The 72,089-nt window shown below is 42.1% G+C and overlaps 1 protein-coding gene, 1 long non-coding RNA gene and 1 other non-coding gene across 10 annotated transcripts; 1 reads left to right on the top strand and 2 right to left on the bottom strand.

The window, feature by feature from the left end:
- The first annotated feature begins 17,443 nt into the window (after positions 1-17,443).
- AGGF1 (angiogenic factor with G-patch and FHA domains 1) lies at positions 17,444-56,654 on the top strand. 3 transcript variants are annotated; one of them, XM_073344179.2, is made up of 14 exons: positions 17,444-17,864; positions 18,798-18,900; positions 20,432-20,637; positions 23,109-23,255; positions 25,183-25,368; positions 34,587-34,656; positions 42,169-42,280; positions 43,564-43,615; positions 49,161-49,262; positions 49,651-49,816; positions 50,320-50,399; positions 51,786-51,913; positions 54,477-54,576; positions 55,482-56,654. In XM_073344179.2, exons 1-14 carry the CDS (start codon positions 17,682-17,684, stop codon positions 55,680-55,682), a joined length of 1,836 nt encoding a protein of 611 aa, XP_073200280.1. In that variant the 5' UTR covers positions 17,444-17,681; the 3' UTR covers positions 55,683-56,654. The 3 variants fall into 3 exon arrangements, with proteins under 3 accessions (XP_073200280.1, XP_073200279.1, XP_073200278.1); XM_073344178.1 differs by lacking the exon at positions 34,587-34,656 and adding an exon at positions 39,147-39,501 and having other exon boundaries at positions 17,445-17,864; positions 20,432-20,553; XM_073344177.1 differs by lacking the exon at positions 34,587-34,656 and adding an exon at positions 39,147-39,501 and having other exon boundaries at positions 17,445-17,864.
- LOC140911345 (uncharacterized) lies at positions 56,574-69,897 on the bottom strand. Of its 6 annotated transcripts, none has more exons than XR_013635772.1 (5): positions 69,801-69,897; positions 67,070-67,182; positions 58,927-59,047; positions 58,529-58,605; positions 56,574-57,815 (listed from the first exon to the last, which is right to left on the bottom strand). It is a non-coding gene; the product is annotated as an uncharacterized LOC140911345 (long non-coding RNA). The 6 variants fall into 6 exon arrangements; XR_013635773.1 differs by having other exon boundaries at positions 56,575-57,815; positions 58,936-59,047; XR_013635774.1 differs by having other exon boundaries at positions 56,575-57,815; positions 58,529-59,047; positions 69,636-69,897.
- On the bottom strand, positions 66,036-66,174 carry LOC140912185 (small nucleolar RNA SNORA47). The gene has a single exon (XR_012159262.1). It is a non-coding gene; the product is annotated as a small nucleolar RNA SNORA47 (small nucleolar RNA).
- Positions 69,898-72,089: the final 2,192 nt, after the last annotated feature.

The raw sequence follows: 72,089 nt of genomic DNA, 5'->3' as shown, positions 1-72,089 counted from the left end.
GTGGGACAGAGCTCCCGTATATCCATTATAAAATTAGTTTCAGGGCTTGTGAACATAGTGCATTAGTGCACAGAAGCTGAAGTGTATATTCTAGTGTGCCTCAGTGTGCCATGCACTGAGGAGCTGTGTGGCCCCTGCTGACACACTAAAAGTTCCTTAGTGCATGTTGACATACTACTGTTTTGAGATGTAACTATGTCGACATGACCTGGGAACTTTAGTGCATGCCAGCAGGATCCATTCAGCCAGTTAGTGTTTGACACACTGGTATGCACTAGAATTTACACCTCAGCTGGTGTGCACTTGCACACTTTGTTTGTAGGCAAGCTGTCAGAGAGTTTAATGGCAAGATAATAGAACCCTGTGTGGATATAAAAATTTGGATCCCTCTCTGAGCCGCAATAGTTAACTTGCATCTCACCCACGAGCTGCACTCCACCTTTTATATGCATCCGCACCCTATCTCACTGTTAGAGCCCTGCGCAGACACAAAAATTTGGATCTGCATCCAATCTGCAATCCACAAAGATGGTACACAATACAACCACATCTGCATCCACTGAAGCAGATATACAAGGATATAAAGCGCATATCTGCGGATTTGCAGGGCTCTGTAAACTAAATCCTACACTGAAGAACTTCAACTGGAAATTAATAGTAACTGTTGCCAGCCAGCACTGGAGGGAAAGGAACTGCATTGCTTAAGGGAATAGACAGCTTTATTGGTGCATAATGGAAAATTCCTGGGCACTGATTAGATATACCTTGAAGGGTACTGTATACTTAAAGCTTAAGCATGTATTAAGGAAGTAAAATTTCTATATTACATGCAAGGATGTAAATGTAATATAGAATGTAAATATCTGTTATTAATGTATGTTAGCACCACTGTAAATCTATTCTGTACCCTACTATGTAAAAAATTATCCTAATATGGACCCAAGGCTGAGGGGAGGCCCCTTTGCCTGACATTCCCCACCTCCTCTCTGTCCTCACCTCCATGACCACTGGCAGCAGAACATGTGCATGAAGTGAGGAGGCAGGATTTGAGACAAGGAACAGATATCCTTATGTGTTGTCTACCAGACAACACACATAAGGCGATGGGGCAGTAAGAGGACCAGAATCAATCCTGGGGCCAAAGAATCCTATCCTAGGAGTTGAGAGAGGCTTTCCAGCAAAGACTGACTCCTTCACTGTGATGCTATTTATGTTCACTCTGATGAACAGCAGTGCTTTTCAAGGCTCTGATGGCAGTTATAGTGTTGGGAACCGCTGTAGCAGCGGTCTCCAGCCCTTTTAAGTACAAGATCATTTTTTGAATTTAAGTGCAACCCAGGATCTACCTCAAAGAAAATGTAGAAATAACAGTAATCACACAAACCCATACACCCTTGCCCCACCCCCTGCCCCTGCCCCGAGGCCATGCCCCTGCCCCACCTCTTCTCCAAGACCCCTCCCTGCTCACTCCATCCCCCCTCCCTCCGTCACTTGCTCTCCCCCACCCTCACTCACTTTAACTGGGCTGGGACAGGGGGTTGGGGTACGGGCTCTGGGCTGGGGCCAAGGGGTTCAGAGTGTGGGAGGGGCTGAGCCTAGAGCAGAGGGTTGGGGTTCTGGAGAGGGCTTAGGGCTGGGGCAGGACGTTGGGGTGCAGGAGGGGGTGCAGGGTGCTGGCTCCAAGAGGGGGCTCAGGCAGCAGGTTGGGGTGCAGGATGCAGGCTCTGGGAGGGGGCTGGGGCAGGGGGTTGGGGTGCAGGAGGTGTTCAGGGTGCAGGAAGGGTTCGGAGTGCAGACTCCGGCCGGGTGCCACTTACATCAGATGGCTCCCAGGTGGCGACACAGCGGGGCTAAGGCACAGGCTGTGTCACCTGCAACTCCTCCCCCTCAGGAACCTAAATTCCTCTGCCAGACAAGTTTGGCAGTGACCACAGCCAGTTTCATAGTTTTATGGACCAGTACTGGCTCCTATTCCTGCTGTGCCTCACAGTCCTTTCCCACTGATGAATCTCAGGTGGGACTTAGCCTGCTGACTGGGGAAGGCATTGGCTTGGGCTTCCCTGCTCCTGGAAGAGTCTAGCCATTTCCTGAAGCAGTCTGAGGACTTTGTTCTAGCCATTAATGGTAATTTTTAATGACCTGAGCTATGTGTGCATAACTGAGGATGCACTCGAGATCAGTGGTTTTCAAACATTTTTTCTGGTGACCCAGTTGAAGAAAATTGTTGATGCCCGTGACCAAATGTAGCTGGGGATGAGCGGTTTGGGCTGTGGGAGGGGGCTCTGGGCTGAGGGTGCAGGATCTGGGGTGGGGCCAGGGATGAGGGGTTTGGGGTCCAGGAGGAGGCTCCGGGTTTGACTGGGTTTGAGCGGGGGGCTCGGCGCTGGGGCAGGGGATTGCGGATTGGGCCATGGGGTTGGGCCCCGGAAGGGACCAGCAGCAGGTCTGGATCCTAGGCAGAGACAGGCAAGCAGCTCTGCGCGGCTCTCGCCCACAGGCGCTGCCGTCCCCCGCCCCCCGAGCTCCGGAAACCGGTCAATAGGAGTGCGGAGCCGGTGCTCAGGGCAAGGGACAGCACACAGAGCCTCGTGGGCCCCCAGCCTAGGAGCCAGACCTGCTGCTAGCCTCTTCCGGGGCGCAGCATGGTGTCAGAATAGGTAGGAATTAGCCTGGCAGCACCACCAACGGGACTTTTAATGGCCCAGTCGGCGGTGCTGACCAGAGCTTCCGAGACCCTGTCCCTTCCATTCCGCGACCCAGTTCTGGCTCGTGACCCACAGTTTGAAAACCACTGCTCTAGATTCATAGATTCATAGATTCATAGATATTTAGGTCAGAAGGGACCATTATGATCATCTAGTCTGACCTCCTGCACAATGCAGGCCACAGAATTTCACCCACCACTCCTAAAAAAGACCTCACACCTATATCTGTGCTATTGAAGTCCTCAAATTGTAGTTTGAAGACCTCAAGGAGCAGAGAATCCTCCAGCAAGTGACCCGTGCCCCATGCTACAGAGGAAGGCGAAAAACCTCCAGGGCCTTCCAATCTGCCCTGGAGGAAAATTCCTTCCCGACCCCAAATATGGCGATCAGCTAAACCCTGAGCATATGGGCAAGATTCATCAGCCAGATACTACAGAAAATTCTTTCCCGGGTAACTTGGATCTTACCCCATCTAAAAACCCATCACAGGCCATTGGGCCTATTTACCATGAATATTTAATTACCAAAACCATGTTATCCCATCATACCATCTCCTCCATAAACTTATCGAGTTTAATCTTAAAGCAAGATAGATCTTTTGCCCCCACTACTTCCCTCGGAAGGCTATTCCAAAACTTCACTCCTCTGATGGTTAGAAACCTTCGTCTAATTTCTAATCTAAATTTCCTAGTGGCCAGTTTATATCCATTTGTTCTTGTGTCCACATTGGTATTGAGTTTAAATAATTCCTCTCCCTCTCTGGTATTTATCCCTCTGATATATTTATAGAGAGCAATCATATCTCCCCTCAACCTTCTTTTAGTTAGGCTAAACAAGCCAAGCTCCCTGAGTCTCCTTTCATAAGACAAGTTTTCCATTCCTCGGATCATCCTAGTAGCCCTTCTCTGTACCTGTTCCAGTTTGAATTCATCCTTCTTAAACATGGGAGACCAGAACTGCACACAGTATTCCAGGTGAGGTCTCACCAGTGCCTTATATAACGGTACTAAAACCTCCTTATCCCTACTGGAAATACCTCTCCTGATGCATCCCAAGACGACATTAGCTTTTTTCACAGCCATATCACATTGGCAGCTCATAGTCAACCTATGATCAACCAATACTCCAAGGTCCTTTTCCTCCTCCGTTACTTCTAGTTGATGCGTCCCTAGCTTATAACTAAAATTCTTGTTATTAATCCCTAAATGCATGACCTTACACTTCTCACTATTAAATTTCATCCTATTCCTATTACTCCAGTTTACAAGGTCATCCAGATCCTCCTGTAGGGTATCCCTGTCCTTCTCTAAATTAGCAATACCTCCCAGCTTTGTATCATCTGCAAACTTTATTAGCACACTCCCACTTTTTGTGCCCAGGTCAGTAATAAAAAGATTAAATAAGATTGGTCCCAAAACTGATCCTTGAGGAACTCCACTGGTAACCTCCCTCCAACTTGACAGTTCACCTTTCAGTAGGACCCGTTGTAGTCTCCCCTTTAACCAATTCCCTATCCACCTTTCAATTTTCCTATTGATGCCCATCTTATCCAATTTAACTAATAATTCCCCATGTGGCACAGTATCAAACGCCTTACTAAAATCTAAATAAATTAGATCCACTGCGTTTCCTTTATCTAAAAAATCTGTTACTCTCTCAAAGAAGGAAATCAGGTTGGTTTGGCACGATCTACCTTTTGTAAAACCATGTTGTATTTTGTCCCATTTACCATTGACTTCAATGTCCTTAACTACCTTCTCCTTCAAAATTTTTTCCAAGACCTTGCATACTACAGATGTCAAACTAACAGGCCTATAATTACTTGGATCACTTTTTTTCCCTTTCTTAAAAATAGGAACTATGTTAGCAATTCTCCAATCATATGGTACAACCCCTGAATTTACAGATTCATTAAAAATTCTTGCTAATGGGCTTGCAATTTCTTGTGCCAATTCTTTTAATATTCTTGGATGAAGATTATCTGGGCCCCCCGATTTAGCCCCATTAAGCTGTTTGAGTTTCGCTTCTACCTCAGATATGGTGATGTCTACCTCCATATCCTCATTCCCATTTATCATGCTACCATTATCCCTAAGATCCTCTTTAGTCTTATTAAAGACTGAGGCAAAGTATTTGTTTAGATATTGGGCCATGCCTAGATTATCCTTGACCTCCACTCCATCCTCAGTTTTTAGCGGTCCCACTTCTTCTTTCTTTGTTTTTTTCCTATTTATATGACTATAGAACCTTTTACTATTGGTTTTAATTCCCTTTGCAAGGTCCAACTCTACTTGACTAGATCCTCCAGCAGGGACAATAGCCAGTTGCTAATTATGTCACAGAGTTTTGGCATGTGGTAGCTGACACCACATGGAACGAGGCTGCGCATTGCTACCACTCCCACATTGGCCTGGAAGATTAAATCAATGATGAGCTGGCGCAAGTAGAGCCATGGGTCAGTCTGGACACCTTGATCAAACTCAGTATTAAGATTGACAACCGCCTACTGGAATGCCGCCTAGAGAAGGTCAGCATCCCGAACCTCGCTAGCCTCACTAGATCTAGTCTGCCATCTCCTGGTGCCCTCACCCCAGCCCAAATCTATGCAGCTTGGCCAAGCCCAGCCTCGTCTCTCTGAAGCAGAGAAAATTGACATCGAGTCTGTACTGTGGTGAACTGGGACACTTCACATCAAGCTGCCCTGTGAAAGCTTGGTCTGTGTTTCCAGTCAGGAAATGGCAAACCTAGACCTGGGCCTGCCCAAGGGCCTGGGTTGGTGTCTTCCCCCTCACTCTGGTATTTCACACTAACACAGGTCTGCCAGGACTTTGGCAACAGCCTTCCAACTCCTGTTCATTTTCCTACACCCCGCTATGTTGGAGGTTAACCTAGAAGTTCTAGTGCAGTGGTTCTCAAGCTGTGAGTCACAATCTCAAAGTGGATTACAAGTTTGTTTTAATGGGGTCGCCTAGACAAAGACAAATGACACAATAATAATAGTAATAAAAGTTATTTTATTTTCTAATGGGTCACTTTCTCTACTCAGGCACGTGTCTGTCAGAACTGTCTGAAATGGTTACCTAGCAACTGACTCAGCACACTGTGGTTGAAGCTAGTTTGAAAAGTTGCTTGTAGAAATCATTTTAGCAATGGACCATTTTCTAAAGAAAAGTGGTGGAAAGGGGGGTAAGGAAGGGGAATTGATTGCCACTTGCAGCAAAAGAAGAGCTGACAATGAGGAACCAAACAGTGAAAAACTAAGAAATTGCAATTATGATTTGAAGTATTTGGAATCGGGATTTATATGGACTGTTTTGAGCAGGACCCACAGCCACAGTGTGTGGCAAAGTTCTGGCAAAGGAGAGTTTAAAACCGTCTAAAATGTTGCGGCACTTGCAGACACGGCATAGTTCTCTTCAGACAAAACCACGCTATTTTTTTTTTCAACCAAAAGCTGAGAGAGCTACAGGCCAGAAGACAGTACTGAAAATGGCAGTAACTGCAAATGAGAAAGCTGTTGCTGCATCTTTTGCTGCGTCACACTGGACAGCTAAAACTGGGAAAACACACACTATTGGAGAAACTTTTTTTCTGCCATGTGCCAAGGAAATGATTTTGAGTATGTTGGGGCAAAGTTCAGCAACTCAACTTGATTAGATTCCCCTGTCTAACCGACACTATTGCCAGGAGTATTCACAGTATGGCAAATGACGTGACTAAATGAGTGATCAAGCAAAATCCTTTTTTTTTCTCATTCAACTTGACAAAATTACAGACGTGTTGGGTGCCGCTCAGATTCTGACATACATAAAATTTGAGAATGATGAAAAACTCCAAGAGGAATTTCTGTTCTGCCAGCCATTACAACAGCGTGCTACAGATGAACAGCTCTTTGCACATTTGGGTGCTTTTCTCTCTGATTGGAATGCTTGGAACAGCAATGCTGTGTAGGAATTCGCAGTGATGGTGTTTGTGCAATGAGTGGAAAAAACTGTGGGCTAGTCACCCGAGTGCAGGCTGTTGCTCCGCAAGCAGTTTGGACTCACCATATTATATACAGAGGCAAGCCCTAGTTGCAAAAAAAAAAAAAAAAAAAAAAAGCCACCCGTTATAAACAAGTTCTTAGTGAAGCTGTTCGCATAGTTAACTTTATCAAAAGTAGCTCAACACATGTATGTCTGTTTGGAGTTTTGTGTGATGAGATGTGACAGGAGCCGAGCATCATCAGTTACTTTAATACATCGAAGTTGGGTGGTTGTCTCAAAGAAAGGTTCTCAATCGTTTGTTTGAGCTCAGAGAGGAAGTGAGAATTTTTCTTTCAGACAAAGATTCCCCACTGGCTGAAAAGTTTGCAGATACCAAGAAGCTTGCTTTACTAATTTACCTGGCAGACTTTTGTGAATGCCTAAATGTTTTAAATACCTCATTTCAAGGGCACGATGCTTCCGTCTTTTCTCTCAGTGACAAAATTGAAAGTTTCCCTGTGGTAAGCTCATGTGGCCAGTGGCAATTTTGAAGTGTTTTTTTTGGCTTTTAGGTTTTTTTAGTGGGATGACTTTTTCGATGAAAATGCCTTGCCAAAGCATGACTTACAATCTATTATCTTCAGGCTCCTGGAAAGCCATAAACTACAGTTTCGGGAGTACTTCCCTGAAAAGGATTGGAAAACAGAGGCATGATTAGAAATCCCTTTAATGAAGAAGTGACTGCAAGTGCTATTATGTCACTTACAGTAAAAGAAACATTTATGGACCTTTCTTGTGAGGAAACATTGATGCTGAGATTCTCTAAGAAACCTCTTGCTGACTTCTGGATTTCTTTGCTGTCATCTGCAGCATTGAAAGCACTCATGCTGTTTTCATCCACCTACCTGTGTGAAGCTGGGAACTGCAGCCAATGGGAGCTGCAGGGGTGGTGCCTGCAGGCAGGGGTAGCGCGCAGAGCCCCCTGGCCCCTCCATCTAGCAGTTACAGGAACACCCAACCCCCTACCCCAACCCTGAGGTCCCTCCCACACCCAAACTGCTTTTAGAAAGGTTAATTTTTTAGTATACTTTTAGAAAGGTTAGTTTTTTGTAACCTCAACTGAACAGAAAACTGATTAAATACTGTAAAAAAAATAGACACCCCTAAAGTATGGCCTAAAGATAGAAACTGCTTGAAATGAATTCTTGTTAAATTGACATTGCTTGAATGACTGTAGAAGTAAAAGACAGATAAGGTGGGTGAAATATTATCTTTTATTGGACCAACTTCTGCTGGTGGGAGACACAAGCTTTCGAGTGTACACAGAGCTCTTCTTCAGGTCTTGGGAATGTACTCAGAGTGTCTCAGCTAAATACAAGGTGGAACATTCTGAAGGCTCCCTTATCATATGAAGGATTGTCAGGAACAACAAGCCCTTGGCAAGTCAATAAATTAGCTTCATCAACCTGGATATTACAGAATTTTTTCATTCCATATTTGCGGATTTCTTCAAGCTCCTTCATCAGCCTCTTGCTGGCCACCATGAAGTAAAAAGTCAGCCATCCTATCCATGATGCCAAAACAGAACCATGAAAATTTGTAATAAACCAATGCCATCTACTGGACATCAGTGAAACCAGCTGAAAAAAGCTGAACCATCATCAAATTTGGAGCACATTTGGCCGTCATCTAACAAAATACTAGGGGTATCCAGGGATTTCCCTACACCCCACCCCCTGAACTCTCCCCTCCCCCCCAGTTTTATGAACTAATTACATGCAGTGTTGCCAATTTAGTGATTGTTTGGACATTTGAATTGAAATTGAAACATTAATACACACTTTAAAAGCATATAAAGTGTATGATAAAATACATGTATCTGAAAAAGTATAATAGATTTGAAAAGTATGAACATAGACTAGCTTCCTTATACAGCTTTTGTTTTTCTGACAATGTCAGTGCATTCATTTCGGTGATGTTGGCCAACCTAATAATTTCAAATGATGATTTGTAAGCAAAGTCTAAATGAGCTCTTCCTGACAGCTAGTGATGAGCTGCGGACTTAGGGGGAAAGGCTTCATGACCAGATTATATTTACATTCACTCCTAGGTATCCAGCAAACTAAGCTGTGTTGCCCAAGTGATAGATTTTGGCTGGGGTTGGGTTACAAATCACTTGAATGTGTGTGTGGCGGGGAGGGTAATGAAATGTTGTTATTCTTATTTTATGAGTAAAGTGCAGTAGAACCGTACTTAGCCTGTGCTGATTGAGAGCATCAAGAGAGAGGGTGGGGCTAGGTGTTTTGCTTGAGTTACAAGTACTATTTGACCTGCCCCTCTCCACTGTTTAAAGACAGAGCTGATTAGGCTCCATAGGTAGTCTTTGTTTTGTTAAGTGACCACTACAGCTGGAATCACTGATAATCAGGTCTAAGTGCTTAGACCTGCTGTGACACAGTGTTTCTATGGAAGAGACGGCCCAGTCTGCACTAGCGGCAAGGTTCCCCGCACTGAGAGCTCAGCTGAAATCACTGAGAGCTGGGTGGAACCTCAAGAGACCAACTCGCAGGGGTCACGGTGGCAGGTGGTGACAGTGCAGGGCCATTGGCAACAGAGCGATGGAGTGAATGGTGGCACAACAAACAACAGTGGCCAGAGCGAACAGTGAGCAGCTGGAGGAACGAGCAAGGTGCCTTCTTGCCCCCACCTGGGAGGTAAACTCATGTGAATTCTGTGAATGTGAAACTCTGAATTCTGATCTCCACTGACCAAGGACAACACTGGTGAGTGTTAATGAGGCCATTAAGAATGCTGAAGACACAACACAGTTCATGCGAACAAACATGGCTGTGGCATCATACTTCCTATTTAAGCAAGAGATACCACATAACATTGGCCTCCAGTTTGTAGTAAGTGCATTGTCACTTGTTCATCCTGAAGTTGAACACTGGTTCCGAACAAGACCAGCAAATGCACACTATCTTTCTGCAAGAAACTCAGCTGACAGGCTAGAAGCATGTGGTGCAAAAGTGAAAGACTCAACAATTGAAAAAGTGAAGAATTCTCTCACCACTTCAAAACATTTGCATACATGGCTCATGAATGCACCAATGCAAACAGGCATCAAGTATTAAGTCATTGTGTATGTTATCTTGATGTCAGTGGTAGGCCAGTAGATGCATTTCTAGATGTTCAAGTTATAGAAGACACATTGGCTGCATCTGTGACAACCCACATCTTAGAAGAGTTAAATGCTTCTCAACTGGACCCCAAACAGATGGCTGCTTGTGCATTTGATGGAGCTGCAAACTTCTCAGGTAGACATGGTGGAGTACAAGTTTTGCTCAGATAAAAGTGTAACCCTAATGTCTCCTATACACACTGCAGGGGCCATCTACTCCAACTAGTGGTGGTACAAGCTGCAGACTCTTCAAAAGACATTTTAAAAGCTATAAATTTAATGTCTTCATTATATTCTTTTTTCAGCAAGAGTCCAAAAAGATTGAATATCTTGGAAAATATAGAAGATACACTGGGACTGAAGTTCAAATTAGTCCAACCTGGGAAAACCCTCTGGCTTTCTCATGAGCAATCCTTGGCTGTTGTTTTAAAATTACTCCAGCCATTATTACTGACTTTGGAAAGTATATTCCAAGATGCGATGGATCTAAGTAGTGAGGCTGGTGGATTACTTTTGCTACTACGTTCAGAGAAGACTATTGCCATTCTCTCTCTTGTAAGTCTACAGTTGAAACCACTTGGATCATTAAACAATGCCATCCAGGCATCTGCTACAACAGTAGTAAATCTTTGTCGAGCAACAGAAGCTAAATTTGGATCAGAGAGCTATCCATTGAAAAAGAACTGGAAGAAGCAAAGACTTCAGTCAGAAGTTGACTAAGGAAGGCATTTATATTGAATCCTTAAGTGCAGAGGACAAGAAGCGTTTGTTAAGACAACTGAAAAAGTACACAGACTTGATTCTTAAAAATCTACAACAGTGACTTCTAGATTCTACTCAACCTCCATGTAGCTTTTACAGATCCCTGTCCTATAAACCACTGACAGTTGAGTGGAGTGAGGCACTACCAGCATTGGGGCTTCCATGTGCTCAGGACATAATAGAGAATTTGAACACAGAGTGGAATATCATACGACGAATGAATGAAGATTTGACTTCAACTTCTTTTTTAACATCCCCAGTGGCTCGACGCAATCTTTATGCTATGTTTCCTGGGATGAAAGAAGCAGGAATTCATCTCTTGCTACTCCCAGTCACAACAGCTACAGTTGAGTGTTCTTTTTCATCATTGAATATAAGTTTGTGTTCTGAAAGAAGTCGCCTTCTGCATGATCATGTGACTGAACTAATGAGCATATCAATTGAAGGAATGAAAGTACTGGACACAGGAGAAACCACCAAAGATGAACACACTGCATTCAAGAAGTTCATTAACAGAGCTGAGAAAAATTATAACAAGAAACCAAGAAGGATGTAGAAATAGTGCTTCATAGAAGGCTTGAGTAGCCAACTTTAATTTGTGTGATGATTTTAAAACATGAGTTAAATCTAATAAAATGGTCATGAAACATTTTTCAGTTTTTACTATGGTGCCATACAGCCCACCTTCACCCTCACGGTCTTACCACTCATTGGCCCCGATTTCCTCCCTCACCCCCCATAAATTTGAACACCCTCCCCTAATTTCAATTCCTGGGGAAAACACTGGGGGCATCTCTCCCTCCAACCACATCTATCCCCTGAAGAGGATATTTAAAAAACCTAAGAGGACACGAAAAACTCTAGAAGAGCACGCCTCTGCAATTGCACGTCATTGCAACCTGTCCCAGAACCCTGGGGGGGGGAAATGGGATGGGGGTGGCTACAGTCTCCAGAAGCTGTTCACTTGCCAAGTGTCTGGACAAGGGAGACCGAACTATCATTTCAGAAAAAGCAGATAAAAAATGATGAACCTTAAAAGCAATTAAGTGAGCAGTACCGTCCTTCACAGCATGCCACAGCACCTGTGTAAAAAAGGAGAAGGGGGAGGTTTTAGATAGTGGTGTTTTTTCAATATTAAAGTATGCTTTGAAGTTTGTTATTGGCTCTTTAGGCTCTAGAAGTCCCACTAAGAAGTTATGGGATTTAGCTAAAGATATAGTGAAAGTGCTCTGCTGTAACTAAAGTCCAGGTTGCAAGTAGTGCAGAGAAGGACTGTGAGCAGGCAGTAGGCTCTGTGGACGTCCCTAGGCTGAGGAGAGGCCCTAACCACTGAACTACTGGAGGCCCACAACCTTTGTTGGAAAATTCCTTTGTGTTGTCATTCCACATTTTCTTTTTTCAAGACAATAAGCAAAGCCCTGAGGCAAGGGCTATGAACTGACTTGGACTGGCTGGTTATTTCTCCATACTGGTGAGCCAGCCCATTCGCCTACATGTGGTCAAGAAGATGGGCAGATACAATAACCCCTCAGGGTGGGGTGGAGAGAAGAGGAAACTGCCTGTCAGGAAACATGGAAGAGATAGCATGACTTATCAGTGATGCAGGAACAACAGGCATTCAAGCAGGAGCAGCAGTGATGGTTTCAGACCTTCTTATAGCAGTATCTGAACAGCAAGCCACAGAAGCCTGGAACTCCAGACCAACCCCACAGAAGTGGGGAAGTTTTGCTGGTGGTTGGTCCCTCATGCATCCCACAGGGTGTACCGAGGTATTGTTAAGGAACAGGGTGAAGTTAGGAGGAGGAAGGACGTTGGGAGCAGGGGAACTAATATCTCTGTGCATCAGGCCCTGAAGGAAGAGAGCCAGGATTAAGAGAAATCAGTCCGGCTGGGGGGTGGGGGTGGGGGGTTTAAAGGCCCAAAAGAGTGGACAATAGCCAAGAGGAGACAAGGAGGGGACAAGGAGGCATTCTTCTGATGCAAGAAGGTGAACCAGATTAGAGACCCCAGATGCCAAGTGACTGAAGGACTATTCTAATGTTGGCTACCAGTGGGTTACTGTTTGACTGGCAGATAAAAGACTTAAGATGCTATAATGCTGAAAGGGGCTGGTTACTGGAAGGAGCCTGACTGGAGGAACAGGCCTCTATCACAAGTACTCACCCAGGGAGCCCTGACAGGGTCCTCTGGGATTGGCATGTTTTGTACCTCAGGTACAGACACAGAGAGGGCTGCACTCTTAGGCCTTGTCTACAAAGGAAAGCTTTTTGATATAGCTTTAGTTTTTTTCACCATGAGCTGCCTTACGTCCAACACCACAAACTATTTTTTTATTTATCTGGCACCTTATCCCACTTTAATCAATGAGCTTTAGAAGTGACATCTATTTTCGAATGAATTATACAGCTGTAAGGTTTGTGTGGCTGCATCACTATTTAAAATTAACTATGCCACTTCAGGCGTCTTCCAACTGCTATCACACTCACCATTGCCTTCACATTGGATTGACCTGTCTGACTGCCTGTGTGCCTTCCACAGCTCCAGGGTCATCTAGACTTGGCATCATCTGTCTGTTTAAAAAATGCTAGCACACACTCATACCTGCCCATTTGTAATTCAAGGTCATGTCAAGGTCACCTGCCAAGGGTTCATTATAGCAATTGCGTCCATATTTCTACACGGTCCCATCCAGAAGTCTTAGATTTCCTTGCTCTTTAGGGAGAGGAGCATGTCCAGTTCCATCTTTCCAAGAGTCAGTGCAAACATTTATGTGTACATATTGCAACAAGTGCTGGAAATTCCCAGGATATAGCCCAGTGTGATGCCAGAGCTAAAGAACTCTGGCAGAATTACAAAAACATTAAAGACAAAAACAAGACCTCAAGTAACACTCCCACTGCATGTACTTACTATGAGGAGCTAAACCAGATTATTGCCAAGGAGGCCACCACAGAATCCTAGTACAGTAGACACTTGTTTGCAGCCACACCTTGTAAGAGCAACTGCCACTTATGAGCAACATTTCCCCTGGGAACACTTTCTCTACCATGAATTGTCCACTTTGGAACAGCATCATAGCTGCCACATAAGAGCAATATTTGTAATGTCATGACATCACATCCTCTGCTTACTTGCATCATTTTTTGTGGCAAAAACAGACAAAATGCCAAGAAGTCTCTCACTGAAAGAAAAAGTACAGATAGTCCAAGACTGTCAAATGCCAGGGGCTACTCAAAACCAACGTGCAGTCAAGTGGGAGTTGCACAGATTGGCTGTATGCAGAATGTGTAAGCAGCAGGATAAGCTTTTGGCTAAATACAAAGACAGACAGTTTAATAACTGCCGTAAACACGGGCATGAAGGAAAAGTCCCTGATGTCAACCAGGCTCTCTTTATATGGTTCAAGGAAAAGAGGGCACAGGGAGCACTGCTTGCTGGACTCGCAATCAAGGAAAAAGCCCCTCAGCTTGCCGCTTTACTTAGATTGAATGATTGGTTGATTTACCAAATGGAAGAAACACTTCAATGTTGCTTACAAAAAAGAGTCTAGCAAAAAACATTTGGTGGACAAACCAGCAGCTGAGCAGTGGCAGTGTGAAAAACTTCCTCACATTCTTGAAAAGTTTTCCCTGTTTGACATCTACAATGCTGACAAAACAGCACTTTATCTGAAAGGGCTCTGCGACAGAGGACATGTAGAAAAAAAAAATGAAAAGCTAAAAGGAGGGAATGCTTCAAAGGGCAGGAAACTGCGCTCATCTGTGCCAACATGGATGGGAGTGACAAATGCCCACCGTTTATGATCGGGAAGTCAAAATGACCCACATGCTTTCTGAAGGATTTCAGTAAACTTCCCCTCAATTTTGTCAGCTCAGCAAATGCCAGGATGACAGGTGAGATTTTCATCAACCGACTAAAAAAGTGGGATTGTCAGCTTCGCTTGCAGCATCATAAAGTATGCCTTTTACTGGATAACTGCTCTACACACCTATTGATTGAGGTGTGATTAAGAATATGAAGGGACATTACCGATCAAAAAATCACAAATTGGATTTTTGTAGCTCTTGATGCAGACCCCAACACCAGCTGTTCAGACAGTCCTGAAAACTTTAAATTTGCTAGCTTGTGTTCATTTTGTTGCTGAGGCATGGCAAGATGTAAAAGCTGACAACAATTTCCAACTATCTCAGGAAAGACAAATGTGTTGTGTCGGTGGAAAGTGTGCAAGACAAGAATATTGAAGAGTCTGATGATCCCCTAAATGATGTTCCACTTCCAGTCAACATGGAAAAAGAGGACTTAGTAGCTGCTGTGGCTATGACTGAAGATTTGCTCACATTCAGAGAGCTAACTGTTGAGAAATTATTGAGCGCTGCAGCAAGCATAGGCACCAAATCTGTGGCTGCTCAGGGGCACAAGCACACACGGAGAAAAAATAGGGGGTGCTCAGCACCCATGGAGCTGACTGGGACTGCTGGTCTAGGGGCCCTGGCCCTGTACCCCCAATCAGTTATTGAGTGGGGTTGACCCTGCACCCCCAATCAGCTGTTGAGGGGGCAGGCTCTGTATTCCCCCTCAGCTGTTGAGGGGGCTGCCCTGCCACTCCCTCCTCTCTGCCCCTCCATTGCCCTTAAGGCAGGAGGGGGCGTAAAGGAGTAAGCAGCAGACAGGAGATGCTCAAGGGAGGGGGTTGTGACACTGCATCCCATATTCTTCATAGTTGTATGAATATAATTATGACATAATTATGATGCATTTTGTACAAGATGGGGCATGTGAGATGTCATTGGAAAAGTTACGATTTGCTGAAAATGATTATCCTATTTGTATTCATGTATTGTTTTTGTATCTGAAGTTATGAATATTGATTAGGGATCTGTATTTCAAATGGGCTTACTCTGGAAACACCCACAGCCAGTCTTTCAGGTACAACAATGAAGAAGTCAGATGGGGCTGATGGCCCATCAGAAAAGACAATGGACTGTGGAATAGCTTAACCTTCTTGTGGGCATTCTGGCCAATCTATAAGCAATGGCAGCTATAACATTGCAAGGGCATGTGACCAGACCACATGTCTCTGGACTCCAACTTGGGATGTCAGTATTTTTCCACAAACTGGTCTGGGAACCAAATTTTGAAACAAAGGGTTCCTGCCCTATATTAAAGCTATATAAGGCAGGGAGTGACCATCATCTGTTGTTCATCACTCCCCACAAAAGAAGACTCCTGGAAACACCTGAGAAACAAAGACTGATGTGGGGGAAGTGCTGGACCCAGGCTAAAGGGATTTCTAGCCCATGTATGAAAGACCTGGGAATTCCAAGCTATAAAGCAAGTACAACTTGTCCCTTAAGAATCTGCAGCCTGCTAGTATCATCAGCCAGGGTGAGAATTTGCTAATTCGTATCCTATCTTTCAGGTTTCTTAGATATTTTTTTGTTTATTTATTAGGTAATCTGCTTTGATCTGTTTGCTATCACTTATAATCACTTAAAATCTCTCTTTTGTAGTTAATAAACTTGTTTTTGCTTTATCTAAACCACTGAGTTGGAGTGAAGTGTCTGGGACATCATAGTTCAAGGGGCAAAGGCTGTTGCATATTCCGTTCCATGGGGGGCAGGAGAAGAGAACTCTATGATCTTACACTGTACAGTTCTCTGTGCAGCACAAGACGGTATAATTTTGGGTTTATGCTCCAGAGAGGGTACATGTCTGGAGAGCTGAGAATTACCTTGGCTTTAGCCTTTCTACTGTTGGTTCATGCACTGGCCAGTTAGAGAGCCTGTACGTAACTGCAGCTGGCTGTGTCCCTACCTGTGTGAATGCTGGTGGAAGTGTAAGACCAGGAGTGGGTCTGCAGCTTGTCACAACAGCACAGGGAGAGGGAAAGGGGTCAGAGGGTTCAGTGGTACCCCAGTTTCAGACAGCACCCCAGAGGAACCCATCACAGGAGTCTCAGGGGTGAAGGCACAGCACAACTGGGAAGAGGTGGAGTGGGTGGTTGTTTTAAAAGTTATTTTAGGAATATTCTGCTGTTTACAATGCTTGCATGTGTTTAGTATAAATATTTGGTTTCTAATAAACTGTGTCCGGTTTCAAAGTAGCAGCCGTGTTAGTCTTCATTCGCAAAAAGAAAAGGAGTACTTGCGGCACCTTAGAGACTAACTAATTTATTTGAGCATAAGCTTTCGTGAGCTACAGCTCACTTCATCAGATGCATCATTGGGAACAGCAGCAGGGCTAAGCAACCTCCTCTCCCAAGGGAGAGCAATGGCCGACGCGTGGACTCATGGACGTAGATTGGCACAGCAGGATTGGGGTCGTTATTCAGCGTTTCTGCAGCGTCGTCCGGCATACGTCCCCCCCCGGGCACCCAGGGATGGACGGGCAGGCGGCCAGGAATCGCTCTCGGCGAAGGCCCGACCCTCGCTCGCGTTCTGCCCCAGAATTTTGCAGGCTCGGAAGCTACCGGAGGGCCGCTCTCTCGAGCAGGGCTCAAGCACCCCCACCCTGAGCAACCAGGGTGCCCAGGCTCTCCTACGCTGCCGGCTATTTGCCCTCAGCCCCTTGTAGCCAGTCACTCCTCACCCCGCCTGTGAGGAACCACCGCATGCTGCCCTCCAACAGCGCCCCTGACGCCGAGTCCCCCCCGCTCAGCCCGCCCCTGGCGGGGCCCCATATACCGAAGTCCAACCACCCCCTGAACGACTAGTAAAGAACACTCCGCTAAGCTCCCTGTATTTATAGGCCCGGGTGCACTGCGCAAGCGCATAGCAAAGCCCCAGCACTCTCGCTCACTTCCTGTTGCCCTGGGACCGTTTCCGGGTCACTCGTCGTGGCCACGCCCCTTGGTGCTAGTGTGGTGCGCAGCGTACTGCCGCAGCCTCTCGTTCCCGCCGGAAACTTTTCTTCAGGAGCGTTGGTAGCCGAGCGCGAGGGACTCCCCGGGGGGGCGGGGCCATGGCGGGAGGTGCCGGGCTGCGAGGCCGCCGCTGCCGCTTTGCCTCCTGGCTCTGGCTGCGCCCCTGCTCCGGCCGCTGAGGGTCCCTGGGAGCTAGAGCCCCAGGCATGGCCTCCCCGCCGCTCCCGGAGGCGGGCGCCGAGCTGCGGGCCCTCCAAGGGAAGGTGGAGGTGCTGGAGGCGGAGCTGGGGTGCTGTCGGAGCCAGCTGGAGCAGGTGCAGAGGCTGCTGCGCCACACGGAGCGGCTCTATCGGGAGGCCCAGGAGAGCAACGGGGCGCTACAGACACAGGTACCGACCCCGTCTCAGGCCGCTGCGGGTCCCTCCCCTCGCCACTCACCGAGCCTCCCCCTGTCACCCGGGCACGCCCTCCCCTCACCTCTGGGGCTGCTCCCCTTCCCGCACTGGCGCGGCCCTTTCCTTAGCAGCCAGACGCCTCATCAGTCCCTGAGTATTCAGGGTTTTCCCTCAGAGATCCGGGTCTGCATGCCCAGCCCCATGCTCCCTCTGGCTCTTGACAGGCTGTGGGTCTTGTTAGTCTCTCATGTCGCTGAGCTGTTTTCCTCAGCTGCAGCACCAGACAACCATAAGCTCTAACATTCTCCAGTTCACAGAAAGTCCTACAGAGATATTTGATCTAATTTAGCTTCTCAAGTTGAGTGCCCAGCACTGGAACTTAGTTCCAGCATTTTTGAAACCATCACTTACAAGTACATTCTATATAGTATTCAGACTTACAAACCTGGTTCCTTAATCGAAAGGGAAGATTACACTAGGGAGAGGCAAGAGAAGGAAAAAGATAGAAGACAGCCTGGTAAAGATTTGGGGCAGTATGGGTCACAGAGATTTTTATAGTGTTGATACATCACTAGCTGTGGTATACTAAAATGATAAACATTATCCTTTAGGGTCACATGAAAAGTGCATGTTTGAATTTTAGTCTTGTACCTTACAAAACAGTTAGTGGTTTGGTCGCTTCCTTCACATTTCCTTCTTTAATCAGTATAATTTTAATATGACCGGAATGTCATCTTTGTTATGACACCCACTTGTCTAATACGTGGGAGTCTCAAGAAACTAAAATCAGTTATGGTATCTATGATAGACCTAAATAGTTGTTTCTGTACAATATATGCAAGAAAATAGAGCAGTACAGTTTTCTGAGATGGATAATTATAATGGCTTTGATTTAATAGTTTTTATAATGCACGCTTTTTCCTGCAGGTCGAAGAGCTGAGTAAGGAAGTCCATGATAGGAAGAAAAAAGAGAGAGAGACATCTAGTGTAGAAGTGCAAACTGAAGACTATGATTCTTGGCAACAGTCAGGTAACCAGTGGAAATTGCACTGGAAGCAGTGGAAAGAAAGATCCTTAACACTTTCATTAATCAGTTAAATTAGTTCACTGACTTAACTAACTCCCTAAATATTGTTCTCCATTTCTTATTAATTTGAAGTTTATTTTATATGCGCATGTAGCTCCCCTTCCTGTCCTGCATCAAACACAACTTCTTGTCATTGCCTTTAAGGCCTTTCACTATTAAGCCCTGTCATTGTCTGTGAAATAAAACTGCTGATCCAGGCTTTGTACTGCTGGTGATTAGTTTCAGTTGTCCAGTTTTCTGCTTCTCCTTCAAGCAGTCATGCTGCCTTCTATGCATGCAGAAATACTTCTTCATCAAAATTTGGAAAGCTACCTGTGAAGAACTGAGAATGTGATTCTACAATTTTTGAACTCTGTGAGATTATGAACCCCATGTGTCTGTCAGATTGCAAACTCTGTTTTGAATGTGCACCCTTCGGTCCTTCTCCAGGTTGTGTTTGCCTCCATGTTAGGTTGGCATTGGAAAGGCTGGTGACAAAAGAATAACAGTGGGGGGGAGTTGACCATTAAATACCCAATAGTTGCTAATTTGCTAAAAGACTGGTCCCTGCACGGAAGAACTAGTTTAATGGGGGAGGTCTCATTGGTAAGTCACCTAACAGGGATTTGTGCTCATGTGAGGAAGCTGGCAAGGGGGTCGCTGGACCTGGGGCTAAAGGTTTTAAAAGGGTAGAAACTGATTGCTCAAGGGTCCATTTTGTCAAGTTCAGGAGGGAAAAGGCACCCCGCATATAGAAGCCTCATGAGGAAGGAGGGCCCTGTCTGCTTTCCAGAGTCTGGATGGCCCAAGGGACTCGGACCACAGCCTAAAGACCCCAGGGGATCCAGAGCAGAGCGGCTTGGTTTTCCCCTCCGAGCAGTCCTAGTCAATGATTGGGAAGGGGCACTTACTAGGATCTAGGGTACCATCCCCTTATCCTCTTTTAAATCCCCCTTTAAAAACAACCTCTGCTGCGATGCATTTAAATAACTATTGTCTGGCATTGATTAGGCAAATGTTGAGTTGCGCTTTAAGCTTTTCTACTAAAGACAGTTCATTTTATTATTGTTTCATCATCCCAGTCCATTCTGTTTTATCCACTTATTATGTGCTGTCTGATTTCTAGATTTTGAGCTTCCAGGGCAAGGAGCTCAGCTCTTTTTGTTTGTTTTTGTTTTGTTTTGTTTGACTTCTCTGTGCAGTGCCTAGCACAATGATAATGCTGATCTTTAATGGAGGCTCCTAGACACTAGCATAATAGAAGAATAAATAACAGGATTACTTGTGCATACACTTCAGCAGTTGCAGAAGTACACTTAAGAAAGTTTTCATTTGCTCAACAAAAGTGGGGTAAACCCAAAATGGTGCATACAACCTGGAAATTGAGGCTACTTAGCCTATTTGTGAAAAGTGAAGCATATGTATTAGGGTCGTCAGGCTGATTTGTGTAAAATGTTACTTTGCTAATTTATGCAATTTAAACTTTTTTCTACAGATTATTACAATTATCAGAATTATTGTAACAACATTGATGCTCAAGATAACGCATCTGAACTATCACTGCAGCAGAACCATGAGAATGAAGGTCCCAATCCTAATTCTACAGAGCAGACTCAGGCAGGTGGTGATATTCATTCACACATTGGTAGCACAGAACTTGCTGAATGTGGACAAGGGGATAACTTAATCGAGAATTTACAGGTAGTAGAACTGTGTGTTTTGAAATACTTTTGGAGTCCTTAATCTGACAACATGTCTATGATTTTGAAAGTCTAGCTTCAGTTCCAATATTACTGTCTGAGATAGCTGTTTCAGTGATCCAGTACTGAAGATTGTTTATAAATTTTTCTCCTTTGTGCAATAAAACTAGGGTCCCAGTTCTGCAATCAGGTCCGCCAGTATGGATCTGGGTGCAGGATTGGGGCTAGGTTGTAAAGGTGTATGCACATTTTAAAGCAAGAAAATTTTAAGAAGCACAGAATTTAGATTAGGAGCTATAATTGCAGCATGTTTTTACACAAAGAACATCCTTCTAATCTGCATTATGTAGAACCATAAACTCACAACATCATTTATAATTTTTTTTTTTAAAGCAGTCACATAACCTTGTATCCTCTATGGATAGTAGTCCTCTGATTTAACCATCTCTGTAAAGCTGGAACCAAATGAGATTTTTTTTTCTTTTAAGGAACAATTTAAAGAAAGTGTGTGCGTGTGGTAGCATGGGCCTTGCCTGGCATGGCCTGGAAGCATGAAAAGTAGCCCAGTCAGAAATATTTGCAAAACGTGTGCAGGTAGGTTGGAGGTGTAGCTGGAGAGGTATACAGGAGTGGACAAGGAAATTGAGATTGCAGTCAGAGGTACTGCATTGGAGGCGAGTGTGGGAAGAAGCCCCAGACATGTGGGGAAAGAGAAAGTGTAGCAACCTGCAAGGGGAAAAAGGGATGCTTTTAGATGCGTTGAAGATAGATGGAATTAATGGATCGAACAGTGGTAAGGCTCTGACAGTGAATAGGAACTGCAAAGGAGAAGGCTCTTGTATCATTAGTTGTGAAATTGTGGGAAAAGCCTGGAAGAGAGGGTCCGTATTAGAAGATGGGGGAAGTAGCAGAGGAGAAAGGGAGAGACATAAGGTCTGAGGTATCTTATCTAAGGCCATGTCTGCACTTACAAGCGTGCAGCAACACAACTGTACCAATACAGCTGTGCCACTGTAAGATCATTTGTGTAGCCACATTATGCCAACAGGAGAGAGTTCTGCCATTGACATAATAAAACCAGCTCAATGAGCGGTGCTAGCTATGTCGGTGAGAGACATAGCTTATGCTGGCAAAACTTACGTCACTCAGGGTGTCATGGTTTTTTTTAAAGTTTTGCCGACATAAGTGTCAGTGTAGACATGGCCAAAGAATTGATACTCACCATAGTATCTGAAGTTGGCTGCAACTAGTATACACAGTTTAAAAACAAAGCAGTTATTTTTTAAATGGATCCTGAAATGAATGGGGATCAGAGGGGAGTTTGAGAAAAGGTGTGTGTTGTGGTTATACTTCTTTTGTATGCTTGAGAAGGTAGACAGTAGCATTATGTGCATGCTGGAAACTGGAGAGCTAGAATTTGAAAGGTTCTAGAGAAAGGAACTTCATCAGTTAATGGGAGAGGGGATGAAACCATGAATGGGGGATCTCAGCAAAGGTGGACTCAAACCAGTGATATTGATGTTTGTTATAGAGTTTATGGTCACTTTCTATTAGGGGTACATTTATAAATAGTTAGATGATCTATGAAAGTTTTAATAAGTGATAGATACTGGTATAACAGAACATATTCTAGATGGTTATATGCAACCCAGTGACCTGGATATCAGTCTCTAACACATACTACTCATGTCTATAACATACTTATAACCTCTATTACTGATTTATTAACCTTTTATAAACTAAGAAATGTACCCTTCATATAGTGTGTGACTCTATTTATAAATTACTCAGATAACATGGTGATGAGCACATAAATGCATAGGTAGGCCTATATGGGCATAGTTGCAGTGCTCATAAGGATTATGTCGATTACTTTATTGGATTGAAAGTACTTACACTCAAATCTTCTATCAGCAGAATAGGTATAGCATGGGCATTTGGCAGTGCCAGCTCTCCCACTTCTCTATGCTGTCAGTTTGCCTTACCCCCTGATGTAGGTAGACTATATATCGGGATAAGAAATGAGTTCACTCTTTGCCTGTCAGTCTTGCACCTCTCAAAGTATCTCAGTTGTGGTGCTGGTTTTGCAATCTAGTACTTAAACGCTGAACTGAGAACCAATGTTTATTTTATAAAGGTCACTGTGGGGCCAACAGATGGTAACTTTCTTCACTACTGTCAGTAACCTGAGTCACTTTTGAATTGAGTAATGAAAAATGAAAGGCTTTGGGTGGAGTTCTGGCCCCACTGACGTTAGTGGGAGTATTGACATTGTCGTCAGTGCAGTCAGCATTTCAACCTCTTTTTCTCCACTAACAATCCTCTGAGACCTCCATATCCCTGAGGCACTAGATTTGTATCAGTTCATTAACATTGATATTTCTTTAAAATGCTGAAGTGTGTGACAATGGAAGAATAAAAGCTGACCTTTCTTGTAGCAGGCAACTTACTTTTTTTATTATCTGATCTTAGGAACCAGAAGATACTTCATTAGCAGAAGGTACATTAGCAGAAAGCTTGAGAGCTGCTGCAGAAGCTGCTGTATCACAGACTGGGTTTATTTATGATGAGACTACTGGATTGTATTATGACCATAGCACTGGATTCTACTATAATTCGGTAAGTTTCTTTTTCAAAATTGTTGCTGTTTTACATATATGGATCTGTTCTATTTGCCTGATATAATAAAAGTTGGAGTAATAAAGATTGATGGAATCAACAGAGAACTAAGACCTGAGCTGATTTTATAATTTAAAGTAAATATTGAGTGTGCAAATATCCTGAGAAATAATTTGAAAAGAAAAGGAAAATTTCATCTCCAAGCACGTTTTTTTCTAAACAGAGTGACAAAACTGGAGTAACACTTGTTTTCAGTGGTTTAACTCTAGACTGAAACCAATGCAACAGAGGTCAGATGCTGCTAAATATTTTTCATGGGACATAAAGCTGTTTAAGTGGTACACTCTGAGAAAAAATCACACAAATGTGTCCCTTGATGTGAACAATATAAATCATGTTTACCGTGTGCTAAGGAACTCTTAATAGTGTTTTCCATAATTTTTGCATTATTAAGTTGATGGTGTTACGGTTTCTGTGAACCAGTTGAAATTCACTGTAGTTCAAAGATCAGTGCAAACACTTACTCTCAAATTGTCAGGTTCCTCATACATGCAATTGCAGTGTTTTGTGCAATCATCCAGTTCACATATGCGGTTTTAAAAGTGCAATTGCTGAATGATGATAAATGCCAGTATGAAAAGCAAATGTAGGCCTTTATCTAGTTCCTTTCAGACCTTGTGTACTGTTAACATTTTTGTACTATTAACAAAGATGTCTCTTAAGGAGAAAATTATTTCTGTAGCAAATTATTCTACAATAGCAAAGCTTCTGTTGGAATCTTTATTTTAAAATTAGACTTAGAAACATGAGCTTAAAAATAAGTCAAATTTTGAACAAAACAGATTGTAGTAGCCTACCCTGAGTCATTGAGATTTCTCTGCTACCAAAAGCCTATTCAGAGAAAGTGTAGGAAACCGTTCCATTTAGCTGGATGCTCTTATGATTAATTGAAAATAATTTTGGGAGAAAATAAAAAAGAATATCAAGAGTATGTCTACACTACAGATTACTTCAGTATAATTTACATTGCTCAGGGGTGTGAATAATCCACACCCCTAAGCAACATAAATTATACTGACCTAAGTGTGCAGGCAGGAGTTATTAAAAGTCAACAGAGAGCTTAGAGCTTCTTCACCAGAAGTGCTGGAGTGGTGCTGTTGTGCCACTGTGATGATGTAGTGTAGACATAGCCAAAGACCTCAGGCAAAGTGGATCAAACTGCTTCAAGAGTTATTCAGCTTCAGCAATATAGATGAGTCTTCATTTATGAATGTGGATGTCTTTTTCTTTTGTAAGGCGTCTATTTTGCTATGAATGTAAAAGCATACATGTTAATCTTAATGGAAGTCCTATACTGAAGGAAGACTAGACTCTTAAATTTGCAACACTGCATGGGCAAACTCAGTCATATGCTTTAGCAATGTATGTAATGCTCATGAAAAGTGCTATACTGACAGCACTAGAAAGTGTAGGACAGCTACAGCATAGACATTGGTTTTACAAGCTTTCTAACACACTCACCATTTTGGCTCAACCCTGCACCACCTGTTTTATTCTCTGCATCTAGGGATGCTTATTCCTAATGTTTTATTTTTCAGTATTGTTAATGTGTTATTGATGTGATAGGATGCAATCCTGTAAACATTTGAAGCCAGTGGGGCTACTCACAGAAGTAAAGGTAAGCCTGTGTATAAATGTTTGCAAGATTGGGATCATAGGGTCCAGCCTCATTCTGCATTACAGTTACTTGACCCTTTACTTGTGTTTTCTTGTCTAATGACTGTCACTATAGTAATATGTAATAGAATTTAGCGCATTGTTACATTTATATGAACTTCACGCACAGTTCTTTATTAATTTGATGTTTCACTAGGCAGTACATAAATCTGATTAAAGGATGCATTTTGCTTTGTTTTTCTTTTTAAAGGAAAATCAACTTTATTATGATCCAACCACTGGAATTTATTACTATTGTGATGTTGAAAGTGGCCGATATCAGTTTCATTCACGAGTGGATCTGCAGTCTTACCAGGCTTCAACCACTCAGACTAAGGATAAAAAAGGGAAAAAGAAAAGAAAAGATCCAGAGTGGATTACTGCAAATGAATATAAGGTAATTTATTTCAGATTTGTAAATATTTATCAAAGGCAAAAATTATTTTTCTGTGAGCAACTTGTGATTGTGTGGATTTTGTGAACTGAAGGAATGATATGTATCCAAAATGTCATCAATGCATCACTAAAAGTTAAGAATTAACACTAGAAAGTGTTAAAATAATTTTATGATTGAAGGGGCTAAAGTGGGGGCCTTAAGTCAGGACATCTTTGTTTTTCCGAGTTTGAACTGTAATTGCAGCGCAAAGTATATACAACACTTTAAACTCTCACATGAGCCATAACTCTGCAGTAGATACGTACAACAAGGTGAATTGAGGAAGAGAGTGCTTTTATGTTAAACACTAATGTTACCTTAATGTGTGTGTTTTTAAGTTCTTTTTTTGTGTACAAAAACGTAGGAAAACTTTAAGAAAAATCAATGTGAATACCTTTATCCCACAAGCCCATTCCATTGACCTCATCTTGAATCTATAGTCATTTGGATCCAATCTGATCTTCATAGAATTATTTTAATTAATTTTATATCCCACCTTTCTATTCCAATACCATTTGTTCAGGCCATCTTTGTTATCTACTGTGTCAACTGAACTATTGCAATATACATCTTAATACTTACACACTGATTTCAGTGGCTGTTTATTAAGAAAAGTTTAGCTCCTCTTTGACTATATTTTGTCTCCCAAATGCTAAAACAGTTTACTGTGTACTACATTATAAGTAGACATTTTGAACTTATACTTAGGCATATTATCATTTTCAAGTTGTGGTACAAGTTCTGTTGCCATTGATGCTCATAGCAGAATTAAAGAAACATCTCCTGATGCATACCAGTATTTGCTATGTCAAATGATTGTTGCAGAGGAACACCATTTGAATTGTAAATTAAGTTTTTTCTACTACTAATTTAATGATACATGTTGATTACCTCTGTTCACAGTGCTTGCTAGTTTGCATTTCTAAAACAGAATGCGGTGTTATCTATTTTCCTCCATGAAATTACATGAGCATCTCAGATTTCAGACAGTCATGTTGTCTAAAACCTAGAATAAACAAAATTAATGCTTTTTACTGTAGGGATTTTCAACCTTCTTGAATCAAGTCCCCCAACTAGCATTATTCTTTTTTACTTGGAGCCCTTCCCACTCACCCTACCCTTACAATAGTGAGTGGGATACTGCCACCTAGTGTTGCTAATGCATTTGTTCAGAAGGTATCAGGCAAATTACTTAAAATGCAAGTCAAATGGTACTATAAAAAAACACCCCATCCCTGTATTAGTGCTGCCGATGTCAGTCAGCGTGAGAAGTTTGGGCTTGTTTGGTATTGGAACTAGGATCCATGCAAGGTTCAGTGTTTGAAAGGTCATCTACTTGAAGATGTTTTCTGTACTTTGTCTTCAATGCTGTAAGTCTGGAAAACCCAACTTTGCATGGGTATGATGAAGCAAAAGGTAGAAAGAGTAGAGAGCTCTGGGAATTTCTCTGTAATTGAAAGCCAGAAGTTTGAGAGAGAAAAAGTGCCAAAATGGTCCTCCTGTCTGCTGTTGCATTTCAGCTCAGTTTGTTGTTCTTCTGCCTCCCCTGAAAGATGGCTTTAACCTACAAAAATGAGCAGATCATAAGCCCAGGCAAATGAGCTGCAGTCTTTCAGTCCCGTCACATGTTCAACAACGGCAGCTTGTAAATCATCATAATTAGGCTTGAAAGGATTAGATTTTTATCAGTAAATGTCAGTTTTACCATATACACACATACCAATGAAAAATATTTCTATCAATAATAATTGAAATTTACAGAGAGGCAAAGTAAGAAAATGGCTCCTTGAAAACTTATTAGAGTTTGGTTTAATGAATTTACTTTGTTTATTTTGACATCATGTTGACAACTCATGTTTTAATGATTATAAAGCTGGAATATCAACATCTGTCACTAAATAACTCTTGTTTGGACCCCCCATAATTTTTCACAAGTGTGCACATTTAAATAGCTAAAAGTAAAAGCTTAAAATAAACAGACGTTAGCCACTACATTATAAAAGAATAAAAATCAAGTTCTGCCAAGCCTAATTGCCACCCCACAATCGTAAAGGAAATCTGAAAATGTGGGAAATGTTGTAGTTTCCACTTGCAAATCAAGAGGCTCACATGTCCTGTTTCTGAATAGAATTTGTTAATTTATCTGATAGGAGGAGATTCTTCACTTGCATAGATGCATTTAGTGAATTCAGATGGTTGAAAACTTTAACAAAGTAAGCAAATAGAGGCAGCCAAGGGCAGTCATGAAGGTCTTTGCATCAGTTAAGATGATTTTAACCCCTTCACATAACTCAAAAAGGCGAAGTATTCTTCCTCTTGATAACTACCTTTGGTTTGGAGTAGTAGGTGGTGATTATTGTCATGCTGTCTGGAGTGGCTCACAACCATGACAACCAACCTCAGGGCTGACTCAGAAAGCAGGGCAGAAACCCCAAACTGGTTGTATGCTCTATAATTAGATTTCACCAACCCAATAACAAGGAGAACTCAATTTGCTCAATATAACAGTCTTACTGTGAACTGTCACTGCAAATCCCAAGGCAGCAAATGAATATTATCTAGCACAGTGGCTCTCAACCTTTCCAGACTAGCGTATCCCTTTCAAGAGTCTGAATTGTCTTACAGACACCCAAGTTACACCTCACTTAAAAACTACTTGCTTACAAAATCAGACATAAAAATACAAAAGTGGTCACAGCACATTTTACTGAAAAATTGCTTACTTCCTCATTTTTACCATATAATTATAAAATAAATCAATTGGAATATAAATACTGTATTTACATTTCACTGTATAGTATAGAGAGCAATACATATAAATGATTGTATGAAATTTTAGATTGTACTGACTTGGCTAATGCTTTTTATGTAGCCTGTTGTAAAACTAGGCAAATATCAAGATGAGTTGATGTACCCCGTGGAAGACCTCTGCGTACCCCCAGGGGTACGTGTACCCCTGGTTGAGAACCACTGATCTAGCATTTCAGATTTCTGTTGCCTGGTGTATGTTGAAAGGGGTTGGCAAAAAAGTTCTTCAGAAGTGACTCAGTGCACAAAACTGACATAAACAAGCAGTTGTACAGCTCTAGCAATATCTGTTGTCTTCTCAAGTTGGATTGCATTGTATTGACTCATCTTAATATATTTCAACACTTGATGTTTCACACCACTGAGTTCTGAAATTCTGCAACTCACTGTGTTTGACAATGGAATGGCACCATTCTGCACAGCTGAGCTTTCCCCAGACATAATGGAACAAATCTCCTTTGCAACTGGCAAAATCAGTGTGTCTGCTGTGGTTTGAGGCTTATTAGTATGACACGGCACAACAAGCTTTCAGATGCTTTGCAGGCAGTGTAGCATGCTTACTCATAGTACTTTTTGGCTGCTTTAATGCTTTGAGACTTCCTTTGAAAAAGTCAGGTGGCTACCATTTAGTCCACAATGTTTCATCTCAATTTGCAAGATTTCAAGCTGCCATTAGCCAGTACATCACCACAGACAATGCTTTGTGGATGGGGTTCATCTGCAGGGCCAATAAATGTAAATCCTGTTTCCAAGTAACTTTCTTCATATTTCCAAACTTTTTGTTTCTTCAAAGTTGAAGCACTAGTACAATCACCATCTCTTTTCACGCCACAAAAACTGATCCATTTTATGTACTGTACAAGGCAGCTATTTCTAATGATTAAGCACTAGAAGAACTGCAAAAGTAGATGCTCCAAATGCCTGAAGGAGAGGAAAGGTATAAACCTCAGGTCTCCGGCCCCCAACTACTTACAATACCAGGTGGCAACCCCAGAAAATAGACTCCATTATCTGTTTGCAGTTATTTCCCTGAGCTAAATCCGAAGATAGAGTACTTAACCGTATCCACAAGACACTCAGGCCTAAAGTTATGAAAATGGCCTCCAGTTCTGTGGGTGCTGTTATTTACACCTGCAGTTGCATACACTTAGTAATGATCTGATTGTACCTGTAGGTTACTTCACCAGGCATTTGAAGGGCACAGACTTCAGGTTCCTGGCTCTACTCGTCCAGTTACCTACAACACTTGGTGGCAACACAGGGGTTCAGCCCATTGCCTCCCCTTTCTTAGCCTTAGGTCTGGCAATGCCCAGGGCCTCTGGGCTTGGAGAGCTACAGAGGTGCCCACATTGGCAATACCTGGAATTGTGGGAGGGGGCAAAGGGCGGGCGCAGCTTCTTGTACAATAAAGGGCTCTTAATGGTAACTCCAGCCACTCCCTGCTCCATTTCAGCCTCTGGGTAGTAGCAGCATTAAGGCTATAGGCTGTGGAGGGGAATACCCGTAATGGCTAGGGCTCTGGACAGGGATTCTGGGAGTGGGGGGTTGAGTAAAGGGCTCTGGCCCTACTTCCATGCAAGCCACACACCCTTAACCTGCAGGCTTGATGCTTTGAGCTCTCCTGAGGGATTGGAACCTTTAATGGCGTTGCAACCAAATGCGCCAGGTTGCTTTGCCATTCACTCAAGTTTGGCCTGGCTGTCCTTCCACACTCCACGTGGTAGCAGTGATCCAAAGGCATGTCATGCTCAGTAGTTACATAGAAACATTTCAGTTGTTTGGGAGAATTGTTAATAAAATAAAAACATTTTGTATCAGAAAGCAAGGGAAAATTACCTTTGGGGGGAAGTGGAGTGGCAGAATTTTATTCAGTTAATGTGGATCTGATAATTTTTCATAGCAAACTTGGAGTTAATTTGTTTGGAACAGGCGCTTAAAATAGTGTTGCTTTGTCATAAGGGTCAGATCCGTATTGCCTAAAATATAGTGTTACAAATAATGGTCTTAAAGTGTTTTACTTTGTCAGTAAGTACATGTACACTTAAATTCTGGATCGTTATCTAGCATATATCATACATTGCTACTAGAAACAGCCTTTTATTTACATTCTCTGCTTTTTTTGTAAGAAAAATGTTTTTTTCACAAATAACTTGGAGGGTACTCTAGCTGAAGCAACTAAGATATTATTTGCCTTGCTCTCCTTCAGACTCCCTCCAGTTTTCAGTTTGAGAGACAAGGTGGAGAAGGATGAGACTTCCTTTTTTAGGCATCCTGCTGTTTTGAGAGACCTGTCCAAAGTATGCACAAATTTACTGAGTATAGTTGTGCTCCATCTTTATTAGAAGACCATCTCCATTAAGGAACCAATTTTTGTTAGACCCCTTTGGTAGCTTCTTAATACAGGTTTCACAGTACAATTAATCTCTAGTTTTCTTTCATTCTAGGTGAAGAGGCCGCTAGTTGACCCCCTTTACAGCGCTAGTGGAAGTAGTTCCTTACCTAGAACAGTTGCCATGAGTAAAGTAGATTCCCACTCTGGAATATCAGAGGCAGCAGGCCATCCCAGTCTGAAAGCATGCATTTGGCAGCTAGCACGGTTGAATAGCACAGTGAACTCTTAGGCTTGTGGGAGGGAAGCTAGTGAAGGGGGCATTTGAAAGTAGTCGTATTTTGTACAAATGTCCAAATCAGTAGTAATGTGAAAGCATAACTCTACTGATGCCACTTCTCCCCCAGTATATTACAGATGCATAGCTTAATTCAGCTAATGACAGGCTGCAAGATTGAAAAGTCATAATGGTAAATGCTTGTCTGTTGGGGGGGGGGTGGGAGGGGGGAAGAGTAGACCACTTAGTTAGTTCTGAGTGATAAAGTGTTTCACATATCTAACAATATTTACAAGAATAAGACACCATAAAAGTTGTTAAGGCAACCCTTTACCCTAACTAGCAAAAGCATATCAACACATCTTGGTGCTTTTCCACATTCCCCTTGTTGTCGCCCTCCACTTCTGCTGTGTAATCATATTCCATATGGCCCCTTGGATTGAATGAATTTGATTTTTAGTCAGATATTTTATATATGAAATCTTGTTAGCAAGTGAAATCTTGTATGGAGGTTGGATGGTATAGTCAAAAGGCAGGAGTAAACATTCACAATTTATGATGTGGTCTATGTTAGATGCTTTTTAGCTATGTACCTTGGTCAAGCAGGCAAATCAGTTTACAACTTGATTGGGCAACAAGATATGCATTAACATGAAAAAAACCCAAAGTAGATAAGATAGGCAGTGCACAATTTTCTTAAATGTAGATGTTGTATCTTTATGAGCACAATAATTAAGGAGAAATGGTGTTTCCAAAGTTAACAGCAGTTACTTTTTGCTGTTTTGTAAATACAAGCAAATGGCAAAACATAAATAGAAAATGAAGTGTAAAAATAGTCTTATATTCAAAATTTATATTGAAAATAGTCACTGAAAGGTTTTTTGACCATTTTTATATAATTACATAAAACTTTATTATTGTGGTGTTCTTAAGCATCTTATCTAGTTGAGTTGCAATACTTCCATTTTCCATCTTATTATGTAAAGAAATGTATTGAGTAATAAGAAAATTTCCAGCTTGTGTAGAAATTGACAGCACTTGTTACATAAATACTAGGGAAGATTTTCCTGTTGTAAAACTTACCTTATAATTAATTAGCTGCTGCTGTCATAAGTCATTAGTTCATGTCCATAAGGTATGTGGTGTTTCTTGGCAGCATTGCATGTCTAGTCTTCTTTTTTTTTTTTTAAGGCATAAGAGAGTCAATTTATAGTAATTATTTTAGCATTTTAAAGATGTCTTTTTAATCTGAAAATGAACCAGGGTTGTTTGTAACTAGTAATGTTTTATGGTTCCAGTGTTGTATCTTATGCAGATAGCTTTGCTACTAAATCTTGCTTTTGAACCATTATCTTTGCCAGATACCTTACTTTAAATACTATTTGAAAAAGTCATATCTCTTGTCCTGCACGCCAACTTTATGTATCCGTATATACAAATTTAGATCTACTCCGCTTTCCTGTCACTCTAGAGATCAGAGAATATATTTTGCATAGTCAAGGGATGTTGATTCATGTCTCTTTGTCTTATAAAGCATTCTTTTAAGAGAAAAGCAATTTAAATTTTCCCAACTTTATACTGTAATCAGTCCTATCGCTTGATATCAGGAATCCTAAACAGTGTATTATAATTAAATTATGACAAAACATCAGGCACAGCCAAGACAATGAGGTTTTTTTTTCTCCAGGGTAGGTAATAGAAACTTACAGGTTGCCTACAAATATTCATTGGACTAGTAATGTTAGTTATCTTGAAAATGAAATTATTATTTCTGGTTATTTCACAGTGAGTTACCAATTACTTTAAAGTGCAGTTTTACTCTGAAAAGTGACTGAAAAAAGCAACTTCTTACTCAATAGACCAGGTCCATGTTTTCAGTCATAGTTAGCCAGTAACGTAAAGAGATACATTTTTATTACAGTTTACTTTACATTTCTCTCTTGCAGAGTCAATATAGCTGGGAGAATGAGCTGGATTTTATTTTCATTTGCACATCGTTAACAGAATTGGTAACTTAAATTCTGAATACAGAATCTTTATTTCTGGTGAAACATAAGTCAGAAGGAACCCAGCTTGACTTGCAGATTCCAGGATGAGTTAGCAGATTTAAAAAAAATACAGGAAGAGAAGGAATTTTTAATTAGACGGTTTAAAACTCCTGTACAAACAGATTAGCTCTCAAAGGTTAATTGACAAACAACAAACCTAGAGCTGCATCCATCCTATATAACAATGACTTTTCAGAGTTGAAGTGCACTTTAGTTATTAGCTTATTAAATATAAACAATTTTGTTTATAGTACATATTTTTATATAAGTATTAAAAGAGAGGGTTCAAAATACAGAAAGTAAGGAAATTCAGAGTTGCGACAGTATAGGTTGAGTTACTCTAGGTATACTATGACATACAGTACTAATACAGTAGGTTTTTTCCACAGACGTGATGAATGAATTCTTACCAATTTATTCCATTTAAACCATTTTTCTTCAGAGTTCAGTAGTTAATCTAATAAAGGCAGTAAATTGACTAATTTCTCTCATTTATTCTTCTCAACCACATTTCTTTTAATATTTGTTTTTGCAGCCACAGTGATGAAATACATTTATTGACTATAGTCTCAAAAAATCTAAACACGCATCAGTTTATTTTCAGCAAGTCAGGACATTTTCCTAACACCATAGTAATGAGCAATATATTCCCAACATTTGAAATGTTCCTTAAAGAGACACATACGTGTAGGCATACAAAAGGTTAACTGTCTTTTTTTAAAAAAAAAAAAAATCCCACACTTTTACATATGTTGGAGAAAAAAAATTACATAATAAAAAGCCAAAGAAGGCTTCTACTAAAATATTATGCTTTTATTGCAAAAAATATTGAAAGAATTTTTTGCATCTTTAATATCACCTATAACACAAAGCTGTTTAATTTTTGTATAAATAACAGAAATGTATTCTAGTTCCTTTTAGATCTCCACAGTCACTTATTACAGACATTTTTTTCTTTGCAGGCATGAAACTGAGAATTTTGCCCAAGAAATTTGTTTTTAATAGATAATCCTAACGTCTGTCTCTGATAGGACACAGAATCAGATAAACTTAGTTCTTGACCAATAAGGGCTTGGTGCAATACATATTGAAGTCAATTGAAGTTTTTCTTTTTACTTCAGTGGGCATTGGATCAGGTTTCTATTTCTTCTGGCTGTGAGGGGTTGAAAATGAATAATATTGGGTGAGGATCCTCTTCATACATGGAAAAAACTTTTAAAAGTAAGTGAATTTGGGAGAATAAAAAACAGAACCTTTAAAAACTGAACAAGGATTGAATAAATGATAAACATAGGTCTCTGATACTATAACTAGAACCATGGGTTCCACACAGGTGCAAAGATGATGTCTCTGTGTGGCTCTATTTGCTGGATTGGGGCCTGAGCGACTACACAAACTTACTAATTTGAGGCCTGTTGGCTGCATCCAGTTTCTTATGCAATTTGTTCATGAAAAATACATTAGTAGCTTTTATTTGATCACAATAGAAACTAGTTTTGATTGTGTCTGTGTCCTACATTTTTATCTTGATGCCATGCTGATTCTACAGTTCAGTTCTCTGACAGAATTCAATAGGCTATCTCAAAACCAGATGCATCTTTGCTATCTCTCGAGGAGACAGCATTTAATAGCAAGTATTTCCCATAGAGCTCTTGAAACAGATGATATTTTTTACAGTGTGCAGTTTACTATTTGCTGCTATTCATCCTGTCTTTAGGTACATCAGTTGACAGAAACCATGGCTAATCTGAAGATTTCTTCTTTTGAATTGGCAGCTTCTGGTGAAGGTAGAGTTGAGACACCAAACATGTTAGTCTGTGGATGTTTACCTTTAACCTTGATAGATTTAAAAAATTCTTAGTAGCTGGGTAGTTGCTGTTTAAATGTTTTTTTACCTGGAGGAAATAGGATTAAATTTATTGCACCTATTTGCCATAAATCAAATCCGGTTTTTAAATTATTTTCTAATTGAATTGAAATGTACAAATCCAGACATCTGCAGAAAACTTTGACAAGCCTTCTGTCTAAATTATAGTTGCCAAAAGAAATATTAAGCATCCTGCTACATCAATATATGGTGTCTTGACTAACCAAGAATCACCTTTGATGTTCTTATGGTAACAGTCACATTTGTGCTGCTTGCTCTGTAAAGGTGCCTGCCAAAAGGACTCGGGTGGGGTTTTGGCCCCCACCCCGACTTTTTTTTTTTTTTTTAATACATTGAAAACTCGGCTTCTGGGTTGCTGGAAGATGGTGATAACTGGAGAATTAGTGGAATGGTGGCATCAAACAAGTGGAAGCTTAGCTATATGATTCTCCATGCCTTGTCACCAGGCTGGGAATGAGCATCTTATAAATCCTCCAGTAGAAAAATGAGAAATCTGCAGTTTACGTTTCTTTGAATCTTAAGGAATTGACATTTGTCTCAGCTTTTGCAAATGAAGTACTGGTTCTTTCCTCTAAGCAGTGGTTATGTTGAATGAAGTCTGATTATTAATCTAGTACATGTGTTCAGGCACATTTACAGGGACCTTATGTTCTGCATCAATACTACAACTGATATATAATGAAAAGGCTTCTTCTGCACCATTACTCTTTTGTATGTCATTGCTTTTGCATTTTTTCAGATGCCATAAGATGCCTTTGTACTTTAAGAATGAATTGAAGAGTGTCTCCAGGTTTAACATTACAGAGCACCAGAGCATGAAGGAAGGAACAAAATTTATTCCTTTTAAGAATGAAAAGGTGGAAGCTGCCATCTTTAAATAAATAAATAAAACCCAGATCTTTACAAAAATATTGGATTAACCAACAAAACCATAAATATCCCATGCGTCCTTGATTCCTAAATGTATTTGTTGCTGTACCCAAAGCGTGCCAGGAGCTTTATGAACAAGTATAAAGTCATGTGCCTTTCCCAAAGAACTTAGTCTGAGTGTCTGATCCTGTGCAGGGATTTACAAGCATGGACCCTTATGCTCACAGAGTTCCATTGTCTTCAATACTTTGCTTCAGCAGTAGTCTACACATGCATAAGGATCCATGCTTGTAGGTCACTTTGCAGGATCAGGACTAAGTTAGTGTTTGTGAGGGCTCAGCATCATGCAGGATCAGGTCTCAAATAAGAACTTTTCAACAGGGGTATTCACTATATATCATGAATAACATTGCACTTTGTTTTTGTACATTTGAAACAACCAGTCAATAAATTCTTGACCCTGCTGCCATGAATTTTAGTAATAGCAGAATTGGGCCAATAAATTGTAAATTAAAAATGTAACTGTAAATTCACTTTTTTGTTGGTTTAAAGATGATCTGCAAATATCTACACTTACTTAAATAAACAGGCTTTCTATTAAGTACTGAATGCTCTCATTTAAAACAGCTGAATTGGGATGTTTCAGTACATTCCTAAAGCTGACTTTGCTTTTTTCTTTTACATGGCATAATGTGCTGAAAGCCATCTATACTTGGTGATTTGAGGCAGTTAGTTGGCATGTAATACTACATTTTTGTCAGGAGGAGGGGAAGATTGCCCTTAGATAAGAATTTGTTAATGTATGTATATTCAGTTGCTTTCCTTTTTTAAACTGAGTAGTCTGTTACTGCTGAGATCAGAAGATTGTATAAGTTTTATGTTTATATTGGCATTGATACTTTTAAAAAAAATAATATTGCTCAGGATGCCTGTCATGCTTTTTCTTAACGTTTGATCTGCATACAAGAATTTAAAATGTGTATTGCAGTTTTCATCCAAGAGTATCTAATCTTACTGGCCAGGAAACTGTCTATTTTCTAATATACAACATCTGAAGGGATGCTAAAACAATATCTTCACATATTTGCATAAATACTAAAGTGAACAATTTGTGTATAAACGTCTTTATGATTTAATTGACCAAAGAAGCTTCTAACATAATTCTCTCTCAGGCACTTGTGACCTGTGTAACCTCTTCACCAAGCAGGTTGCCACATTGCTAATTACAATTTTAAATAAACTTTAAAAACTCTGATTCCTAATGACCCTCTCATCTTGTCCGTCCCTAGCTGCTGGAGCCAGCCATGGCCACTTGAAGCACAAGCATCCTCAGGAAGGGCTGCATGGAAAAGATGGTACAGTCTGAGCTGTATCAATCTTTTGTGCCTTGTTTATGTGGGGCTGGAACAGGAATGATTTGCATTCATTCCCTCCCTCTCACCACAGGCAGGCCTACATCTTCTCCACCCAAGGAGGAAGACATGGTGTTGCTGAGGCAATCAAGTGAATCCCTCTTGGGGCTGGTCTACACTATACAGGTTGACACAAGGCAGCTTATGTCGACCTAATTATGTCAGTGCCTACACTACAGCCTTCCTCTAACCGTTCTAAGTGCCCTACTACACTAACATCATAACTCCACCTCCACGAGTGGCGTAAGGCTTACGTTGGTATAGTTAAGGCAATGCAATGTCTATGTAGACACTGTATCCATTACATTGGTGGTCTTGTCAATTTCACAGCAGGAGCCATGAAATTGACAAGAAAGCCAGGCAGCGAGAGCCCAGCTGTCCTCTGCTCCCTGGGGAAATATGCGGCTTCGGACCCTGCTCTTTTCCAGGAGCCAGGCAACCTTGTGAATTTCACAGCTTGGTGAGCCTTGGGTGGTGCAGGGGTGAGAAGGCCCAGCCGACTTCACCTAGGGAACGGTGAGGATGCTCACCATTGACCCTAGGAGGGTAGTGTGCACATGTACTGTGGTGGCTGTAAGTCGACCTAATATCGGTCAACATAGGTTTGTAATGTAGACACACCCTTTGATGCAGAAAGGGGAAAATTTGTGCTCTGAGAGACACCCCCACCCTTCCTATGCAGATCTAAGTGATGCAGTGTGGTGGTCCTTTGGTTGGAACAGTCTAAGGTTCTTCTATAATTGCTGTGTAATGAGAATTTAATGTGTGTTGAGTGGAAAAGCTCTTTGAAAATGTTTTAAAGTTCTCAAACAGCTAAATGTGCATGTAGACTTAAATGTTCTTCGCTGCCTAGTTGGTTGAGGCCAAGGCTGGGAGGCAGGAATTCTTGTGTTCTAATGACAGTTCTGCCATCAACCAGCTGTGTGGCCTTGAGCAAGTTACTTTACCTCTCTATTCTTGTTTCCACATTTATAAAATGAAAAGTCAACCTAATGAACTACTTTCACAGGGTTTACATTAAGATTAATTCATGTTTATATAGTACCTTGAAATCTAAAGTGCTATTTATAAGGGATAAATAATCTTTTAAAAAAATACTTGAAAGGCACTTTTTTCCATTGTTTATGTGCTCTGTTTCAAGAGTATTGGATTTATTGCAAAACATCTATTCTGAGTTCAGGGTTCCAAATAAGTAAATAATTTGGGATCTTAAATATTTTTCATTTACTTGATAAAGCTTTTCTGTTCACTTAAGTGTCAGGGTTGATAGATTCAGAATTATGACAACAGTTTTTCTTAAATACTCTGGAAAGTTTGTAATTCTTTGTGCTGATTTAATATTTTGTCTTCCTTCACAAGACCATCAAAAATTTCTCAAAATCTAATGAATGTCATAAGCCAAACACTGATGGACAAACATGCAATAAAGCTGTGTGTGTATGTGTAATAGAGAAAAGTCTTTCAGTAAGGAAATAGATTTTTAGTATGAATCTTCTGTGGCGTTATAATGGGAACTTAAAAAATTAAACTACCTCTGCAGTGTCTTTTAATGAAAGGCTTTATTAAAGATGCAAGTTTGAAAGAAGAAAGGAAGGAAGGTCGATCGGCGAATATAGCAGGGAGTTGCAGACATAGGGAGTAGTGTGAAAAAAGAGAAGACAGAAATAGCGGATGAGATGAAGAACAATTGAGGAAGCTTGGAAGGAGCATAGGAATTGAGTGAGGGGGAAAGAGAAATTAGGAGAGAGGAGAGCAGACATGTATTTTGGATGGATTTACACAGGTCTTTCTTTGAAAGTGAGGACAAGGATCCTGAAGCTTGTTGTGAAGAAAGAGGCTGTCAGTGAAGGGATTAGAAGAAGAGAGTGATAGTTACAACATCAGGAATTGAAGATAGCCAAACATCTTGGATATACTTGAAATGGGTGAAACGTGTCATCTGGAACCTCTCTCTTGCATGCACATACAAGTTTCTTGATTTAAAAATCTCTTGACACTATTTATATCTAGTGAAGGATTTAAATCTGTGTTGTTTATAGATTAAAATAATTCAGTCCCTAAAGACATGTTAAATTCCTCAAGTTTGATTTCTATAAATCCTCTCCAGGATTTGGACACAGAAGAGCAGAAATCACCCAGAAGTCTGAATTGCCTTTCCACCACTGAGCAAATAAGTTCTACTGAAGAGGAGGAGTCTCCAAATGCAAGAAAGAAGGCTAAAGTGGACATTGATGTAAGAAACAGACTAACAGCCAAAGAATCAGTTATCACAGATGGTATAAATTCACACCTTAACAGAAAAACACAAGATACTGTTGCATTTATGGATGACAGTAAAATAATAGAGACAGAGAGTGAGCCAGAAGAAGGTGAAATTACTGACTCTGAATGTGAGGAGTATAGCAGTGAAGATGAAGTAACAAGTGAAGAGAGTGTAAATTCAGAAGACTCTGAAAATGAAGGTGAATTATTATGGCTTTTATATACAGTATTTTTTGTAGTTTTTTTTCAGAAGTCCAGTAAATAAATAAGAACAAACTGTTAAGAAAATGAGTGACTCATAAAAATAAAACTGAAAAGGGATGACTTGAGGTAATTTAGCTTTAAAAACTGCAGTCTTCACTGAAATATAAAAGCTTAAGCCAATATTTATTGTGTTCTTTCCACTCTTTCCTTCAAATATTGTTAGGACTAAAAACAAATATGGATTTTGTTCTTGTAAAAGCTGTCATATGAGTATATCTTTATTTTGTGATATTAACATGATACTGTCTCTGCTTACATAGACTGAATATTGTTTGTGTAGAGAAAATTGTAACAGGAGCTTTTAGACCTGGAAGCAATGCCATAATATGTACATGCTAGAGAGTGTAACCTATATATACTAAAATTAATATCACAGTCCTATGCTTATAGTAATTTCTGGGATCAATTAGTGTATAGAATTTCTGTTACTGATAAATATTCTCCATATAAATACCATATAATCCACTGAGGTGAAGCTCATCTACGCTGCAGAGGGCGAGCACAATTCCTCCAGACCACTTTAAGTCCTACTTTGGACATGTTCAAGTGGCTGTTGATGGAGTAGGTGTACAAGGAGGCCTCTATACCCCCTTTGAAAGGATATGTCTACACTACCAGCTAGATGAGTGATTCCCAGCTTGCATAAACATACTCGCATTAGCTCTCATCAGAGCTAGTGAGCTAAAAATAGTAGTGTAATTTCAGAGGCATGGGCAGCAGCAGCATGGGCTAGTCACCCCAAGTACGTACCCAAAAGGTTCAGGTGGGTTTGTGCTCAGGGCTGCCCTGACTGCCACTACCCATGCTACCGTGGCTGCACTACTGTTTTTAGTGTGCTAGTTCAGATGAGAGCTGGCATGAGTATATGTATGCGACCTGGGAATCGCATACTGAGCTTGTAGTAGTCCTTGCCAAAGTGTCTACATTGTTGGCTCTAGATAGGATAGTACAGTCCCACTGCCAACCTCTAATCTGTGGAAGAGGTCACAAGATCTGCCTTTATGCAGATCCTCTGACCCATAAACATTACCGAAAAGTGCATGGAGGAGCTGCAGTTGTTTTTCAACCCACAGATTTGAGTAGTAGCTACAAGGGCCCTGTACTGCGACCCCATGACCTGGCTACAGTTAGGAAATGTTTCTGTAACATCCCATTTCTTCATTCGGGTTACCCAGACTTTATGTAGATAAAGTGAACTCCATCCTAACTGGTTTAGAACTCTAGTATTATTATTTAATAATGAATCCTATGTAACTGGTATGATGATATATTACAGTTGCATTTAAAAGCATGACTTCAGAGGTAAGTTTTGGATTTCAGTAAACATCAGAATTACATGCATGGTAATGACCATCATGTGCTTTTGGTATAAATAAAGGCATCCTTAGAACATACTAGTCTGAAAAATGATTGCAAAAATAGCATCTTGGTAATCCGGTGGTTCTTACCTTGTGTCACCTTGATTAATTTTTCTCCTTTTATTCATAAAAAAAATGCTTTTCTAACTATCAACTCTGCAAACTCAACCTAGGATCTGAAAGTCAAGCTCAGTTCTTTCTGGCTTGTGCATCAACACCAGACTAATAAATAAACTGCAGGCTGATTTCTGTCCTTGCATCTGTGCAACCCAGTATCTTCAAATTGTGCCTTTATAGATTCATAGATACTAAGGTCAGAAGGGACCGTTATAATCATCTAGTCTGACCTCCTGCACAACGCAGGCCACAAAATCTCACCCACCCACTCCTGCGAAAAACCTCTCACCTGTATCTGAACTATTGAAGTCCTCAAATCGTGGTTTAAAGACTTCAAGGAGCAGAGAATACTCCAGCAAGTGACCCGTGCCCCATGCTACAGAGAAAGGCGAAAAACCTCCAGGGCCTCTTCCAATCAGCCCTGGAGGAAAATTCCTTCTCGACCTCAAATATGGCGATCAGCTAAACCCTGAGCATATGGGCAAGATTCACCAGCCAGATACTACAGAAAATTCTTTCCTTATTTACACCTGTTCAACTTCATTAAAGACCGTGCTGTTGCACATGTATATCTGAAGACACATAATTTACCCCAGCAATTGGAATTCAGTTAACAGTTCTCTTGATGCACAAGAAGGAACAGAATACAGCTCATTCTCTCTTAACTGCGATAGCTCTGTAGTGCTAAAAAGTACTCAAAACTAAACTTTAGTTACTAAAGCAATCAGATATGACTCTGGATACCAATAAGGAGCACATTTGTTGAATAAGATTATATTTTAGATAGTTCCTTCTCAGAGTAGAACGACATTTTAAACAAAATGTAAAAGTAATCAAAAAAAGTAATCAAAGTAGCCCATTCCAACACATTGAGAAAAAATATTTCTGACACTTTGGTCTGGAAACGGACAAATAAGCCTTTTGAAGAATGGCTTAATCAAAGTTGCTCTGTCAGAACTGCTTGTACATTTCATTTGCTAAGATTGACACAGGATTGTGCCGGATAACACCAATCAATTGCAGTTGAGGTATGGCTAAATCCTTTCAAAGCATCTGAAAAGTTAGAGGATTGTGATATCACAGTTGTAGACTTTGCTTTTTACTAATACTTATTTTTTATAAATATAGATGAAGAGAGAATTTGGCCTCCATGTATCAGAGTAATTGTAATTAGATCACCAGTATTGCAGACTGGATCACTTTATATCATCACAGCTGTTAAAGCTGCTACAATTGGAAGGTAAAATTGACTGGAATCTGTGCAGTCCTGGCTCATGTCTGACATTGAAAATTTGTGTGATGAGTCACTAGGTTTGTGTCCATCTTCTTCTACATTAGTAATTCTGAAGTTTTGGTATAGTAATAACCAGTAGATTGCAAATGAGTGCAGTGTGATTGGCTGCAGTGAATTCAGTGAAATCTATTATCACCTCCCGAAAGGTGATAATGACTTTGAGGCCACTAAGTGCCTCTTTCACAAGTAAAAGATATATGTTAGAAATTCAGATTGAAGCATATCAGATATTTATGATGGAACCCTGGTTTCACATTCCAGTACAGTTGACTCAACTCTTCATCTCTGAAATACATAAATTGAGTTTATTTTGCTGTGGGTGTCTTTTGGATGAGATCTTCAAAAAGTCCTGTCTGCTCCTTGTGGATATCGGAGTTCTCTTGGGTGTATTTTATGCAAGAGTAGTGATATTATGTAAGAGCATTGTTGTTTGCCAACATTTCTCCTCCCTTTCAGTTGTGTAGTGTGCTGTGTGGTAGTGGCATTTCGATGGTGGGATATGTATATAGGATTTGATTCCACAAGCTCAGTAAATGGACATTGTAGTATACAACTTTGTAGAGACTGGAATAGCTGGAAATTCCCCCTAACTCTAAACCTACATCCTGAGGTCCTTTACTATCTGTACAGCCACTGTTCAGTTCCTACAGCAGGCTCCTAGATTGTGATGACCGTCCGCTACACAGGAATTTTGGCCAAGGGATCCATGTAGTTTATAGTTCCACTAGTCATATCCCCTGTCTGATGCTAAAAATGCACACTTGTGCCCTAAACACTGCTGTAGAGACCCATTGAAGAGCACAAAGGATGCAGGATTCCCCCATGTGGTCTCTCCACAACCAAAGCCATTTTCATACAGGCGTCATGTGTTTGTGTGGGATCAGCATTTTTCCCTAAGTCTACAGATTCAGCTTAATTATATGTTCATTGTTTGCTGCATGGGTTAGTATATATAGATGTAACAAGGTACATAACACAATTCTCTCCATCATATATTGCATCACAATAGCTTTGTCTGTAAAGCTTCTTAATAGTTCAGAAAGGAAACTTGATATTGCGATTTGTACGAAGTGTGGTTCTCACTGATTATATTAAAAAAAATTTCTTTAAGAAATTATAACACAACCAAATTAGTGTGACGTATCTTAAATCTGTCTGGTACCATGATGTAAGTTACATAATTATGTATGACAGAAATCAAGTTAATTAACTATTTACCTGTTTTACAGAGAGAAAGATATGCAGCATACCCTCCAGATTCCTGAAGTTGGAGTCAGTAAGGTAATTCTTAAATTAAGTTATTTTTGTATTGATAGATCAAGAAATTTAAAAGAACCGTGTCAGAAATATAAACCAAAATTTTAGTGTGTGTTTAAGAGTCTTGCTATTAAAAGAAGTGTTTTTTTTTAAATGAACTTGTCTTTAAGCAGAGGAATGTTTTTAATAATTTCCCTGCAGTTTTGGAAACAATACGTCCAAATGGATGGGAAACAAAGTAAAACTGATCAAAACCAGGAATTTAATTTCAGTGTCAAAGTGCAGTGAAATGAAAAACTTAAAAATTCACAATATAAATCTTGATTTTTTTTTAAATTCTTTGCATTTAAATAGCTTGTGATAGTAACACAGGAAGGAACTTATTAAATACAATTTTAATCTTGCATTTCCCATTTATTCAAAAGTTTAAAACCTATTACAGCGGTGGGTAATGGAATATTCTGGAAACCTAATTAGGACTTTTTGCTGGTCATATCAATATTCAGATCCCCACAGATGAGTTGAGATCACTAGCTTTTCATATGTTCATCTAATTTATCTTCTAGGTAATTGTTATGTAAAATGAGCTCTGAAGGGGAGAGGAAATTTAGTAGAATTCTCTTCTTTGATACAGGACAATGGAAAAATATTTTTTCCAATTAAGAGATTACCAGAGGCTAATACGATTATATTTTGTTATATACTCACTTTTATTTCACTAACTACCTCAATAAGAAAGTACAGTCCTTAAATTTAGCAGTCTTCATCAAGAAAAGCAGTATGAAGTGAGGACATTTAGGCTATATAAACACCCTTTACACCTGTAAACAGGCTTCAGACAGAACCAGGTAAGTGGGGCCCTACCAAATTCACAGCCATGAAAAATTTACCATGGACCGTGAAATCTGGTCTTGTGTGTGTTTTACCCTACACTATACAGATTTCATGGGGCGGTCCAGCATTTCTCAAATTGGGGGTCCTGACCGAAAAGGAAGTTGCGGGGGGGGGGGTCACAAGGTTATTTTAGGGAGGTCACAATATTGCCACTCTCACTTCTGCGCTGCCTTCAGAGCTGGGCAGCCAGAGAGGGTTGGCTGTTGGCCAGGCACCAAGCTCTGAAGGCAGCACCGCCCCCGCCCCCCAGCAGCAGTGTAGAAGTGAGCATGGCAATACCATACCATGCCATCGTTATTTCTGTGCTGCTGCCTTCAGAGCTGGGTGGCTGGAGAGTGGCGGCTGCTGACTGAGGGCTGAGCTCTGCAGGCAGCAGCTCAGAAGTAAGGGTGGCCATACCATAGCATGCCATCCTTACTGCTACGCTGCTGCTGCTGGCACTGGCACTGCCGTCGGAGCTGAGCTCCCAGCCAGCAGCTGCTGCTCTCCAGCTGCCCAGCTCTGAAGGCGGCAGCAGCAGTGCAGAAGTAAGGGCAGCAGTAACGCAAGCCCCCCACTACAATAACCTTGCAGTCCCCCCCACAACTCCTTTTGGGGTCAGGACCCCTACAATTAAAACACTGTGAAATTTCAGATTCAAATAGCTGAAATAATTAAATTGATTATTTTTAAAATCCTATGACCGTGAAATTTACCAAAGTGGATCGTGATTTTGGTAAGGCCCTACAGATAAGCTATTTAAACAAACTAGGTTCTACCAGTTATCCTTTGCTTCTGGTCCCTGAAACACTTTTTACTGAATCTGTTCCCTGACCATCACTCCAGTTAATCAACAGTACCATTTATCAGGATGCCAATTAAGTGGTTTCTACTGAAAACAGTGAAATTCCTTTTTCTACTATTAGTATCATAGGGCTGGAAGGGACCTCCTGGGTCATCAAGTCCAATCCCTTACTATTGCAGGCAATCTCATCATATAATCCTGTTTGTAAATATATCAAGCTCCATCTTAAAACTAGTTAGATTGTTTGCCCCCACTACTCCTATTAGAAGGCAGTTCCAGAACCTCATTCTTCTGATGGTTAAATGATTGGTGACCATTAATGATCTTTTGGGAAGGTATTGTTCAACTCAATACAGAGATGCCATCCCTCCCTATTTTTTTGTAATCCTAATTTTTCATGTAAGTATGAAATTATTAAATAAGTTTAAATCTACAAATTTTGCTAGATGAACTATGCACACTTTATTTATATAGGTTTCAGAGGAACAGCCGTGTTAGTCTGTATTCGCAAAAAGAAAAGGAGTACTTGTGGCACCTTAGAGACTAACCAATTTATTTGAGCATGAGCTTTCGTGAGCTACAGCTCACTTCATCAGATGTTTACCGTGGAAACTGCAGCAGACTTTATATACACACAGAAATCATGAAACAATACCTCCTCCCACCCCACTGTCCTGCTGGTAATAGCTTATCTAAAGTGATCAACAGGTGGGCCATTTCCAGCACAAATCCAGGTTTTCTCACCCTCCACCCCCCCCCCCACAAATTCACTCTCCTGCTGGTGCTAGCCCATCCAAAGTGACAACTCTTTACATAATCAAGTCGGGCTATTTCCTGCATAGATCAAGGTTTTCTCACATCCCCCCCACCCCCATACACACACAAACTCACTCTCCTGCTGGTAATAGCTCATCTAAACTGACCATTCTCCAGGTTTAAATCCAAGTTAAACCAGAACATCTGGGGGGGGGGGGGGTAGGAAAAAACAAGAGGACACAGGCTACCTTGCATAATGACTTAGCCACTCCCAGTCTCTATTTAAGCCTAAATTAATAGTATCCAATTTGCAAATGAATTCCAATTCAGCAGTTTCTCGCTGGAGTCTGGATTTGAAGTTTTTTTGTTTTAAGATAGCGACCTTCATGTCTGTGATTGCGTGACCAGAGAGATTGAAGTGTTCTCCGACTGGTTTATGAATGTTATAATTCTTGACATCTGATTTGTGTCCATTTATTCTTTTACGTAGAGACTGTCCAGTTTGACCAATGTACATGGCAGAGGGGCATTGCTGGCACATGATGGCATAGATCACATTGGTGGATGTGCAGGTGAACGAGCCTCTGATAGTGTGGCTGATGTTATTAGGCCCTGTGATGGTGTCCCCTGAATAGATATGTGGGCACAATTGGCAACGGGCTTTGTTGCAAGGATAAGTTCCTGGGTTAGTGGTTCTGTTGTGTGGTATGTGGTTGTTGGTGAGTATTTGCTTCAGGTTGCGGGGCTGTCTGTAGGCAAGGACTGGCCTGTCTCCCAAGACTTGTGAGAGTGTTGGGTCATCCTTTAGGATAGGTTGTAGATCCTTAATAATGCGTTGGAGGGGTTGCCATGTACATTGGTCAAACTGGACAGTCTCTACGTAAAAGAATAAATGGACACAAATCAGATGTCAAGAATTATAACATTCATAAACCAGTCGGAGAACACTTCAATCTCTCTGGTCACGCAATCACAGACATGAAGGTCGCTATCTTAAAACAAAAAAACTTCAAATCCAGACTCCAGCGAGAAACTGCTGAATTGGAATTCATTTGCAAATTGGATACTATTAATTTAGGCTTAAATAGAGACTGGGAGTGGCTAAGTCATTATGCAAGGTAGCCTGTGTCCTCTTGTTTTTTCCTACCCCCCCCCCCCCAGATGTTCTGGTTTAACTTGGATTTAAACCTGGAGAATGGTCAGTTTAGATGAGCTATTACCAGCAGGAGAGTGAGTTTGTGTGTGTATGGGGGTGGGGGGGATGTGAGAAAACCTTGATCTATGCAGGAAATAGCCCGACTTGATTATGTAAAGAGTTGTCACTTTGGATGGGCTAGCACCAGCAGGAGAGTGAATTTGTGGGGGGGGGTGGAGGGTGAGAAAACCTGGATTTGTGCTGGAAATGGCCCACCTGTTGATCACTTTAGATAAGCTATTACCAGCAGGACAGTGGGGTGGGAGGAGGTATTGTTTCATGATTTCTGTGTGTATATAAAGTCTGCTGCAGTTTCCACGGTAAACATCTGATGAAGTGAGCTGTAGCTCACGAAAGCTCATGCTCAAATAAATTGGTTAGTCTCTAAGGTGCCACAAGTACTCCTTTTCTTTTTATTTATATAGAGAAAAGTGTGGGTCAGTCACTCATCGCCACTTGGGTTTGACCAACACAGCAAATAGTGCCACAGTGGCATTCTTCACCACTACCCCAGTGGCACATGTGCAGACTGTGTAGTGAGGGTCTGATAGGAGGCATGCCACAGTCATTTTTGAACCTTTTGGGGGCACTGCTGGATTCATGGGCCAAGCCACAGGTTACATGTTGCACTTTAGCTGTCCTATGTGAGCCCTGTTGGACATAGAGTGTGCCAGCAGGCTTCACGTTGAGCATCTGGAGTGTAACACGCAGCTTGTGGCTTGAGCTGTGAATCCAGCAACGCAAACCCCACTGACAATCACCGCAGCTTGCATCCTATCAGATCCAAGCCCAGGACTGGCCAAGGTACTTAAGGGATTTAGGTGGTATTGGAGGGCAGCTTTCCTAGGGCCAACCCTACCATTCTTCCTGCTTGGAGTTGTGGGGTCAGGGGCACAACAAGGGAGGGCCCAGGGAGCCAGGGCCCCCTCTTGGCCATAGACTGGGAGGGGAGAGGGATCCTGGTTTCAGAGGGGAGGGGGCAGAGGTTGTGGTTTCTGCAGGAAGGGGAGGAGGAGGATAGAAGGAGAGGCCCCAGTCACTCTAACATGGACAGAATTGTATCTGAAATTCACTGCAAGTGTTCAAATGCTACCCCAGACCCTCTGCCTGTATTTGGCTTTGGTACTTGCTGCTGGTCCAAGCAATCTCCCTAATTTTTTTCATAAACATCCCTAAAATTCTCAGAACAAGATTAGCATTTCTGTCAAGAGCTTTTATTTCTCTGTAACACCATAATTTGTTTTTTTAACTCCTCCTAGTGTGAATAACCAAATTCACCAATTTTTTGTGGACAGTTGAGTTGTTTTAAAATACCTATCATGCAAGAATCTCAAACTGCTTTAATATCATAACACCCATGAGGTCAGGGCTTTTTCTCATTTTCATGGAGAAACTAAGGCAGGGAGGAGTTAAGTGACTTACCAGTGGAACTATAGAAAGTTAGTGGCACTAAGCTGTTTTCCTCCACCTGCAACACATAGCAGCATTTTGTTGCTGTGTGGATCACTTTCACATTTACATCCTTTTTTAAAAAAAGATTAAAATAAGATAATCAAAAAGCTCCAGGGTTAGTTAGCATCTTTAAAATAAACTTTAGTTGAATTGTGGTTTATCCTATTCATAGAATCTAGAGACCGAAAAGATCTGAGGTCATCTTCGTCAATCTCTCTGCCGTTATAGGATTGTTCCCTACTGTAAATCTGTACAGCCCAATCAACAAATACAGTTGTGCTGATAATATGGAATTTAGTACGCCAGAAATACTAGGTTTTGTTCATGCACTCCTCAGTTTGGTCAAGTCAGAGAGCCTGTGACAGTGTGACATGACTTACAATACCAGAGGTATGTTAATAGACCACTAAAATACATCCTGGAATATTAAGATAATATGTAAACTAAATGCTATGCAGTAGAAACATTCTATTTTATCATTTTTCTAGTTTCATGCAGAAGTATATTTTGACCATGAATTGCAAAATTATGTTCTTGTGGATCAAGGCAGTCAGAATGGCACAGTTGTTAATGGAAATCAGATTCTACAGGTGAGCATTGCAACTTACTGTGATTAGAAAACTAGGTACTTATATTGCATTATAGAAAAGTATATCAGTCACATAGTAATTTTAAATGAAATTCTGACTTATAAATCACGGATGATTTTGCTGAGTGGTTTTTCTTCTATGCATTGATCATTTCTTTGCTTCTGCTCAGTTTTTAGGTGTACTTATGATACATTTTCCTATTTATTTTGGATTAGGAATTATGAGAAATTTGTTCCAGTTAAAAATGCAGTTAGATTACCGAGATACCAATTTAAATATACTGAATGACTCACATATAAACAATATTCCTGGAATACATGTAATGGTGAATTTTATCAGTTATTCTAATAAATACAGTTGACAAAATTGTGTAATTCTTTTTCTGTAGCCTAAAACAAAATGTGACCCCTATGTTCTGGAACATGGGGATGAAGTAAAGATTGGAGAAACTGTGCTATCCTTCCACATACACCCTGGCAGTGACACCTGTGACGGATGTGAACCAGGACAGGTCAGAGCACATCTTCGCCTTGATAAGAAAAAGGAATTTTCTGGTAAGTGATGACATTGTTGGATATGGTATTGACAGTAGCTCTTACAAAATTAATTGAGACTGTAAAATAGTTACCCTTTTCCCTAACCAGATAGTTCTGTTTCAAATAGCTATAAAAAAAGAAAATGGTCTGCTGTCAACTGGGTACATTTCTGTACTATGTAGTGTGTGATGTATTTTCCTCTCAATACATATACATTAAATACATTAAAACATTTTGGTTATTTAGTAGCATTGTGTTCTTGAAATTAACTTGTAACAGAAATACAACATTCTGATCATATTGTTGCAGCTAGCAATTTTTGTTTAGGATCTAGGAACACACAAAACAGAAAGGAATCTTAAATCTATTATATCCAGTCGTTATACTCAGTTGTATTGATCATTTTAGCAATTGTAGAACACTAGTTAGAACAAAATATTCTATAATATTAATTCTGTCTATACTTCAAAACAGTATTACTTAATTATCCAATTAAATCTGGTCTTGTGGTCTCCCTTTAGGTCCAGCACTGAGCAAAGAAGAGAGAGAATTAGTCAGAAGAAAAGCATTAAAAAAAATACGGGTAAAATATGGTTTACAGGTAAGTTCACAATAAGTGTTTATGAAATGCTTGAAATCTGTGGAGTTTATATTTACTCTGTGATTCCTAGTTTAAATCATAGATTTTAATAGGGAAAGTTTTCAAATATGCAACTTCTTTAAAGTATGTTGGTTTAATGAGAACTTCTAGTCTTACAGGCAGTAATTATAGCTGCTATTTTACAAATATATTTTAAAGAGGAAGAGAAGTAGGTGGGGGAGGTGGACGTTCTTTCATAAAGGCTCAGAAAAAATGACCAATTGTAATGATTTGAGAATAAAGCCAGATTCCTGTCCCTTTGAAAATCAGATATCCTATGATTTTCTTACTACAAGCTGGGAAAGGGGCGCTGCAGTTCAGCACAAACTAGAGTTGGAAGGAGAGAGCCTGAAGAATAAGGAGGGAGAGAAAGGAAAAGCAATGGAGAAGAAATTATGGGAGGGAGATACAGTATTTAAGAAAAAAATTAAATGTCTTTCTTCTTTCCACCATCCCATAAAGAAACACTTGGAGTGTTCTGAAGCTTAGTTGAGGGTTCTAGTCTCACTTAAGCAGTTTATTGTAAAAGATGCCATATATTTTTAATCTGTTCTATTTTTTCCATGTTATAGTACAAAATTGTTTGAGGGGGCATAATACCATTTCAATCAATAGTGTAGCGTATGTATCCATACATATCTATATGCTTTAAAATGTGATGCATATATTGTTCACATACTGTGTATATGTTGTGTGTGTGCATGTATTTACATACACTGGTTGTATTATGTGTATATAATGTGTATATGCATATGTGCATAAGGATATTTTAGAACCCAGCCTTAACATGGAGTCACAACCAGTCCCTCTCTAGTGCACATTCATGTGGGGAATAGGATGTCTTCAGGGTCCCTTTACTTTGGCAGCTAATCAAATGTCACCAATACAATCTGTATAAGTACAGAATTTCTTGTTCATTCTGTAGTAATTGACACTAATGGGCAGCAAGATTTCTGGGACACTATTTAGAGATATAAAATTGTAATACATGAAATTCCCAATGGTTTGTAAATATGGTTTTGTGCTTAATATGAGGAAATTGACTCTTCATGTCAGGAGATCACATGCATTTAATTACGGCAGGAACATGGTACTATAGAGAGATTATATGGTTTTAATTAGACTGGCATAAAACTGATATACTTGCTAATAACACATTATCATGTGGTAGTGACATGGAACTACTGAAGGAGAATTTTATAGTATTTGGTCATGAGGTTTTGAATTAATAAAATATGGTGAAGCTATTCTAGTTGTTTGCGGAAAAGCAAAACAGGCTTAGAAAAAAGGAGCATTTAAAGTCAGTCACTAATATCTTTCCCTAATGGAATTTTTGTGTATGTAAAGAATACAGACTATGAAGACAACAAAGCAGTGAAAAATCCAAATTACAAAGATAGAGCAGGAAAACGCAGGGAGACCATTGGAAGTGAGGGGACATTTCAAAGGGACGATACTCCAGCTTCAGTCCATGTGTAAGTGTGTAAAATCTTATTCTGTGCTCTGCTAATGCATAGCAAACCTTTCATGCACGTTCATAGGTGGTGATAAAGTGAATTTGTAATGGTAACCTGATTTGATATCATTTGGGCTGAATGTACAGTGAGAGAGCTCAGATTACTGCACTGACTCCCAAATTCACATTAGGCCACCATTAACGCGTGCGCGCACACAGATTTTAATCTAGCATTAAGTTTACTCAAGTGCATTTCTTATCAGCAAAATAAGTTAAAGTCAAGGAAATAACCAGTTACACTACATTAGTATCTACAGCAACCTCACTTCGTATGCCTTATAACTAGGGCCTTACCAAATTCACGGTCCATTTTGGGCAATTTCACGGTCATAGGATTTTAAATATAATTTCATTATTTCAGCTATTTAAATCTGAAATTTCATGGTGTTATAACTGTAGGGATTCTGACCCAAAAAGGAGTTGTGGGGGATCACAAGGTTATTGTAGGGGGGGTTGTGGTCCTGCTACCCTTACTTCTGCACTGCTGCTGGCAGCGGCACTGCCTTCAAAGCTGGGCAGCTGGAGAGAGGTGGCTGCTAGCCAGCAACCCAGCTCTGAAGGCAGAGCTGCCACCACCAGCAGCATAGCAGTAAGGATGGCATAGTATGATATTGCCACCTTTACTTCTGCGCTGCTGCCTGCAGAGCTGGGCCATCAGTCAATAGCCACCACTGTCTGGCCGCCCAGCTCTGAAGGCAGCAGTGCGAAGTAAGGGTGGCATGGTATGGTATTGTCATCCTTACTTCTGTGGTGCTGCTGCAGGGTGCTACCTTCAGAGCTGGGCACCCAGCCAACAGCTGCTGCTCTCCAGCTGCCCAGCTCTGAAGGCAGCGCAGAAGTAACGGTAGCAATACCGCAACCCCCCTAACCTTTAGACACCCCACCTCCACCCTGCAACTCCCTTTTGGGTCAGAACCCTCAATTTGAGAAATGCTGGTCTCCCCTGTGAGAGCCATATAGAATAGGGTAAAAGCACACAAGACGAGATATCATGGGGGAAGACTAGATTTCATGGTCTGTGATGCATTTTTCATGGCCATGAATTTGGTAGGGCTCTACTTATAACCCATTGTAATATGCACACTTAGATTCCTCACCTCCAACATATAGTCACACACAGTGCATACAGCCATTTCTTCTAAATCAGAGGTTCTCAACCTTTTTCTTTGAGGCCCCCGCAACATGCTATAAAAACTCCACAGCTCACCTATGCCATAACTAGTTTTCTGTATATAAAAGCCAAGGCCGGTGTTCGGGGTAGCAAGCAGGGCTGTTGCCGGGAGCCCATGCCGCAGGGGTCCCCACAAAGCTACATCGGTCAGGCTTCAGCCCTGGTGACAGGGCTCAGGTACCGGGCCTTCAGCCCCATGCAGTGGGGTTTTGGCTTTCTACCCTGGGCCCCAGCGAGTCTAATGCTGGCCTTGCTTGGAGGCCCCCTTGAAACCTGCTCAAGGCCCCTTAGGGGGCCCCAGACCCCTCATTGAGAACCACCTTCTAAATCACATTCAGTTTCACATGCTTAATTACGACAAATCGTAATCTCACCAAGATTATCATTAAGAGCGGGTTTTAGAGGAATTGAATGTATGCATTCGTGGGGGGCTGTATGTGGAAATTAAAAGAAGCTTGTTGTGGCAAATAAACTTTTAAGAATTTATGAAGTTTGGGTAATAAAATAGGTGAATTGACATTGCTCTGGATGTTAATGTAGACTTAACTGGCAATATCCCTGATTTTAATTATGGTTGCACTTATAGAATATACACTTGAGCCAACCCTAATTTTGAGGCAACAAAGTTTTTTTTTGTTTGCTTTTGTTTTTTTTGTGTGTAGACATTTCTTATTTAAAGAGGAGATTAATGATAAACTCAGGGCATAAGGAAGACCAGGATAATAAAGGTTGTCAAATGGGAGAACTTGCAGATAGGGCACTTAGGATTGGTGGGCAGAGGAAGGTTTTGATGGTGGTCATGATGGAATCAGAGGATGGTGGTTTGGGATGGGGAAACAAGGGGTTTGGGACGTGTAGGGTTTGCAGTGATAGTACTGGGTGTCAAGCTGCCAGGGACTCAGACTGTACAGTGAGGCTCTGTGGAGGCAATTCATTTGGAGAACAAGAGTTACTACTGCTAACTTTTTTACACTTCTGTTCATGAAAATATAGCTCGCCAAGATTGTAATGGTCCCTTCACTTAAAATGGCAATTTTCGCAAAGGGTGACTAACTCTTTTTCGCTAAGCTAGTGTATACTAAAAGTCACTTCATTTCTTGAAACAGATTTTGTCAATGCCAACAAAAATTCAAAGTTTAAACTTTTGCATTGTGTTCAGCATAGTCTGGAGGCAGACATGAACATGTTCAGCCCCTCATACTTGCATATCAAGTAATGGCAAGTGCAATTGCCTAGTTTGCAGGAGCAGCAGTTGTGCGCACAGTTGAAAATTTGACCTCAAATACTAGGAATAAAGAGTTAAAATTCTGTTCATCCTTCTCATATTAGCTAACTTTACTTTCCTTTAAAGTGAAATCAGTGATAGCAACAAGGGTCGTAAAATGCTGGAGAAGATGGGATGGAAAAAAGGAGAAGGGCTAGGCAAGGATGGTGGCGGAATGAAGAATCCGGTAGGTTTCTGTGACTTTTGCTTTGCAAGTTACACAAATACAAAAATGCATTTGCACCGAAAATGCTAGTTTCATTGTAAGTCATGAGGAACTTACAGGATTTCAAAGGACTGGATGTGGGGCATTTCAGCAGGGCAGTTACTTTAAATTATAATCAGGTATTTTGAAATTATGTATCAGTAGTTACAGTGCTTCACTGGAAAATGTTAGTGGCGTATACATTGTTGGTTGTTAGGAAATTGAGGTTGGGGCTGGGGTACAGATAACTGAACTACGGATAAGCTATCTTAATGCTTCAAACAAAACCTAGAGGAAGACAGAAGAAATTTCCTTTTTGTTCTCCCTTTTATAGGGAGCATGCAAATATTTGGGTAAGATCCTCTGCTGTGCCCCACAGTGGCATAGCACAGAACTTGCAACCAGCAGAGGAGTAGAAAAGGGCTAAGGTGGTTTTAAGCCACCTTTGCACCCTTCCAGTTTTGGGTTGCCATGGAAGAATGCAGACTGGGGAAATAAATATGGGGTTTGGATTTTAGAGTGGTAGGTGCTATATTATGGAATGAGAATCTGGCACTTGCATGGAAATGTAGAGGGTGGACTGCACCTCACATTTAAAAAATACGCTAGTTGCATACATGCTAAAACATCCTCTTACATTTGTTTAGATTGTTCAGCATCTAAGAAGTTCAGGGTTTGGGTTTTTGTTTTGGGGGCAGATCACCTCTAAAATGAATTGGGTGAGTAGCAGGCTTTTATCAACATGAAATCAGTGTTCATGATTTGGGTATTTTATTGTTAAGTCAGAACATAGCAGGTTTTTAAATGTTGCAGAGCTTGATAGGTGTACAGTAATATTGAAGTATTTGTAATATGGAATCCATAGCACTTTTCAATGTGTTTGACAGATCCAGCTTCAGATACACAAGATGCATGCAGGCTTGGGTACAAGTAGACCAGCTTCCGTTGAAGATGTTCAGATCATCAAAAGCAAGAACAAAAAGAACTGGGATAAAGCAAGAGAGCGGTTTGCTGAAAGTTTCCAGGAAGCTAAAACACAGAAAGATGCACCCAAAGTTATGCCTTGGGTTAGAGGGACAGCAGAATGAAAATACTCAGTCCCAGAGCAGGACAATTCATGTATATAAAGAGTGGGTGAGAGGTTTTTTTTATTTTTTGCTAAACTAGAAGTTGGGTAATAAATAATATACCTCTGTGAAGAATCTCTTCAAGATTCAGAGATGTATATTAAGATTAAAAAAAGGTGTGAACACTAGTGTAAACCAAATAAGACTATAGTTAAACACACTTTTAAATAAGTAAGCAGTGAATAAATCAGACTGATGCCAGTTTTGTTTAGAAAGATGTTCAAATGGAAGTACTTGAATGTGATGCTTGTTAAGGTAAGGAATTTTCTTTAAATATTTTTAACACAATAGCCCACTGAAATTAAAACTATTTTCTGATTTGCTTTTAAACTGTTTTTCCAAACTTATGAAGATTATTTTTTTAATGTTCTAACCAGCAAAAAACCCACAAAACAAGGCAAGGGATTTTTAAATGTTGCCTTTTCCTCTCTTGTGAACATTTGGTCCAAATTGCTGTGAAACTTAGCAAGAGGTACATTACAACTAAATTCATACAATTCAGTACTGATCACATGCATCTCAATTTACTCTTCATATATGAAATTAAATTCCTGATATTTTTAACAATCCATGTCTACTTTGTATTTCTAAATACTGTGCTCCATGAAATAAATGTCCACTGTTAGTAAAAGAATAATATTCAGAGGACAGTTTGTAGTAAAGTCTTATTTTCTTCTGTGAAGAATTTGTGAGTGAATCTGTAACATACCATTTAGAAGGGGTATGCTCAGAAACCCACTATCTAGGAGTATTAAAGTATTTATTAGCCTCTTCAGGCTGGCTGTTCTGATACACCCATTGCTGGCAATGGAGTTTATGCCAGGGGGGAAAAAAATCAGACTTTCCGTGCACAAGGATTGAAAATCTGAAACTGAAAACTTGATATTTATTGAATGTTCTTAAACACAATAAATGAAATATTGTCAATTTAAATTGTGTGATTCTTGACATTAACTTATGAGTATGTTGGATGTGGGGGTTCTCCTTTAAAATTAGGACACTTTCCTAATATCTCTCCATTCAGGTTAAAGGGACCTGATATTGCTGTCACAGGAAAGGAGACCAGTAAGCAGGCATAAAATCCACCTAGTTTACCAGGATTAAACTGTCCAACTGCAAGCAGACTGCTGAGGCCAGAACAGCTGCCAGTCATTCTTCTTAGCATTTCTTATCAGAGTCATCGGAGAGTGTAATAAGAAATAACAATGCTTTGATTACTATTTAATGTTGTAGTTTAAAGCCTTTGTTTAATAATCTGAAAGCAGCTACTGAAAAATGCCTTGCCCAAAGGTAGTATTTTAAACAGTTATGTCTAGAAGTGCTTAGAATGGCTATAGCAACACTGTTCAATTTTGTATTAAACTATCTTTGAAGAAATCAAAATATTAAAATTAGTCTTTGTACACAATATAATATAAATCTACAGGTAAACTGAAGATATCACAATTACCAATACAGTTTAGTGCTAACATTTTCTTTTAAGACCATTCCACAATAACAAATTAACAGAGTCATTTCTGAAGGCGTAGCTCCAGAAGCGTGACTTGTATTCCAAGACATTCTTAACCTTTTGTTATAGTTAAGGGGGAAGCTTAGTTCTCCAAGTACCAAAAAAAAAAAAACAACTGGAAAAATGCAACAAGATTTTGTAAAAATATTTAAGAGATTTTGATCTTACATGAGGAAAGTATTTTCCTTGAAAATAAAAATGTATGCTTGCCCATGCATATGCAATAAGAACCGGGTGAACCTGCACCACCACAACTAAGGAATTACAGATACTATATTTCTCTGCTGCTAGCAAATATTTACTTTTCAGATCAGTGGTTCAAGCATACAATCATGTTCAATGAGTTATGTCCACAAACAGGTGTGCTTGTCCACTTCAAAGGCCCCTTGAAAATTTTTCCTTTGGTATCTGATCCTACAGTTGTCCTCTGTCAAAGCTGAGATGAATACAGCACTGCCTTTTATTTGCCTGTTTCTTCTGGCATCAGGTAACATTTTCTCACATTTTCTCTCACCCCCTGCCTCCAGGGGATGAGGAGGAAGGTAGTATATGTGAAGCCTCATAGCTTGGTAAAGGAAAGAGAACTATAGTGGGCGGAAAGAACAAATGAAAGACAATGCAGCATTCTTGCAAATCTAGAGTCTTGACAGAAGTATCTGATTTAATATTTAATATCAAGTTCTGGGTACCATTGCAAAGACTAGTCAGATTTACTGTGAAAAGACAGTAGGGTAACTTAAGTATTCAGTTGCAATAGAAGCATTAGTTTTCCCTCTTGGATTGCCTTTCCAAAAGTTTGTTAGAACCTAAATCTTAAGTATTAGTTACTACAGTTTTAAGAACTGCTGCACTGCCAATATTTTGTAGATATTTAATAGGTGTCCCACAGTTTGCTTTGATTGTACAAGTCAAAAATTCTTCAAAGAGCGTTCAAATTGACTAAAAGCTATTTGAGTTAAATGCAATTTTACAGAGTAATAGCTTTCTCTCTACTCCTCGTTCGGGAGAAGAGTTGTGCGTAAAGATATGACCATGAAAACATATCTAACAGTATTGTGTAACTGTCCATTTTTTCTATAATGGATCATCATTTTCAAGTACTGAATGAACGCACAGAAAAATAAAAAAAAGGAGTACTTGTGGCACCTTAGAGAATAACCAATTTATTTGAACATAAGCTTTCGTGAGCTACAGCTCACTTCTCTCTAAGGTGCCACAAGTACCCCTTTTCTTTTTGCGAATACAGACTAACACGGCTGTTACTCTGAAACCTGACAGAAAAATAAGATACTCATACCTGGGTGAACGTTTTTCATTAAGTGACCATCACACTGCATGCAACCTCTTTGTCCTCAAAGGAAACTTGCACAACACCTTCAAAGACAAGTTTGGAAACTTAATAATTCTGCTAGACATTACCATGGACCATTACTAAACAGACACACTGGTTTTATGGCTCATTATGACAATCTGTAACATCCTACGGCCTGCTAACCCTTAATTGCCCACTCCATGTTAAGTTGTCTTACAGCAGGTGTGCTCTTCCCTCCTCTTCTGCCCCATATGCTTAATAGTCCCAACTGGTATTTAGCTCAGACGTGCTGGTTACCTTCCCCAGACCTGAAGAAGAGCACTGTGAAGCTCAAAAGCCTATCCCTCCCACCAGCAGAAGCTGTTCCAATAAAAGATTATTACCTCACTCACCTTGTCTCCAGCACTTTAAAGATAATTTTCAAAAATGTCAGTTGAATAAGTCAATGTAGGTTTCACAGATTCCAGAGTCTGAGTTTTCATAAGAACTTGTTGGAGTATTACTCTCATATTTGGAGAAGAGCAATAGCAGATAGAAATAGGCTGTGTTAAATAACCATCTTTGTCTAAGTGGGTCTCAACTGGCGTAGATGTACCCCTGAGGGTACCTAGTGGGGTACAGTACATCAGCTCATCTAGTTATTTGCCAAGTTTTACAACAGGCTACATAAAAAGCATTAGCGAAGTCAGTACGAACTAGAAATTCATATAGAAATGACTTGTTTATATTGCTCTGTATGAGCGCTGTCAATTACAGTTAACTAACATGATTAACTCAAAATTAATCATGATTAAAAATAGTCTTTATTAATCAGTTTAATTGAACAGTTAAACAATAGAATACCAATTGAAATGTATTAAATATGTTTTGATGTTTCTACATTTTCAAATATATTGATTTCAATTACAACACAGAATACAAAGTGTACAGTGCTCACTTTATATTTTTGATTAAATATAGCACTGTAAAAATGACATAGTATTTTTCAATTTACCTCATACAAGTACTGTAGTGCAATCTCTATCATGAAAGTGCAATTTACAAATAGATTTGTTACATAACTGCTCTCAAAAACAAAACAATGTAAAACTTTAGAGCCTACAAGTCCACTCAGTCCTACTTCTTGTTCAGCCAATCGCTCAAACAAGTTTTTTTACATTTACAGGAGATAATGCTGCCCTCTTCTTGTTTAGAGTGTCGTCTGAAAGTGAGAATAGATGTTCTCTTGGCACTGTTTTAGCCAGCGTCGCAAGATATTTACGTGCCAGATGTGCTAAAGATTCATGTGTCCCTTCATGCTTCAAACACTATTCCAGGGGACACGTGTCCAGGCTGATGGTGGGTTCTGCTCAATAACAATCCAAAGTAGCACAGACCAAAATGTTCATTTTCAACATCTGAGTTAGATGCCACCAGCAGAAGGTTGATTTTCCTTTTTGGTGGTTTGGGTTCTGTAGTTTCTGCATCCAGAGTGTTGCTCTTTTAAGACTTCTGAAAGCATACTCCACACCTTGTCCCTCTCAGATTTTGGATTGAGTGCTGTAGCTATCTTTAGAAATCTCACAGTGGTACCTTTGTTTTGTGTCAAATCTGCAGTGAAAATGTTTTTTAAAACAAATATGTGCTGGGTCATCATCTGAGACTGCTATAACATGAAATATATGGCAGAATGTGGGTAAAACAGAACAGGAGACACAATCTCTCCCAAGGAGTTCAATCACAAATTTAATAAACACTTTTTTTTTTTAAACGAGCGTCATCAGCACGGAAGTATGACCTCTGGAATGGTGGCCGAAGCATGAAGGGGCATGTGAATGTTTACATGCCAGATATGCTAAATATCTTGCAATGTCAGCTACAACAGTGCAATCCAAACACCTGTTCTCACTTTCAGGTGATTTGTAAATAAGAAGCTGAGCTTTCTTTGATCCCTGCACCAGGGGCACTGATCGAGGGACTCAAGGCATACCTCGCTGGTGGAATGGGGCAGACCCTCTGGGGTAGCTCTGGCTCAAAGTGAGGTTCCCTGACTGCAGGACAAGTCCCAGTACTGGTGGTGCCAACTACATTATCAGCACTGAAACCTGCCCCATAGCCCCAAGGGCAGCAGCTGGCACCCCAGGGGGTTCACCCAACATTCCCAGGCTGCCCGATCTGTGTCGGGAGCCTCAGAGGCCAGGGGCCTCAGTATCCCGTCCCCCTCTGGTGCTTGAGGCTTCAGGGGGTAAAACCTCACGGGGCCAGGAGGACCCAGGGAAGCGAACTGCTGGACCACCAATGGACATGGAGGTTCCCGCAGCATCATCCTTGTTGTTGCCAGACGAGGCTACCACGGGGCCCACTCTCCTTGTTCCTCAGGAAGGTGCCAAGGTGCACCAGGAACTTTTGAAGAGGGTCTCTTCTAACCTGGAGCTTCAGGCAGAGGAATTGGAAGAGCCCTCGGACTCTGATGTCCTATGTCCTAGGCCCTACCCCTTCATGAAGGGGTCTCCAAAAATCACTAATGCCCTGTGGCAGACACCCTCTTCCCTGGCCCTGTCTCTAAAAGGGCCAAACGTAAGTACTTTATGCCAACTAAAGGGCATGGTACCTATACTCCCACCCAGCCCCCAATTCTCTTGTGGTTGAGGTGGTGAACAACAAGAAGAGGCAGGGACAACCTAGGGCCACCCCCAAAAATAAAGACTCAAGGAGGCTGGATCTTTTTGGGCAAAAGGTTTATTCGTCTTCCAGCCTTCAGCTGAAAGTAGCTCACCATCAAGCCCTCCTTAGCCAATATGATTTCAATAGGTGGCAAGCCATAGCCAAGTTCAAAGGGTCACTCCCTCAGGCTTCCCAAGAAGGAGTTCCGAGCAATCCTCGATGAGGGCACGACTGCGGCCAGGGCGGCCCTCCAGGCAGCACTGGATGGTGCTGATGCTGCTGCCTGCACCATGGCTTCCGCTATTTGCATTCGGCGAGTCTCTTGGCTACTCCTCTGGGTTGTCCACAGAGGCCCAGAAGTCATTGCAGGACCTGCCCTTCAATGGCAGGGCCCTATCTGCGGAGCAAACAGACAGCAAGTTGCATAGCCTCAAGGACTCCCACACCACCCTGAAAACCCTGGGTGTCTATGTCCCAGCCCTGACGCGTAAGCGGTTCAAACTGCAGCAACCTCAGGGTCAGGGGAGCCAGCCTCAGCAGGACAAGGCCCATAAACAAGCCAAGGGCTACAAGCGCCGCCCGAACCACCCACCTCCACCCTCTGCCCAGTCGGGCTCAACCCGTAATAAGAAGGCGGCCAAACGGTCATTTCGAGAGTATGCCCAAGGGTGACCTACCAGACTATTCCCCGGATCCACCTTTCCCAGTGTTTTCCAACCACCTTTCCTCCCAGCTTGGACTGCTATAACTTCGTACCACTGGGTCCTCACCACAGTGGAACAGGGTTATACTCTCCAGTTCCTTTCTACCCCCCTTCCCACCCATCTTCCCCGTCCCTCTTCAGGGACCCCTCTCATAAGAGTCTCCTCATGCAGAAGGTAAAGGGGTTACTACAGCTGGATGCGGTGGAAGAAGTTCCTCTCAAGTACAGGAACAAGGGGTTCTATTCCTGGTACTTTTTTAATCCTAAAGACCAAGGGCGGTCTACAGCCCATCCTGGACCTGCGAGACCTCAACAAGTACCTACAGAAGCTAAAGTTCCGCATGGTCTCTCTGGCTTCTATTATCACCTCCCTGGATCCGGGAGGTTGGTATGCCGCCCTTGACTTGAAGGATGCATACCTCTACATAGCGATCTTTCAAGGACACAGACGCTTCTTCTGGTTTACGATGGGGCCCCACCACTACCAGTTTATGGTCCTCCCATTCTGCCTGGCAACAGCACCAAGGGTGTTTATCACATGCATGGCGGTGGTAGTGGCTTACCTCATGCGCCGGGGTATCCAGATCTACTCGTACCTTGACGACTGGCTTGTCAAGGGCAGTTCCAGGTCTCAAGTCCAAAGGGATGTTGCAGTGCTTCAAGCCACATGCCACTCTCTGAGCCTACTGGTGAATGACAAAGTCAACATTAGTGCCAGTGCAGAGGACAGAGTTCATCGGCGCAGTCCTCTACTCTACCTGTGCCAGAGTGTTCCTGCCGCTGGAAAGGTTCCACATGATGGTGAACCTCGTCACGGAAGTTTCCACGTTCCCTCTGACTACAGCCAGGGTCTGTCAGCGGCTGCTGGGCCACATGGCAGTGTGCACTTATGTGGTCCATCATAGCAGGCTCCAGATGCGGCCCCTGCAACAATGGCTGGCGATGGTCTATTCCCAGTCCTGAGACCCCCCTGGAAAAGGTAGCTACCATTCCCCAGGTAATACTCACCTCGCTGATGGTGGACAGTCCTTGAAGGGGTTCCATTCAACAACCCTCCTTACACCATCAAGTTGGCGTTGGATGCCTCGGACCTCGGCTGGGGGGTCGCATCTCGGCAACCTCCAGACACGGGCTGTGGTCCCCAGAGGAGGTGTGGTTACAAGTAAACCTCAAAGAGCTCCAAGCAGTCCGGCTGGCATGCAGAGTCTTTTTGCCCCACCTGTCAGGGAAGGTGGTACGAGTCCTGATGAACAACACAGCCTTAATGTTCTACATCAACAGGCAATGGGGAGTGCACTCGTCAGCTCTCTGGCAGGAGGCGCTCTGTGAGACTTCTGCATCAGCCACGAAATCCACCTGGAAGCTTGTCACCTTCCTGGCAAAAGGAATACACTGGCAGACTAGCTCAGCAGAGATTTCTCCTCTCGCCACAAATGGTCACTCCATCCAGAGGTAGCCTGCATGATCTTCCAAAGGTGGGGAACTCCCCAAGTGGACCTGTTCGCTACCAGACAGAACAGGAAATGCCACGAGTTTTGTTCTCGACAGGGTCTGAGCCAGGGCTCTCTCTCTGATGCCTTCCTCCTGTCATGGTCAGGGAGCCTAATCTATGCATTTCCTCTGATTATGCTCATCAGCAGGACCCTTGCAAAGATTGAGAGGCCAGGCGCAGGTTATCATGATTGCCACAGCATGGTCTTGCCAGCATTGATTCAGCATGCTCAGGAGCCTGTCAGTGGCCCCACCCTGGCCCCTGCCCAACTGACCGGACCTGCTGTCACAGGACCACAGTCGGCTCTTATACCCCAACCTTGCGTCCCTCCACCTCTCGGCATGGATGCTGTGTGGCTGAACCTGGAGGAGCAGACCTGTTCAAAAGGACTCCAACAGGTCCTCCTGGAAAGTAGGAAGCCCGCAACTAGCCTGACTTACCTGGCCAAGTGGACGAGGTTTTCCTGCTGGGGGTCCAAATGGGGCATCTCTCCCTCATGTTCCTCCATACAGGCTGTCCTGGACTACCTGCTCCATTTGAGGAACCAGGGCCTGGCACACACTTCCATTAGAGTGCATCTTGTGGCCAACTCTGCTTTTCACCCGCCGATCCAAGGACAGATGGTGTTCTTCCATGACATGACTGTCAGATTCTTGAGAGGACTGGAGAGACTCTTTCCGCAGGTGTGGGCTCCCATCCCACAGTGGGATCTTAACTTGGTCCTCTCTAGGCTCACTGGCCCGCCCTTTGAACAACTGCGTTCCTGCTCCCTTTCCCATCTGTCATGGAAGGTTGCGTTCCTGGTGGCAGTGACGTCAGCAAGACGGGTCTCGGAAATTAAAACTTTGACCTCAGAACCGCCGTACACGGTCTTCTACAAAGATAAGGTCCAGTTGTGGCCCCACCCAGCCTACCTGCCAAAGGTGGTTTCCGCCTTCCATATGAACCAGGACATCTTCCTTCCGGTGTTCAGTCCCAAACCGCACAAGACCAGTGAAAGGCATCTTCATGCACTGAGCGTCCGGAGGGCCTTGGCTTTTAAATTAGAACATACCAAGCCTTTCTGTAAATTGACTCAACTCCTCATTGCTACAGCGGATAAGATGATGGGTCATCCAGTGTCCTCGCAGAGGATTTCCAGTTGGATCACCTCATGCATAAGGACCTGTTACGACCTGGCAGGGGTTCTGCTGCCGCCAGTTGTCAGAGCCCACTCGATGAGAGATCAGGTATCTTTGGTGGCCTTCCTGGCACACATCCCTGTAAAGCCACAACATGGTCCTCTGTCCATACATTTACCGCTCATTATGCCATCACTCAGCAGGCCAGGGATGACACTGGGTTCGGCAGAGCTATGTTGCAATCTACACATCCGTGAACTCCTACCCACCTTCAGGGGTACTGCTTTGGAGTCACCTAATATGAAATGGCCATGACTGGTAACTGGTGTTCTTCGAGCTGTGTTGCTCATGTCCATTCCATGACCCGCCCTCCTTCCCCACTGTCAGTTTCCTGCAAGAAGGAACTGAGGGTGGGGGGAGCTGGCAGCGCCCCTTATATCACGCCATGCGGGTGCCACTCCAGGGGGTGCCAGAGTCAGTCCCCTATGGATACTGCTGAGGGAAAAACTTCCAGTGGCAGTGCATGTGGCGAGCTAGGGTGACCAGACAGCAAGTGTGGAAAAATCGTGACGGGGTGAGGGGTAATAGGAGCCTATACGAGAGAGACCCAAAAATCAAGACTGTCCCTATAAAAATCGAGACATCTGGTCACCCAATGGCGAGCACAAACACCTAATATGGAATGGACATGAGCAACTCATCTTGAAGAACACCAGTTACAGAAAAGGTAACTGTCTTATCTCCTGCAAATGTAACCAAACTTGTCTGTCTGAGCAATTGGCTGAACAAGAAGTAGGACTGAGTGGACTTGTAGGCTCTAAAGTTTTACTTCGTTTTATTGTTGAGTGCAGTTATTTTTTGTACATAATTCTTAAGTTCAACTTTCATGATAAAGAGATTGCACGACGATACTTTTATTAGGTGAATTGAAAAATACTATTTTTGGTTTTTACAGTGCAAATATTTAATCAAAAATATAAAGCGAGCACTGTACACTTTGTATTCTGTATTGTAATTACAATCAATATATTTGAAAATGTGGAAAACATCAAAAATTAAGTAAATGGTATTCTATTACTGTTTAACAGCTCGATTAATCGCAATTAATATTTTAAATCACTTGACAGCCCTACTCTGTATACCGTACACTGAAATGTAAGTACAATATTTATATTCTAATTGATTTTATAACTATATGGTAAAAATGAGTCATCAATTTTTCAGTACTAGTATGCTGTGACACTTCTCTATTTGTCTGATTTTGTAAGCAAGTAGTTTAAGTGAGGTGAAACTTGGGAGACACAAAACAAATCAGACTCCTGAAAGGGGGACAGCCACTGGTTTAAACAGGCTACTGTATCTAGTTCCCTATTCAGTGCTTAGTCATAATTCACTGAATTGAATGGGACTATGGCTTAAGTAGAGTGCTAAATAGGGCTCTTGGCTAGAGAATCTACTCCCTTAAACTTATCACTATAAAGAATATTTTCCAAACCAATTAAGCTCAAGTAAAACAGTCATCCAGCTATGCAAGCCATATATGCAAAGGCAGTATTGTTTCCCCTCAACTTAGGAGAGGAACATGGGTTGCTTTTGCACTATTTTAATCTTGGAGGCTATAACCAGTAAGAACCAGTACAGGATATAACTGCCTTACCTTCTCAGTCCTCCATAAATATTGATGGTCTTTCTAATGTTAAGAAGACCCATACCATTTCATCATCACCAGTTACATAAGTTATTTTTCCCCAGCACCAGGCATGAAAACTGACAAGTAAGAATACCGAGCACCAATAAATTTCACTGGAAGCATTACTTTGCACATCAGTCAGAATGCTTTTTCTAAAGCCTGCCATAAAATAGTGAAAGAGTAACACTGAAGAATATGGAAATATCTGAAGACAGCTATTAGACAAAACTAGGATGGAGGAAATTAACAGCACTACCATTATTCACTTGAAACTCAGGACAGCACCCCCTTCTGTGTATTTTTGGATCCATACTAGCATTTCAGAAAAGGCTCAGCAGTGTCGTATACTTGCAAAGCATTTTTCCAAGACACATACACAACACAGAATACAAATCCCTATGTATTCAGGCAGCTGCCCCAATCAGCTGTATCAGATACCCATTACTGACTGATCTTAATGGCTGAAAAAGTAGAGAGACTGACACCAGGATGAGATGTGGGAGTAGAGCATCTGTTTAAGAGGGGATGAACTATGATTGTAGAAAGTTGCAGACCAATATATTTTCTGTTACAAGAATGTGTATACATGATATCCTCACATTGCCAAATAGGATCATGCAATCAAAATTTCTGCATTCTTGTTTCCCTATGGTCAACATTTTTGGTGCAAATACATGCTGAGACAGACAGAAACTGTCTCTTCAAACAAAGAAGGCTCAGCAAAGCACCTAGACAGAGGGCTGTGAAGGGTGCCGATTTATATAATAAATAAAATATTGGTTTAGAACTATTATGTCGTGTACATAGATTGCTTATGTAACTACATGTTCTACTGCTGTTATCTTCACCTTCCCCCCTAGTGTTTGTGAATACTCACTTGTTGCATCTTGTTTTCCAATTAAAGTGTAAGGAGCTAGGACCTGTCATCTAACAGCTTTGTACAACACCTGATACAATTGTACCTCAATCCTGATGGACCTTTGGGCACCTCTGTAATATAAACAGATAATGAATTGTTAGCGAAAAATACCTTTTTGTCCAGACATACTGTCTCTTGGAATGTTTCATTTTAATACAGTACTTGGGGTGCATTTCTTGGCTTTTCTGTAGCTTTTTAGGCCTCTTCAGGCCTGTAAAAACCAAATTGTAGAAAGTAAGCAAAGAGCACAAAATGCTATTTAGCAAACAAGACTAGGATGCAAGTCTAATAATGAATAAAAAGGAAGTAAAATATATATTAAAAAAAAGAGTAACCCAAACATGGTGTTCAATTCTGTACTGCTGAAGCCAACTGGAAAACTCCCCTCTATTTCCACTGGAGCAGAAACAGACCCTAAATTTTCATTTATTTATTCCAAAAAGGCAGCTGTGATGAGTGCTAGCATTCTACACTTGAGATGATCACATGACCCAAACCAGTTCTAACTGAAATACCAGTACATTTCCAGCAAAGAATTATTAGCCCAAAGGGCTAAAGTTGTAGTCAGTGGGCATTTATACAGACTGGCCACTTCTCACAATTTTATCATCAGTCCCATGGCATTTGGCATTTTTAGAGCTCCAGCTTCTGAGGTCAGGTGAGATTACACTAGAACAGCAGTGGGCAAAATACAGCCTATGGGCTGGATCCAGCCCCTCTAACATTTCTGTGCAGCCTCCTCTGCCACCTCACAATCTCTGAGTCCGAGCCACTAAAAGTCCCGCGGGGCGCTCAGGCAGGCTGCCTGCCAGCTGTGGCCCCATGCCGCTCCTGGAAGCATCTGGCTGCTGCTAGCACATTTCTGCCTGCCCCTGGTGGGGGGAAGGCAGCTCAGTTCATTGCCCCTGCCCCCAGCACCATCCTCACAGCTCCCATTGGCCAGAAACAGTTTCTGGCCAATGGGAGCTGCGGGCATAGGCACCGACTTCTTCTGGCACTGGTGAGTGCTTGACCCCCCGCCCCTGCCCCCATTCCAACCCCTTTCCCAACTCCACCCCATCCCTGCCCCTATTCGACTCCTTTCCCAAATCCCCACCCAGGCCCTGCCTCCTCCCCTGAGTGCGCCACGTTCCTGCTCCTCCCCCCTAGAGCTTGCTACAGCTGTTTGGCAGTGGCAAGCGCTGGGAGGGAAGGAAGAGTGGAGATTTGGCGCGCTGGGAGGAGGTGAAGTGAGGGGGCGGGGAGCTTGGCTGCCCGTGGGTGCAGAGCACTCCCTAATTTTTCCCCGTGGGTGTTCCAGCCCCAGAGCACCCATGGAGTCAGCGCCTATGGCTGCGGGGATGGTGCTTGCGGGCACAGGCAGCGCACGGAGACCCACCCTCCCCGCAAGGGTTGCACAGAGATGTGCCAGCAACAGCCGGCCACAGCCACTTCCGGGAGCGACGTGGGGCCAGGGCATGCAGGCAGGCAGCCTGCCTGAGCCCTGCTGCGCTGCTGGCTGGGAGCCGCCTGTGGTAAGTGCCTCCTGACCAGAACCTGCACCTCGCACCCCCTCCTGCACCCCAACCCCCTGCCCCAGGTCAGAACCCTCTCCTGCATCCCAACGCTCTGCACCAGCGCAGAGCTCCCTCCTGCACCTAAACTCCCTCCCGCACCTAAACTCCCTCCCAGACCCCGCTTCCCCTCCATTAATATAGTAGAAATGTGCAGCCTGTGATGACTTACCAAAATTAATGGAGTGGCCCCCCTGTGAAAATTATTGCCCACCCCGCATTAGAATCTCGGCTTTCATTAATATATATATTTCTAGCCTTCATGATGCTAGATAAAAGCTTGAAGATGTGAACCCTAGAGGTCACATACCAAAAGGTATGGGGAGGGGGGAACCCTTTTTTTAAAAAATCATGATTTTAAGCTAATCATGACTTTTGAATGCTTGCAGTTGGCAATGCTGCTCAGTGGCAACAGTTTTCCCAAATCTTCGTTGCAGTTTTCACAGCTGACTAGGAAATTTAGCTTCACAATTCCCATGAACTTCAAAGGGAACTGTGCAGCAAAATCCCCATACCTCCTCTTGAAATTGATGTTAGGAGGCTTCGAAAATTTCAGCTCTTAAATCCATTCTCTATATTAAGATACACTTGTAAACAATCCAACTGAGTTTTTTTTTAACATTTTAACATCTAAACTTCGAGTTTTTGAGGGTTACTGGCGCAAGTTGTTGATCCAAAGCTGCTTTCTTGTCCTGAGTTGAATATAGCAGCGTCCTTATACAAATTTCATTTGCTCCATTCCCAAATAAAACAGGATCCAGCTGCAATCTGCAAAAAAAATCTCCCTAATCCCACCAGGCCGCAGGTCCCCTCCCTTGGCAGTGCACAAGATTCTGAACTCAGTGAACTCCAATCGGAAAGGGAGTGGAAACGCTTCCTGGTTTGCGGAATTACAGAGCTGCAGCCCCTTGCTTTCTGCACAGCAGACTTCAGTTTACATTGTTCAAACGACTTAAGGCGTTGGTGCAAACCTAGCTAACAACACTGGCGGGTCTAAGCAACTCAGAGCAGGCTGCCGCCAGGACTTCAGAACTCCCCACAGGCCACAGCACAGCACTCTGCACATGGTCCCATTCCACTCTCCTTGCCCGCCCCGGGGCTCTGCAAACTCCCATCGGCACGGCTGGAGCGCTGACCTGCACCGGCAGCCTTGAGCTAACCCGGGGGGCGAAGAGACCTGGCAGGCACCCTGTGCTCCGCAGCTGCCGCCTGGAGACATTTTCTTTTGCTTAGCAAACTGACACGTCACGTGCTGTGCGCCTCTTAAAGGCACAACGCTTAGTTCCTGATTTGTGCTGACCACACCAGCACCTCTAAAGGGGAGCTCCCCACGTCATGTAAATGCTTTGCAAACAGCGTAAGGTCTCCAAACCAGCCACGGCCCATGCACAGCAGGCATGCGCTGAAAAATCTCAAATGCATTTATATTTCAAAAATCGCTTCCTCCTTCATCTACCTGACAAGACCTGGGTTTGTGGGTCTCTCCCCGCTTAGTGCTTGGAGTGATGTTTGCCAGGCTCCCAACTATTGCGGGAAAATCTGAGCCTCACGAGCCCAGGTCTTGGCAGAAAAGTAGAGGAGGGTTTGGTGTTTAAAGATGTAAAATGTTCTAAGAAAATGGGTTGGTAGTTTTTAAGTCTACACATCCCAGACGTGTTGGGGTCTGCAGTGGCTCACGCAGCTGTTCCACATCGGTCACTTGGAATGTTGTACTGCTGAAGAAAAAGCTTGCGAAGGTGCCCGAGTTCATTATCTTTGGTCAATACCTTTCACAGCCTAGATCAACTCTGCATAAAGCAACTCCAAGCGTGGCTGTATGGGAGCAGGTGCTGGCCTGGGGCTCGAGAGAGCTGGGCTCAAGACCTCATTGAAACTGAAGATAGCAGGAGCAGACACAGAAGCAGCCTCAGGAACAGAGGTCCCCTGCGGGGCATGCCCCGCTTGGGGGGCACGGGGGAACATTTGGGAGGGGTGCAGCTGGGGCCCAGGCCAGCCTCCATGGGGGGCAGGGATGGAGCACCACCCAGCTCTGCTCCTGGCCCCAGTCTCAGCCCCCTTACTCCTCTCCGCATGTTCCCCCTGGATCCACGGCCCCACTCTGGGCCCCAGGAGGGAGGCTAGGGTTGCCAGGTGTCCAGTTTTCAACCAGAATGCCCAGTCGAAAAGGGACCCCAGTGGCTCCGGTCAGCAGTTAAAAGTCCAGTCAGAGGTGCAGTAAGGCTAAGGCAGGCTCCCCACCCTAACCACCTGCCCCAGCCCTGAGCCCCCTCCATCACGCCAAACCCCGCATCCCTGGCCCAAGTCGGAGCCCTCAGCCCCTCCCACACCCCCACCCTCTGCCCCAGCCTGATGAAAATGAGCGAGGGTAGAGGAAAGCGAGTGGCGGAGTGAGTGAGGACGGAGCCTCGGGGCAGGGCAAGGGTGTTTGGTTTTCTGCAGTTAGAAAGTTGGCCACACTAGAGGAGGTGCAGACAGGAGTAAGGGGTGGCAGGGGTTCACCCTGAAAAGTTTGGGGACCACTGTTCAGGAGGTACTGTAGCATTTGCGGAGGAGAAAGGTAGGGCAAATTGTTTTTCAACTCTCTCCAGACGTACAACTGAGTGGCATGATCTCCCTTGCTTCCTCTATGGGAGCACTAGGATCCATGCAGTACCAGTGGCATTGGAACCGTTTTTATAGTGGGGATGCTGACAGCCATTGAACAAAACTGTAAGCCCTATATATGATGGAAACTATTTCAAGCCAGGGGGTGCTGCCACACAGCCCCCCTCATTCTAGCAGCCCTGTACAGTACTCCCTGGCACTTTGTGGACTGGGAGAAGAAAGCAGTGTTCCCAACTCACAATGTTATCACAAGTCTTGCCATATTTGACATTTTTCTAACACCCAGCTCCTGGATGCTTGTAATTAGGCGAGCGTCTCCACTTTAATGAAAAAGAACGCTTTTAGCCCTCATGATTGAAAAGCTTCAAACTGTGACCCACGTGCATCCCAAAGTCTTGGAAACCAAAAGACAAATAAAATGAGCCCCAGGTTTCTTTGTTTTTTTTTAATCTCATGATTTTTGAGGCCTGATCCATGATTTTTGAACACTTGGTGTTGGCAATACTGACTGAGAAAAATTCCAGGGAGGAGCCAGCCCAAAGAACAGAATCAGCCTCACCAGGTGCTGCAGCAGGGACTGGTAATAGTGTCAGACTTCTTTTCACAGCTTTCACTCTGGACGTTCTTTCCCCCTGGCTGCCTGCTCCAAACCCCTTGCAGTCTCTTCACCTCAGCCTCACTCCACTTGCCCTCCATGCTTATACTCTTACCAAGAGAAATGGTGGATTCGCTATTTCTTGATGTCTTCAGCTCAAGACAGGATGCCTTTGTGGAAGACATGTTTCAGTGATACCCAAGTTACTGGGCTCAATACAGGAGTA

Source organism: Lepidochelys kempii, chromosome 5 (genome assembly GCF_965140285.1).
Source record: "Lepidochelys kempii isolate rLepKem1 chromosome 5, rLepKem1.hap1, whole genome shotgun sequence".
NCBI classification, from domain to species: Eukaryota; Metazoa; Chordata; order Testudines; family Cheloniidae; genus Lepidochelys; species Lepidochelys kempii.
This window is presented reverse-complemented; position numbering and strand designations above follow the sequence as displayed.

Coding starts and splice junctions, on each gene's coding strand:
- AGGF1 (XM_073344177.1), top strand. CDS start 17,682: ATGGCCTCCCCGCCGCTCCCGGAGGCGGGCGCCGAGCTGCGGGCCCTC. Junction 42,281..43,563: donor AAAGCTGCTACAATTGGAAG/GTAAAATTGACT, acceptor CCTGTTTTACAG/AGAGAAAGATATGCAGCATA. Junction 50,400..51,785: donor GGGTAAAATATGGTTTACAG/GTAAGTTCACAA, acceptor GTGTATGTAAAG/AATACAGACTATGAAGACAA.